At 37.8% G+C, this 72,089-nt stretch overlaps 2 protein-coding genes, 1 non-coding gene and 3 pseudogenes across 4 annotated transcripts in view; all 6 read left to right on the forward strand.

Moving 5' to 3' along the window:
- The window catches only part of LOC143627692 (putative SNAP25 homologous protein SNAP30), a 2,589-nt gene extending 19 nt beyond the window's left edge, over nucleotides 1-2,570 (forward strand). The window contains exons 1-5 of the mRNA XM_077097463.1: nucleotides 1-386; nucleotides 1,088-1,178; nucleotides 1,336-1,463; nucleotides 1,561-1,658; nucleotides 2,471-2,570. The exon at nucleotides 1-386 is cut by the window's left edge and continues 19 nt beyond it. Of these exons, the coding sequence (XP_076953578.1) occupies nucleotides 1-386; nucleotides 1,088-1,178; nucleotides 1,336-1,463; nucleotides 1,561-1,658; nucleotides 2,471-2,570 (803 nt within the window). The remainder of the gene's footprint in view (nucleotides 387-1,087; nucleotides 1,179-1,335; nucleotides 1,464-1,560; nucleotides 1,659-2,470) is intronic.
- Nucleotides 2,571-18,558: 15,988 nt separating this feature from the next.
- On the forward strand, nucleotides 18,559-20,310 carry LOC143627693 (pentatricopeptide repeat-containing protein At5g66520 pseudogene; annotated as a pseudogene).
- A 1,705-nt stretch (nucleotides 20,311-22,015) lies between these two features.
- On the forward strand, nucleotides 22,016-26,160 carry LOC143627694 (clp protease adapter protein ClpF, chloroplastic-like; annotated as a pseudogene). Its single transcript, XR_013152632.1, has 8 exons — nucleotides 22,016-22,076; nucleotides 23,377-23,742; nucleotides 23,879-23,938; nucleotides 24,467-24,561; nucleotides 24,660-24,832; nucleotides 25,475-25,633; nucleotides 25,812-25,852; nucleotides 25,932-26,160. The product of XR_013152632.1 is annotated as a clp protease adapter protein ClpF, chloroplastic-like (transcript).
- Nucleotides 26,161-30,364: 4,204 nt separating this feature from the next.
- LOC143627702 (cysteine-rich receptor-like protein kinase 44 pseudogene) lies at nucleotides 30,365-30,841 on the forward strand (annotated as a pseudogene).
- Nucleotides 30,842-31,228: 387 nt separating this feature from the next.
- Nucleotides 31,229-33,685, forward strand: LOC143627703 (putative receptor-like protein kinase At2g23200). Its single transcript, XM_077097469.1, has 3 exons — nucleotides 31,229-31,276; nucleotides 32,659-33,558; nucleotides 33,674-33,685. The coding sequence occupies exons 1-3, from the start codon at nucleotides 31,229-31,231 to the stop codon at nucleotides 33,683-33,685; spliced, it is 960 nt and encodes a 319-aa protein (XP_076953584.1).
- Nucleotides 33,686-69,666: 35,981 nt separating this feature from the next.
- On the forward strand, nucleotides 69,667-69,771 carry LOC143627706 (small nucleolar RNA R71). Its single transcript, XR_013152634.1, has one exon. It is a non-coding gene; the product is annotated as a small nucleolar RNA R71 (small nucleolar RNA).
- Nucleotides 69,772-72,089: the final 2,318 nt, after the last annotated feature.

Raw genomic sequence — 72,089 nt, forward strand, 5'->3', positions numbered from 1 at the left:
CCGCTACACCCGCTCCTCCAACAGAAGCCGAGACAGAAAAGAAAAAAGCGCCTGGAAGAAGGACTGCTTCCGAACCGCCTGCCATGGTAGACTCAAAAGACCATTTTGATGACGACGACGATGACAACGACTTTTTTGGAAAAGCAAAAAATTCACAACTTAAGAAAAAAAGTAAAGCTGAGTTGGATAACATGTCTAACCAGGAATTGGAGGACTATGCTGTGGATCAGGCCGAAGAAACTACAAAAAGCGTCGAAAATTGTTTGAAAATAGCAGAGGATATTAGAGAGGATGCTAATAAGACTTTAGATACTTTGCATGCTCAAGGTGATCAGATTCATAGGACCCATGAGAAGACTGCTGAAATGGAAAAAGAGTTGAGCAGGGTGAGTTTTTGAGTATTTATTATTGCGATCTTTCATAGGACCCATGACCGGACCAGACACTAAAGGGATCGCCTTATTGATTCACTAGTCAGACCCAAATTAAGAACTGGTTGACATCATAAATAATATAAAAACTAAGCTCTGTGTGCGTGTGTGTGTATATAATACAGAACAAAATATGAAAAATACTCTATGTTTCAGTGTGAACTCAGAGTTTTAATAATATATTAAGACTTAAGAAAATAAAGTTGGAGCATTGAGATTCATAGAATGAGATTTTGAATGAAAAAAAATGTTTGTAAATCCGGTCTGACCACCCGGACCGGCACAACTAGTTCATCGGTTTGGTATGCTTAACCAAAACGGTGAAGTATCATGCAAAATATTCAAGGAGTGACGCAGTGGAAAACACCTTATTCCCGTTCAAATCCAATTTCCACTGGTTTCTTGTCTAAATGCCTTGAAGGAAACCTATCTTACCTTGCGTGGTCCCACTAGTTAGTAGGGTATTTGTAGGACCCGTGAGTTTTCCTAATAGATTTTCATGTTTACAAAACAATGTGCGTATGAATTTTGTTATTTTTGTATAACTTTATCATCATTAATTAAAAAAAACCATCTAGTTGTTTCTTGTTTAGACATGTGAAGTAAGTTTTGGAACATAATGGAATAATAGTTTCTTAAATAAATGTTGATAACAGGGTGAAAAGATATTGGGGAGCCTTGGAGGCATGTTCTCTATGACTTGGAAGCCAACAAAGGGCAAAGAAATCAAAGGGCCAGAGGCAAGAGGTTTGCATTCCATTTCTTTTGACGTACCCAGTAAAATATGATTTTATAAGTCGTACTTGACACGCTAATTAGTTAGCAAAATCATTTTTGTTATTTGGAGAAAACATGTTTCGTGTTACTATTGTTAACGTGTTGTGGGACCCACCGATATTACCAGACGATGGGAAAGGAGGGAAAGCAAGTAAGGAGGACAGAAAGAAGTTGGGGTTGGATGAAGATAAGAAGGGGGAAAAGGCCAATAAAGCGGCTCATGGTGAACCAAAGACGGCCATGGAGAAAGTAGAGGTATGGAGTTTTCGAAACCATGATCTTGTACCTTTTATTATACGCGATGAACTTATAATTTAAAAGAAATTTTTTTTTGTGGTTTTAATAATATCAGTTGGAGAAGCAAAAGCAAGACGATGCACTCGATGACTTAAGCGATGTTTTGGGTGATCTTAAGGGAATGGCTAACGACATGGGATCTGAACTCGATAGGTTAGTTTTACTTTTAATCGTTAAAGTAGAGATGGACCGTTTTATCAGTTTACTTTTAAGTTGATTTGGGTTATGTTTCATTTTAAATGTTGTAAATGGGTCAAATCAAAATATAGGTTAGAGATGTAAATGGGCCAAACCGCTTGTGATCTGTTTTAGATCGATTAACTAAAACTCGAAATTACTCAAGCTTAAACGAGCTAGAGCTCGAGCTTAAAAATAAGCTTGTTTAATAAATGATCCCATGCTCGAGCTTTTTTTTTTATCAAGCTTGAGCTGGCTTGCGAACCTAAACGAGCCTATTATTTATACACAATAATTTAAAATGTATATAAACTAGTTAATAAATGATAAGCGAGCTGAGCCCGAGCCAAGCTCGTGCGTGAAAAACTACTGATGAGCTGAGCTCAAGCTTGAGATAGTAAGTTAAACGATCCGAGCTCGATCTGTAGGAGTAAAGCTCGAAACGACTTGAGATCGAGCTCTCATAAGTTAAACGAACCGAGCTCATTTAAGTTAAACTATACGAATCGAGCTCGAGCTTTAGAAATAAAGCTAAAAATGACTCGAGATTGAGCTCTCATTCGTTAAACAAGCCGAGCTCGAGATTGGACTTGGCTAAGCTCGCTTACACCTCTAGATAGCGACTGTAATGGGTCCCCAACGGGTTGAAAGTTGCCAAATATGTAATTTCTAACTAGATTGTTATTGACATTATATATAACTTCTATAATCATATGAGACACTAATTATTTATGTCAAAAGTTACTTAATTATATCTAACTGAGTACACTTTTTTGATGAAAAAACAGGCAAAACAAAGCTCTTGATAATCTTTCAGAGGACGTTGACGAGCTAAATTCACGAGTCAAAGGCGCTAATAACCGCGCACGCAAATTGGTTGCAAAATAAAAGATGTGCATACAACTTCATCCCATCCCATCCCATCCCATCTTGTTGTATTTTATGCATATATTTTTTAATTTTTTTTTGTATATGAATAATTTGCGTTATATATATATATATATGCAAAACATTAAAGGCCAAGCCAAAGTTGCATCTTGCAACTTCAAGCTATGAGTTCTCTGTATATTTTTAACACATATCTAATTTTAACATTTACTGATTGATTTTTCTGCTTTTAATTTGTCAAAACTGACATTATGATGAGATGCAATTGCAAACAAATAAATAAATGATTATGAAATTTATAACTTAAGTTAGACAAGAATAAGCCCTAACAAAACTGGAGTCGGTGAAGAATGCAATGATTAACAAACTAATTTAACATCACGAACAAATGTAGAAAGAATCTGGTTCTCCAGATCAAACTTTATCATCGGATTTTAAGGTGAGTACATACACCCCTCAACACAAAATTACGCAAAGAGGTTTTTTGAATCGCACTATTATTCTCGATTCATAAAAGTTGAGTCTGCCAGTTCAATGAAATGTTTCAAAGATTTAGCAATGAAATGAATACTAGCACGGGCGACGATTCAAAGAACAATGAAAATAACGAATTTGCTGTTTTTTTTATCATAACTTCACAATTACACATGATTTTATTGTACAATATCTATCATTCTTCGTAACAAATATATGAATACAGCCGACTAAACATCAGATTTTTGTGTGAGATAAACTCAAAACTTTAGCTTTCCAGTTCTCGTCCAAAAGAATGTTTGAGCTTTTAACATCACGGTATAGAATTTATATAATTCTATGTTGAGATCCAACATCATCATGAAGGTACCTCAACCCACGGGCAACATCTAGACAGATCTAGAGTCCTTGGATCCTGGTTAGATCTTTATTTATTAAATGTTTGTCAAGACTTCCGGTGTCACAAAAATTATCATTCTCACCATCTTCGTCACAAAATCCAAGAAGAGAGACTATGTTTTCATGGTCTCCTTGCCCTTGCCCACGATCCAACCGCTTTCTCGTGATGCGACCGCGGTTTCCAGATACGTCTTCATACACCTTCCCAAATCCACACTTTGATGTGAGATTCTTGCCTGCAAATCCATTAGTTGCCATGGATATGTCTTTTGATAGTGGAAGACATGATCTTGACTTGAATATGATGTAGATCTGGAACATGAATAGAAAGGTTTGAAGGAGGTGAGTTTGGATCTGAAGAAGAAGATAAGTTTTTTTTTTATAAGGGGTGACGTATAAAAGATGAAGATGTTTGGTTCATATCAAGGATTATATAATTGTTCTTTTAGAAAAGCTAAACTAATAAAGACAATACATAAATCTTTGTTTAATAAGCAGGCGGGCAGGCGTGCGATTTTATAATTGCAGCATCTTTTCAAAAAGAGAAAAAAAAATCACTTAACAATCATGGTAGGTAATCTATATTTATATAAGCGTGGATTCTCGTATTATATGAAATATGAAGTGGTTATAAGTGAACTAGAGAGAAAATGTTATTATTCATTCATAATTAAATTTTAGAGTAAAGTGTCATTTTCGTTCTTATGATTTGGCAAATAATGTGGGTCTAACCCCTCGTGGGAAACATCTATCTAACCCCCAGGTTACCCGTAATCTGCCCGGGGTCCGGTTAGTGTTTCTTCATTGGCGCCATCCGTGCATAAAGCTAGAACTTCATTTTTCTCCAGTTTTTTCAAACTTCTGGAAAGATGGTTAAAGAAACTCCGGTAACCACAACCCCAGCTACTGGGGGAAATACCGGCTACACAGTTTTTACAAACACTACCCCGGTTACCCAAGCCGGGGCAAGTGAAGTAAATCTTACGAACACTACCCCAGCTACCCAAGCTGGGGCAAGTGCAGTAAATAATCGCTCACTGGGAATCACCGATACCCAGTTAGAGAAACGAACAAGACTCCCCCGCCAAACACTCGATGAAGTTAAGGCATGGGCGGAGGTACGTCAAAAGGAATTCCAAGCTGAGTTGGACGAACGCTTGCGTTCCGTCCAACAGGCTGACGAATTCGAATAATACTTGGACGATGACTCGGAGGAGTCCGACTCCGACGCGAACCCTCGCCATAGGGCAAAAGGGAAGCGTAAGGAAACAGACTCCCAACCGAGAAGGCATTTTGGAGAAGCCTTAAACCAAAAAACACAGGTGGAAGTCCACGTGACTTCTCCAAAACATTCAGACCAAACGTTGCAAATGCAGGAACGTCCAAATTTGCAAGGGACATTGCAGAAGCAATTGCCCCAAAAAGTGCCAAACAAATGTCCAGCATAGGCACATATGATGGTATATCCGACCCAGATGATCATTTGAACAGATTCATAGCGGGGGCAACCGTCAGTAGTTGGACGGAACCCACGTGGTGTTACATGTTCCAAATGACGCTTGTCGGGGCTGCTAGAGCGTGGTTCGATCGTCTACCGGTCAACCACATCTACGACTGGGCTGACTTCCAACAGAAGTTTAGCCAACACTTCAGCCAGCAAAGAAAGTATACCGAGGAGCAATGGACAATCCTCAAGTGCATTCGAGAAAAAGATGAATCTTTGCTAGACTTCATCACTCGCTTCAACTCGAAGAAGCTAAGTCTGGGTAACATTAGCGAAGATCTTGTTCGCGCTGCTTTTATTCAGGGCGCGAACGACCCAGAGCTCATCCGCACCTTAACAGGTAAAGATGGCATGCCGTCCACATGGGATGCCATCATGACAGCAGCTAAACGCTTTGCGGAAACGGAGAAGCAACTGGGTAGAGATCTCCCACAGAGCACAAACCTCTACACCCAGAAAACAAGAGAAGACAACGTCCTTACCGCCCGATTAAACAAAAAGCGGAAGCTAGGCATTTGGCAGTCAAGGGTAAACTTTGACACCTCATCCGGCTTGCAGCATCGGTTAGGCGGAAGGGATAACGTACAGTCAAACAAGAACTCCAGATGGACGCCGCTCACCAAAAGCGTCACCGAGATATTCGCTACTGAGGAGCTCCCATGGCCAAAGCCTCAAATAATCCGACATCGTCACAATGCTGATCGGAGTAAATACTGTGACTTTCACAGGACAAAAGGCCACAACACCGAAGAATGCATAGACGTAAAGGACATGGTTGAAGCATTCGTCAGAGATGGGACGCTCGCGCACCTCGTGGCGCAATGAACGCTGAGCAGGCTGATGCGTGTAGAACCCCAGCTGGGGAAAACACGAATAAAAATTCCAGCTTCAATGTGGTGACTACATGCTGCGTAAAGAACGAGATCCCGAACCAGGTGCGTATCGGCTCGATGGCACTCCCATCCCAACAACATGGAAGGGAGCTCAATTACACAGTTTGCATGTAAATCAATTCCAAATTTGTAAAGAAAAGGCCAAGAGCCACTTCTAATGGAAATGATTCTCCTTAAAACATCGACGCTGATGATTTTACATTTATACTTTATGAACTATCAACACTGATGCCGGTTTTCACCGCATACATAAGTGTGAGTCGTTGCATGGGGAAGGCGGCAAAACCCGCATAAACCCAAAAAACGACAAACCTTCACGCAGGTCAGTTGAAGGGGAAAAGTTCAGTTATCCCACTAAATGAAAGTGCCGGTCTATCCGCATGAATCATGAGAGGAAACTGAACACTAACCTATTAACAACCGCGCGTCGAACGGTTAATTTATTCAACACGGATATGCCGGTTTTCACCGCATAAATACGTGGAAAGTCGTTGCGTGGGGAAGGCGGCAAAACCCGCATAAACCCAAAAAACGACAAACCTTCACGCAGGTCAGTTGAAGGGGAAAAGTTCAGTTATCCCACTAAATGAAAGTGCTGGTCTATCCGCATGAATCATGAGAGGAAACTGAACACTAACCTATTAACAACCGCGCGTCGAACGGTTATTTAAAACAGAGAATTTCTAACAAAAGGATGAGGAAAACCTACACGCAGGTCAGATATAGGTAAAGTTTAGCCATCCTACTAAGTGCAAGTGACGGTCCTACCCGCACAATCACGAAAGAGGAAGCAAAACTTCACACCTATTATCTACCACGTTCAAAGGTTAACTTATCCTCAGAAAAGGATGAGGAAAACCTACACGCAGGTCAGATATAGGTAAAGTTTAGCCATCCTACTAAGTGCAAGTGACGGTCCTACCCGCACAATCACGAAAGAGGAAGCAAAACTTCACACCTATTATCTACCACGTTCAAAGGTTAACTTATCCTCAGAAAGGATGAGGAAAACCTACACGCAGGTCAGATATGGGTAAAGTTTAGCCATCCTACTAAGTGCAAGTGACGGTCCTATCCGCACAATCACGAAAGAGGAAGCAAAACTTCACACCTATTATCTACCACGTTCAAAGGTTAACTTATCCTCAGAAAAGGATGAGGAAAACCTACACGCAGGTCAGATATAGGTAAAGTTTAGCCATCCTACTAAGTGCAAGTGACGGTCCTACCCGCACAATCACGAAAGAGGAAGCAAAACTTCACACCTATTATCTACCACGTTCAAATGTTAACTTATCCTCAGAAAGGATGAGGAAAACCTACACGCATGTCAGATATGGGTAAAGTTTAGCCATCCTACTAAGTGCAAGTGACGGTCCTACCCGCACAATCACGAAAGAGGAAGCAAAACTTTACACCTATTATCTACCACGTTCAAAGGTTAACTTATCCTCAGAAAAGATGAGGAAAACCTACACGCAGGATAGATGCAGGCAAAGTTTAGCCATCCTACTAAGTGCAACTGACGGTCCTACCCGCACAATCACGAAAGAGGAAGCAAAACTTCAACCTATTATCTACCACGTTCAAAGGTTAACTTATTCTACACTTGAAAAATTGCTAATTTAAACTAAAGTATGCAAGTCATATAACGTTTATAAAGCAAGGAATCCAGAGAAAGTAGCGGTCTTACCCGCACAAAGATTTATATTTCATAAATATTCATTACAAGAATGGCCGGGTAACTACCCGCCTACAAGAAAATAAATCTATACAAGCTAAATCTATCCTAGCAGTGGGAAGGGATCTTCAGGATCAGGCTTCAGGGCCACTCCCACTTGGACCAGCACCATCAGTAGATCGTGGCAGTTCAAGGAAAGCTTTAAGGATAGCTAACCCATCATCAGCAGCAGCAACTTGATTCACCTTCTCCACCACCGGATGCGGGAAGGCGGCGTACTGATTCACTGCTTGGTCGTAAACAGCTTCAGTATCAACATTGTACAAAGGGAAGTTGGAAGGCGGGATGCCTTTCTCAACGAACCCTAGACCAAGCAGGAAGCCGACCTTTTCCCCATCCTCGTGAGAAGCGTTGAGGGCTGCGCTCATAGCATCATCATAAGAGGTCTCAGCAAAGACCCGATGCACAACCTACAAGAAAATATACAAGTGTCAAAACCTTTTCTATTTACAAAGAAAAGCGTAAAGACATGAAAAACATACCTGAGACAACGCTTCTCGAAGAAGCCATTCCTTGGCAACCAGAGCTTCTTGGAGGGCAGCTTGAGCTTCGTTACGGGCGCGTTCGGCTTCACTCTTGTTGAGGTTGGCAAGCAACACTTCTTTAGCCGCAGCCTCTTCGACGCCCTTTAGCTTCCGCTCAGCATGGTCAAGCACCCCCCTCTGGTCCAAGATCTCCTGGAGCTTTTTGGTGTCTTCCATCGCCAAGGCATCATGAGCCTGCTGGAGAGCCTCTAATTTGGCTTTAAGCTCTTCATTCTCCACGCGTAGAGGCTCAGCAACAGCTTCAGCCTTGGTGGCCCTCTCGGTTGCGTTCCTTGCAGTTTCCTTAGCCAGCCGAAGCTGTTCATTAACAGCTTGGGCAGCCTTGGAACGGGCCTCAAGTCGAGCCTGAACTTCAACCTCGAGGGCCTTGAAGGCCTTCTCCTTTCCCGCAGCCACTGCGGAAAGCCTTTGGTTCTCCTCCCGGACAGCCCGCGCCTGAGCCACTTCTTTAATGCGAGCTGCTTTTAACTTGTCGTTTTCACGACAAAGCAGCTCGACGCGCGGCTGCATCCGGGCCAGGAGAACCCGAAGCTCATTGGTTAGCCTACCCTCCTGGTAGCTAGCCATGACTTCCCCCAACGCACCACTGGGAGCAGCGTGACGAGCCCATTCCACGCACTCCACAGGGGTGCGAAGGGTTGTTCCTCGGCGAATGTTCCATCGTGGAACATACACTTCATTGGAATCCGACACTGCAAAAAACACAAAGCAGTTAGGAAAAGATGATATAAAAAAAATGAAAAAGGGCCAAAAGAACCCTACGCACCTGTAGGGTCAATAACAGGCCGATAGCCGCCGAACCCATCACCTGAACCCAAGGGAAATCCATCCAAGAGGTCAGGCAGATGGGAAGGTGGCAGAGATTGGCGAGAAGCCCCATGCGTACCTGATGGATCGGCCGTCGTTGCCGATGACGGGGGCATGGTAGCAGCCGCCGCGGTCGCCGCCGCGGAATCCGCAGCAATAGTAACCGCCGGCTCGCTGAAGGATGCTGTAAAAATAGCATTCACAGCCGGCGGTGACGTCATCACAGCTGGAACAGTCGGCTCAAAGGAGTGAGCAACTGAACCAGCGGAAGCAGGCGCAGGCGCCTGGGTCGACGCCTCAGGCAGGCTGACCAAGCCTACCGTCATTGGCGGAGAGGTACTCCTCTGCGCTCCACCCTGGAATGCGTCAACATCCACGCCTGCACAAAGAAGATAAGTGTTAAAACGATATTAAACTATGAAGCTAAAGAAAAAGGAAATTTGTACTTACGGGTTTTCTTGAGCCTGAAAGTACGGACGGGCGGGGATGAACCCGATGGAGCCGGCCTCTTCACGCCAGTCACCGTTGTCATCCTGGGCTCTTCGGTGACAGTTGTCACAGCCTCCGAAATGGTGATCTTATCACCACCGGGATTCCCCGCCACCTCTTCGCTCTCGGTCTCCGAGTCAGACCGAGGCACCGGATCGGCAGTGGAGGCCACCTTCTCCTTCCCCTTCCCGCCGGCAGCCTTCTTCTTCCGCACCAACGGAGGACCATCTGCGGATTCCTCATCAGAACATACGATTAAAGGAATTCCAGCAGAGGTTTCAACATTGAGGGGTCGAGGGTCGAACAGCGCCTTACCTGGCCGCCTGGCGCTAAGGATCTCGTGGCCTAGCGGATAGACCTCCACGAACCGATCCGCCGTTTGTTCTAGGATGGGCAACTCGTTCTAGTCTAGAGCGCGAGTACCCATCCGAGCGGGACCGTCAGCCTCCCGCGGGTTTAGGAGCGACTGCAAGTCGTTCCCCTCTGAAATAAACAAGAAAAAAGTTAGAAGAGATTCTAAATCAACAAAAAGAAACAAAGCATACCGTAAGGAACAGAGTTCGAACCGTATTCGAGGACGATTGGGATCTTATGCGCATCCGCAGCCTTCCACACCCGGCTCATCCCCAGCATCACCATCCCGGACTCCGCAAACCGGTAAACCGGAGATTGGACCCGAGATATCTTCGAGAACCATTCCGCCTCCTGGTAGTTGGAGGCGTGAAGGCTTGGGAGAGCTTGCCCATTCTTAAACTTCATGGCAAGGGGGATGGCGCGAGCGGAGATGTAGAAGAACTCCCGCTTCCACGCGCGAAGACTGCGCTCGGTTGCGCAAATCTTCAAACCCTTGATTCGGGTTATCAGGGTATACCACCCCTGGATGCACCTCCAAGTGTAGAAGGTCATCAGGCGGTCAACATGGGGCTCAATGCCCAGAATCCGGCACACCCACTCGAAGTGGCGAACCTTGGAAATCGCCATCGGATGCACCTCGGTCAGGTGCACACCGTGCCTCTTCAGGACACGGAAAACAAACTTTGTCAATGGGAACCTAAGATTCCCATAAACAAAGAATGCAGCATAAACCCCGATCTTGCCTCTGGGGGCATCGTACACAGTCTGATGGGGTTCAGGAAACTCAGGCTCGAGAGACTCGAGCATGAACTTCCTGACGACGTACTGGTACAGATCGCCAGGCAGAGCACACTGGCACTCGCCAGCAGTACTCTTGTCAACGGCTGTAGCTTCGAAATCACGAGACGACATCTTGAAGATGAAAGAAAACGATTTCAAGAGAATGCTTGCCTGAAAAGGTGAGTATTCGCCGGAAATCGTTTAGAAGATGAAGAGAAGAGTGAAAGTGTGAATTACAAAGAACCCTCTCCCCCTTTATATACTAATCGCAATTAATGCGATGAATTTAATGCGGAAGAGAGAGAAATTGAAGGTGCAATGAAACTATGACACGTGGCAAAAAGCAAGCTGGCAACAGCTGTTGACAGGACGCGTACCATTAATTTCGCGGCCACGCGCCCGAAAAATCGTGCCCACGCGCCTGAAAAAGCGTCTGGAATGACCATGTACTGTCACGTCACCATAACTTCCTGCACGTCCTGACACAGTCAGAAGAAACCGTCGCACGACGTTTCAGAGGTTTGGAATGTTCTTATCTTTCCACCAACTCTTCGAATTTCAAAATTCAAAATTCAAAAAGATTAAAAAGTAAGCAGGAAAGTACCCCTTACCTTGGCAAACAAGTAACCGTAAGACGGATGCGGGTACAGTGTTAAGGCAAAACCCTTCACATACCTAGCACCCGCAGGGAATTGAAGCCAAGAAAACCTTGGCAACCAAGTAACCGTAAGACGGATGCGGGTACAGTGTTAAGGCAAAACCCTTCACATACCTAGCACCCGCAGGGAATTGAAGCCAAGAAAACCTTGGCAACCAAGTAACCGTAAGACGGATGCGGGTACAGTGTTAAGGCAAAACCCTTCACATACCTAGCACCCGCAGGGAATTGAAGCCAAGTAAACCTTGGCAAACAAGTATCCATAAGACGGATGCGGGTACAGTGTTAAGGCAAAACCCTTCACATACCTAGCACCCGCAGGGAATTGAAGCCAAGAAAACCTTGGCAAACAAGTAACCGTAAGACGGATGCGGGTACAGTGTTAAGGCAAAACCCTTCACATACCTAGCACCCGCAGGGAATTGAAGCCAAGAAAACCTTGGCAAACAAGTAACCGTAAGACGGATGCGGGTACAGTGTTAAGGCAAAACCCTTCACATACCTAGCACCCGCAGGGAATTGAAGCCAAGAAAACCTTGGCAAACAAGTAACCGTAAGACGGATGCGGGTACAGTGTTAAGGCAAAACCCTTCACATATCTAGCACCCGCAGGGAATTGAAGCCAAGTATACCTCGGCAACCAAGTAACTATAAGACGGGTGCGGGTACAGTGTAAAGGCAAAACCCTTCACATACCTAGCACCCGCAGGGAATTGACGCCAGGAATACCTTGGAAGTAAAGTAACCGTAAGACGAGCGCGGGTACAGTGTTAAGGCAAAACCCTTCACATACCTAGCGCTCCGCTGGGAATTGAAACCAAGAAGGATCTTCTGGGCAATGCTTGCGGAAACGGAAATAACATCCCCGCATAGCGGGAACGTCGAGAACTACGTTGTTTGAAGCTCCAGGATGGAATTGGTGGTTTTAACATAATTGATCACTATGTTCAAAACTACCAAAACCTCATGGAGAATCCACACAAGTGGGACTCAACACTCCTGACTTGCGAGGAGGTTACAGACCTACCCGCATCATACCCAAAGACCAAGCAGGAAACTCGGGAATTTCTGCAAGTGACAAGGACTTCCGCGGGAGGAATCCCCATGGAAAACCTTAAAAAACCCTTTTCAAAACCCTTTGCTTAAGTCCAAAAGTTCACCTCACTTTATTAAACACTCATGAGAAGAACATTGGACTGGGGGGACTTGAAGAGGTAGGTCCCAGCAGAGCCCAGTTGGACCCGCAAGACTCACCTTGAAGAGGGACGTCTGCGTTGAAACCAACTGGATCCGCAGGACCAACCATGCTCAGAGACGTGACGTCCTTACGCGTAGTACGCAAGCTGTTCCCGCAGGAAATGCCTCCCGATGGTGAAGGACTCCGCCTGTTCCCGCAGCTTCGGATACAAGCCATCAGGGAAGGCCACCCGCGCAGCAAGGCTACACGCACAAGGCACTTAGCTCTCAATCATTCAGTGTCACCTGAAGGAATGAGCAAAGCCGGGAACAATCCCGCACAAGGGCGGGAGGGGGAATACTCCCGCCCAAATAAGCCAGTCCGTACGATACGGGAAGATCTTCTGTACTGTACCTGACGAGGTATGGGAAAAAGATCTGACTAAAGATACGACAGCTTATTGACAACAGTATGGCGAGCAGCATGCTCCTGTACTGTATGTCACTATTAGCCGCTGCCTACTCACCAACTACTGCCATACCACGTGCATAGCCGGCAGTTGGTGGAAAAGGAATAGTACACAGCAGGCCTGGTCACTATCAGCCGCTGCCTACCCACCAACTACCAGCAGGGCACGTGCGTAGGCCACTGTTGGTGGAACAGGAACACTGTTGCAGCCGGCCACACCTCCTTGGAAACCTACCTTCGGCTATAAATACCACAAATGGTATGACCATCTCATCTTATCATATCTTACCATATTATCATCATATTATACCTGATATCTGCTCTAGCAATCTCTTAATATACATTTATATTTAAAGAGCAATCTAGTCTGATTCTCACGCCGGAGGGTGGTCACAAGGAGGAACCCCCCCCTTCTCAGTGACGAGCTCACGGTGTCCGTTTTGCAGGTTATCAGAAGAACCATCTTCCCTGGGTCTAACCCCTCGTGGGAAACATCTATCTAACCCTCAGGTTACCCGTAATCTGCCCGGGGTCCGGTTAGTGTTTCTTCAGGCGACGATTCAAAGAACAATGAAAATAACGAATTTGCTGTTTTTTTTATCATAACTTCACAATTACACATGATTTTATTGTACAATATCTATCATTCTTCGTAACAAATATATGAATACAGCCGACTAAACATCAGATTTTTGTGTGAGATAAACTCAAAACTTTAGCTTTCCAGTTCTCGTCCAAAAGAATGTTTGAGCTTTTAACATCACGGTATAGAATTTATATAATTCTATGTTGAGATCCAACATCATCATGAAGGTACCTCAACCCACGGGCAACATCTAGACAGATCTAGAGTCCTTGGATCCTGGTTAGATCTTTATTTATTAAATGTTTGTCAAGACTTCCGGTGTCACAAAAATTATCATTCTCACCATCTTCGTCACAAAATCCAAGAAGAGAGACTATGTTTTCATGGTCTCCTTGCCCTTGCCCACGATCCAACCGCTTTCTCGTGATGCGACCGCGGTTTCCAGATACGTCTTCATACACCTTCCCAAATCCACACTTTGATGTGAGATTCTTGCCTGCAAATCCATTAGTTGCCATGGATATGTCTTTTGATAGTGGAAGACATGATCTTGACTTGAATATGATGTAGATCTGGAACATGAATAGAAAGGTTTGAAGGAGGTGAGTTTGGATCTGAAGAAGAAGATAAGTTTTTTTTATAAGGGGTGACGTATAAAAGATGAAGATGTTTGGTTCATATCAAGGATTATATAATTGTTCTTTTAGAAAAGCTAAACTAATAAAGACAATACATAAATCTTTGTTTAATAAGCAGGCGGGCAGGCGTGCGATTTTATAATTGCAGCATCTTTTCAAAAAGAGAAAAAAAAATCGCTTAACAATCATGGTAGGTAATCTATATTTATATAAGCGTGGATTCTCGTATTATATGAAATATGAAGTGGTTATAAGTGAACTAGAGAGAAAATGTTATTATTCATTCATAATTAAATTTTAGAGTAAAGTGTCATTTTCGTTCTTATGGTTTGACAAATAATGTGAATTTAGTCTAAAAAGTTTATTTTTTGCACATGGACCATCCACGTTTCCTAATTCTTGCCAATTACATCCAAATCACTAACACTGTTAAATTGAATCGTTAAGTCAGGGGTAGACATGTCTTTTCACTTTCTTTATTATATGAGTACAGTGCCAAAATCGTCCCTGAAGTTTGGTCACATTTGCGAATTTCGTCCAAAAATATTTTTTTCGCAATTAGACCCTCGATGTTTTCCAACCGTTGCCAATTCGTCAAAATTATTAACTCGGTCTAAATTCAACGTTAACTTATGGGTGTTATGATCCTTTTACATGTTTGTTTACATCATTATTATTATCGCACTGAGCTAAACTCTTTATATGACTAAAAATAAAGAAGAATAAACAAACAGATACTATATCGGATTCAAGCATAGGAATCGTGAGATGTTATATATGTCATCGAACAAACTAATAATAATAAGACAAAATGGCAAAAGATGTCCTTTACGTTTGACCTGATTTTCATTAGACGTCCTTTAATGAAAGAAATAGCAAAAGACATAACTCATGTTTCAAATTTGTTTCACGTTACGTCCTTTGTCACTAACCAGTTAATTTTTCTTATTAAATATGGTCATGTGCCTTGCACATGAGGGCAGTGTGATCATTTTACCCCAGGACTGTTTATGTAATTAGACTAAACATTTGACCTTTTGATAAAATACTTTTATTTTTCAATAAATATAATCCCATATATTCTCTCTCCCCCATCTCTTCTTCCTTTCTTTCCCTGCCATTAATCACCACCACCTTCACACAACCTTACAGCCACCAAACCACCACCGTTAGATAATTGAGGTTGATGCAGCCACCAAAACACCACCGCAACTACCACAACCATCGCCAAACTATCGCCATCAGCCCTAAGTTAATGAACCCACCGAAAAAAAACTGTTGCACGCACTTCGGCGGTATCGATCGGACACCAATTCAAGGCAAGTAAAACAAAAATCTACTCGGATTTGTATTACGAACAAAAGCCCTATCGTATGGAGCATTAATTTTGAAGCGAAATTGACGATAGTTCCTAGGGATTTAATGAAAAAGATAAAGTTGTTGAGGCGGTTGACCGAAGTGAAATTAATTGGTTGATAGATGAAATTAATCACCTGTTGCTACTGTAGCCACTGGTGGTTATTTGGTAGAGATGGTGGGTGCAGCGGTGGTTTCGGATGGTGGTTTCGATGGTCGATGCAGCAGTGGTTAGGGATGGTCGGAGGTTAAGGAGAAGACGGTGGTGATAACAACCGACGGCCGGACTTTAGGTAGAGGCGGTGGTGGTTGAGTGAGAGGGACGGGAAGAGAGAGAGAGAGAAGAAAGAAAGTGTATATTTTATTTTTTTAGTTTAATAATTAAAAAATCTTTATTCTTTTTGTTTTATTTATTAGATAATGTGTAAAATTACTATACTACCCTCATGTGCTTTGCACATGGCCATATTTAACGAGAAAAATTAACTGGGTTAGTGACAAAGGATGTAACATGAAACAAATTTGAAACATGAGTTATGTCTTTTGCTATTTCTTTCATTAAAGGATGTCTAATGAAAATTAGGTCAAACGTAAAGGACGTTTTTGCCATTTTGTCTAATAATAATAATAATGTAAACAAACATGTAAAAGGACTGTAACACCTCTGAGTTAACTCTAAATTTAGACCGAGTTAACAATTTTGTAGAAATTGGCAACGATTGGGAAAAATCGAGGGTCTAATTGTTAAAAAAAAATATTTTTGGACGAATTTCACAAATATGACCAAACCTCAGGGACGATTTTGGCACTTTACTCATATAATAAATAAAGAGTGAAAAGACATGTCTACCCCTGACTTAACGATTCAATTTAACTGGGTTAGTGATTTGGATGTAATTAGCAAGAATTAAGAAACGTGGATGGTCCATGTGCAAAAAAATAAACTTTTTGGACTAAATTCCCATTATATGCCAAACCACAAAGACGAAATTGACACTTTACTCTAAATTTTATAATGATTTTTAAAAGTGATTATGAATGGATGAGAGACAAAATATAATGATAAAGGTATAAGAAAGTATTATATAATTGAAAAAAAAAGAGAACATATAGTTATTTTTAATGTAATTATATTCAAGTCACATGATTATAAGGCGACAAGATCAAAGTGCATGGCCCAGCTAACCCAAATTCTGTAAGAGCCTGATTTGTCCAACTAGCTTAGCCTACTGCTTCGCGTGCCTTTGTTGGTTCATGAGATAGCTTGACATGATAATTTAGTTTAGGAGTGAACAACGATGCATTCTGATTGATTATAAGACGAGACCCACTGTACTTTTTATGACTTTTCAGTAACTAAAAGCGTTAACTAAGCCTTAGCCGACTTGGCTCATGTGGCATAATCTAATTGGTAGATGACTATGCGAAGAAAGACTAAATTTAAATGTGTTGTATTCTTTAACATATTCGGTCAAACTTGGACTCTTTTGATAATCTTCCCTAAAATCAAGGTATTTATTATATCTAAAGATAAGTACGTAACAAAAACCGTTGTGTTGCGGTGGCGTAACGACGCAAATTTGGTTAGTATCCGTTTTGTTCATTAGGGTAACGACAGTAATCCAAAAAAGTAAGCATCTAAAATACTATTGACACTCACATAATCAATGATAAATAACATATTTAAAATGACGTGCCATCAGTTAGTAAACTAGCGTGCGACTACAAATCGTGCAAATTCAGTCTATATTAGGTTACGACACCTAAACTAAACCAAAAAATAATTTTATCGACGCCCAAATACAACAAATTAACATATTTAAAACAAAAAAAAGAAAGAAAAAAAAATTCCATGTGCTACGGTACTAACCGAGACGAATTTGGTTGGTATCTAGCTACAACACCGAAACTAAACAAAAAAAAAAGAATTCGTCAACACTACAACAAATTAACATATTTAAGACAAAAAAGCGTGTGGTGAACCTACACGAATTCTATTAATATTGACAGTAACAAAAAAAAAAAAGACAACACCCACGTGCTACGACTAGAGCTGCACAAACCGGTATTTTCAAAAACCGGAGTCAACAAAAGTCGAAACTGGGTCGGGTAGGAACCAATTTCGAGTATAATCGGGTATTTGAATTTGTTTTCTAGGTAAGGTCAGGTTTTGACCGGGTATTTCTGGTTCCAGGTATGGCTCCAAGGAAAAATCCTATACCAGGCTGTACCCGCGGGTCAGGTACGGGTATAAACAAATTACGGGTCAAGTCCAGAATCGGATATTTTGTGAACCTTTAGGTGCTGTTTGTTTTTGAAGACAAAAACTGTCTGCAATCTTATTTCATTTGATTTCATGTCTGCAACTGAAGATGTGGTTTGAAGATCTGCAATATGAAAATATAATATTGTTTGTTTTATAAACTGGATATTGTCTGCATAAGCTGAAAATTAGTTACCTATCATATATATCATAGTAGAAATAAGTCGTTTAACGTTTGTAACTACTAAAATAATTGGTGGTTGTGTACGAATTGTGAAAGTGGGTGGTGGTGGACGATTGATGGTAGACGATTATGGTATGCGATGAACGGTGGTGGACGGTGGGTGGTGGTGGGTGTGGACGGTGGTGGTGGTGGTGGTAGTGGACGGTAGTGGTGGTCGACGGTGGGTGGTGAACGGTGGTGGTGGTGACGGACGGGTGGGTGGTGGCGGCGAACGGTGAGTGGTGGGTGGTGGTTGTGGTCGACAGTGGGTGGTGGTGGTGGTAGACGGTGGGTGATGGACAGTGGTGGTAATGGTAGTGGACGGTGGTTGTGGTCGACGGGGGTGGGTGGTGGCGAATGGTGGGTGATGGTGGTGGCTGACGGTGGTGGTGGTGGCGGCGGTGGCTCATGATGGGTGGTGATGGTGTTGGACATTGGGTGCTGGTAGGATGTGAAGAAGTGTGAAAATGTGTGAATAAGTTGAACAATAACTTATTTTTTAAGACAGTAAAAGCATTTTTCAGATCTTTTAAAAAAAAGAAAACAAACAGTCTTCAGGAGCTTATGTCTGCGCGCCTGCAAACGTAAGCCCCTTACGGATTTTTTAAACAAAAACAAACAGAACCTTAGTTACCGCCGAGAATTGACGCAAATTAGCTTGGTATTGAAAACACCTATTAATCTTGTTAGTGAAGGTGAAGAACACTAATGTCAACAACCAGCAGATGCCTGTGGCTACTAGAACAATGCAAGAACATAACCCAACTCAAACAAGCTCACGCCAACTCAATCACCTGCGGCTTGGGAACCAATCTCTACACATTAAGCCGATTACTCGCCTTCTGTTCAAACCCTAATCACCACAACACCTTACACCACGGCTTACAAATCCTACACCACACCCACCAACCCACCAATTTGCTTTACAACACCATGATCAAAGCCTGTCTGCTGAAAGACCAATCAACAATCTGTATTCACTTATACAAACAAATGCTGTGTAATAACATGTATCCGGATAATTACACGCTTCCGTATGTACTGAAAGCTTGTGGGTATGATAAAAGGTTTGATCTTGGAGTGATGGTTCATGGGCACTGTGTGAAATTAGGGTTTGGGGTTGATGGGTTTGTGGGTAATACGTTGGTGTTGATGTATTGTTTGTTTGGGGAAATGGGGGGTGCACGCCAGGTCTTCGATGAAATGCCGAGGCGGTGCGTGGTGTCGTGGACGGTTTTGGTGTCCGGGTATGCGAGAATCGGGGAGGTGGAGGTGGCCCGGGTGGCGTTTGATGAAGCCCCGATTAAGGATAGGGGGGTTTGGGGTGCGATGATTTCCGGGTACGTGCAGAATAATTGTTTTAAGGAAGGGTTGCATTTGTTTCGGGTTATGCAGTCGACGAGTATCCGGCCCGACGAGGCTATGTTTGTGAGCGTGCTCGGTGCGTGTGCTCATCTAGGTGCACTCGAGATTGGGGTTTGGGTTCATAAACTAGTAAATGAGATGAATTTGAAATGTAGTGTGAGGTTAGGTACCGCGTTGATGGATATGTATTGTAAATGCGGGAAATTGGATGTCGCTCGTAAGGTGTTTGGCGAAATGCCTGAAAGAGATACGGTTTGCTTTAACGTTATGATCTCGGGACTTGCGATTCATGGGGAAGGTGTGCTCGCTATTCAGTTATTTTCGCAAATGGAGACGCTTGGATTGCAGGCGGATGACGTTACTTTCATTGCTGTGTTTACTGCTTGTAGTTATTCGGGTATGGAACACGAAGGTTTAAAACTGTTCAAGAAAATGTGTGACGAATACAACATAAACCCAAAAACCGAACACTACGTTTGCATAATCGATCTTCTTGGACGAGCGGGTTTGTTTACCGAAGCGAAGGATATTATTCAAAGAATGCCAAGTTCTTGTAACCCTAAAGAAGTTGCAGTTGCGTGGAGATCTTTGTTAAGCGCGTGTCAGAGTTATAAACAGACGGAACTTGCGCAAATGGCAGCCGAGAGAATAATGGAATTGGAAAATGATAGTGGGGTGTATGTATTAATGTCGAATTTGTACTCGAGTAATGATGATTTTGATAGCCTGCAACGGACTAGAAAGTTGATGAAAACCCGAGGGGTGGAGAAAGTGCCCGGGTGCAGCTGTATTGAGATTGGTGGTGGTGTTTCTGAGTTTGTGGCTGGTGAGAAAATGAACCATAGGATTGAAGAGGTTCGTAAGGTGTTGGAGAGTTTAAATAGGCAGTTGGATTGATTCTCGTGGGTAGGGTAGGGTTCCGCCTTGTGATGGCACCGGACACCAGGTGCCGCCATGGCCAACGATGCATTTTTGTTACCATTCGCTCGATTTGAAACTTGCATGTTGTTAGATTCTTTAGAAGATTTTACCACAAATGTACAACCTTTGTAAACATTTCATATATTTTATTTACAAAGCAGAAGAAGAAATTTGTTGATGCATTGATTTTGTTTTGGATCATATATATCTGTCTTTTTATTCAAGTTTTGACTTTTGACTGTTGACCCGTCAAATTATCTGTGATAGAGACGCGATATGAAAATAGTCATGTTTTGAGTTGTCACTTCTAACCTGTTTGATAAGCAAGTTGTGTTAAGGTTTACATGCTCAACTTGTTTAGTTAATTGTGTTGTGTTCAGGTTACAACTTATTTACCCCGTTTAGTTAAACCGATCAATCTATCAATATGTTTGAAACAAGAATAATCAATAAAAATATTTTATAAGATCAACCCGCTAACGTATTTACTATTTACCATCCGTTTAACCCATGTCATACAGATAGTTACAACTGACAATCCCTTTGATTTGAACTTTTTCCATTTTTTTTCCCAGTAAAAACTCTTTTTTATAGATTTTTTTCGTATATTATGGTACGGGATTTATGAGATGATTGTAGCAAATACATGGTAGGAAAAGTTAAGAGGAGTCTTCATGTAAGCTAACTAACAAAATATGTTATGATATTTTGACTATTTAGTGATTTCGGTGAAAATATGATGACTTATTAACCTATCCTCTCACATCATAAGCAATCACAAACAACTTATTAATTTTTTAAAAAGTTAATAAGTTGATGAAAATAAGCAATCTTAAACAGCCCCCTAAAGGGCTGCTTGGTAGCCTTTTAGTGGTCATTAAAAGACTATCTCTTAATAGGGATGACAATTTAGACACGAATACACGACACGAACCTACACGATTTTAACAGGTATTAGGTATGGCTTTAACAGGTTTTGTGTACTAAACAGGAAGACACGAATCCATTTGTTAATTTTCATGTCTAAACGGGTAAAATACTCGTTTATTTGTTAGCACCTGATTATATATATATTATATAATATAATATGTTATATACCCTAAATAGTTAAGCCCAAATATTTTTATACCAAATAATTGACCACGACGCACATCATACCAATCCAACATCAAGCAGATAGCACACAAGCCCTTCTCTGATGCTCCATCTTCGGATCTCCAGAAGTCTGGTGGGTTCCCTCCGCATCTCCGGTAGTCGCAACCCTTCGATTCTCTAGTCTACCACTCCACATTCTGATTCTTCGGCATTCCAGCCCTCCAAGCAGTTGCAGGTTCGTGATCCTAAAAATCTCTTATCATGTATACCTGGTATTAACAGGTTCGTGCTCGGATTTGGGAAACAGGTATACGATAAGTTTTCGTGTCGTGTACATGTATACATATTTCGTGTTCGTGTTTTATCGTGTTCGGGTATACACGATATACCAGCCCTATCCCTTAATAGTTCATAGCATCTTAATGGTTAATAGTTCATAGCCCTATCCCTTAATAGTTCATAGCACCAAAATACATATTTTGGTAGCCTCTTAATGGTTATTAAGAGGCTACCTCTATATAGTTCATAAGCTCTTAATGATTAAGAGGTAGCCTCTATCTCTTAATGACATCTCCTAATTCTAATACTAATGACCATTATTAAAAAAAATATATATATTATTATTTTATCTTCGAAAATGAAATCCCCAAATTCGTTGATATGAAACACGCATGCACCAGTCAGATTCTGAGCCTCAAAACACACCCACCAAATCGTGCGGTCTGAGCTGTTCACTTCAATTTCCAGTTTCCTCGTAAGTAATCTCATTCCTCACTTATCAAATTATCGTAGCTCAATATCCATCGGATATAGCTCCCTTTACTTTCATTTTAAACCGAACCCGTACCATTCAGTATTACCGGTAGATAGAGAATTTTGTTACTAGTACCAATACCGTACCAAACCTAACCACTACCTTACCGATAGATTCCGTAAGGCAGTAAGTACTCACTTTGCCATAAATTCAGTATCAGTATCTACTGTACCGGTACAGTGCCGATCTCATTCTTACGATTGTTTGCTATTTTGAGCGCGTATGTGTTTTGATTAAGGAAAATAGTTTTAGGTTAGAAATCGGTTTGTGCTAGTTAAGCTATTGTTAATAAACATTAGGTTTTATGGTAAATCCATGCCAAATTGCGAAAAGTATGACCATAGTATTAATCATTCTTTATAGAACCACATTAGAGTTAATCTATAGATGATCTAACTTTAATTGTACTGTAACTTGGAGGTTGTTTACAATTCTGGCATTTGTTAATATTGATTTGCTTTCTTGTCAGTTCTAATAGATGTATAAAGGGACGTGCATGGGTCGGTTTGGTTCGTTTTTTGGCTAAAACTGAACCAAAAGTCGAAATGTTGGTTTTTGAGTTTTGAAAACCGTTTGCTTTTGGTTTTAGTTTTTGGTTTGGGTTCGGTTCGGTCTTACCATTTAGTCTTGAAAATTTTTGGGTCAGTTGTTTTGAAAACCGTTAGATTTTGGTTTCAGTTTTTGGTTTGGGTTCGGCTCGGTCATGCCATTTAGACTTGAAAATTTTTGGGTCGGTTCGGTTTGTTTTTTTGGCTAAAACTGAACCAAAAGTCGAAATGTTGGGTTTTGAGTTTTGAAAACTGTTTGGCTTTGGTTTCAGTTTTTGGTTTGGTCTCGGTCTTGCCATTTAGACTTGAAAATTTTTAGGTCGGAAAAACAGCTGGTCAAAGATAATGAATCTGGGCCTAAATTTTCTTGTTAGTTTATAATTATTGATTATTGTACATTTTGGCGAACATATATTGGCTAAACTATCTATTAAACTATTGTAGATGACTTGAAATATAAAATAAAAATCTAAGTTCGGTTCGGTTTTAGTTACATGCAAAACTGAAACAGAACCGGAAGTTTGGTTTTTACAAAAACATGAAACCATACCGTCAGTTTTTGTTTCAGTTCGGTTATTTTGGATTTTCAGTTTGGTTTCTTAGGTTTTTTTTGGTATTGGATTGGTTTTTTCGGTTTCATGCACATCTCATGTATTACTTACATTAGTATAACAGATTTATTTGGTACCAGGTTTGTTATCCGTATACATACAACAGTAGTGTATACAAAAGTTCTAATCTATCATACAACAGAATGTCAGTAACCACCCTTACAGCATCCACAAAGAGTAGTTTGTGTGGATCTGCAAATGCTTCAAGAAGGCATTTGAGACAGAGGAGAAGCCACGACCACCTATTATTCGGGACTGAAAAAAGATTCCTTTCACACCAGTGTGTACAAAACCACTCGTATTTAATATATGGACAACAAAATACACGGGCTGAAGCGGTTGGTTCTTTAGAGGAGGAGGTGAAGGTGAGCAGCGTTCTGATGCGAGTTCAGAGCATAGCGAGAGCGCGAATGAAGATATTCTCATATTCTTTTACCAGTTGGATTTGGCAACAAGAGTACAGGTTTTCAGTTTTCACATACCTTTATTCATCGTTTTGTTGTTTATTTTTGTGAAGAAAAGGTGTTCCTTATGTAGATCGATCCGCTTTAATGGATATATACTCTCTTATCAACTACCATGTTATCTCTTATTTGCAGTATGCATTGAATTTGGAGGAGTATGAGATTGCAACACGGTTGAGAAACAAGCTCAACGAGGTTTGATTATCTAATTTAGTTGCTTAATATATATTTCCACACATAGTTTAGTGAGTTGCTTAATACAACACACTCGATTTTGTGGTTAACACAAACCAAAGCTTTTTCTTGATAATCAATGATATTGATAATCAAAGAAACGAGTCACAAAAAATACACAACTTAACAAACTAAACATAGCCGGTATTTATACTCGACCAAAACTAAACCTTTCATGACTCAAATACCATTTAAACAAATAAATAAACTCAAAACTAGATAACTCCAAGATAAACTAAAATAACCAAGACTTAAAATTCTTAAGTCTTAACAAACCTTATCTCAATTTCATGCATATTGACCATCCTAACCTTCAAGTTATATCCGACCTGTGAACTCAGGATTAACTCCAACAGTTTGGCTGTGCCAAATATGAAAAAGAATATGCATTGGTGATGACATAAACGAATAAATAAAATTTGTATACCCAAATCAGTATTATGAATTTGCTTGTATAAGTATAAGCTTACTTTGAAATGCTTATATAAGGTTGAAGTTGAAGTTACTAAGCAACTAGAAACCAAAAGGGGATTATCTTCAAAAAGTGAAGCTCAAGACAAAGGTCTAAGCTTGTTGCGCTTACGGTGAGTTTTTCACATAATATTTTGTTTTTTTAGCTTAGGTTTGGTTTCTCTGGTTTAATGCTATAAATATATGATATATTATGTTACTTATTCTGCAGAGCAGACCTGCAGAATGCAATAGAAAATGAGAACTATTCATTAGCAGCTGAAATCCGTGATCAAATCTCCAAGCTTGAGGCCGATTCATTGGCTGTATCAATAAAGGCTCAAGCCTTTGAAAAAGCCCAATTTGAGTTCCGTTTGGGCCAGAAAGTGAGGCATAAAAAGTTTGGTATATTTCTTTCATCTCTTACTAATTTCCAATTCAAATGTTGCTAGGCTTGTAAATGAACCGAATGAACACAAGCAGAGCGTTTTCGTGTTCGTTCGTTCAACTTTAACCGAACAAACGATCAAACACGAACAGTTAAACGAATGGGTTTTTTTTGTTCGTGTTCGCTTGTTTAGAAAATGAGCATGTTCATGTTCGTTAACAGTATAAACGAACGGTTCGCAAACATAACTGACCTAAAGTTAGTAAAAAATAATGTGAAGAACGTGCTGATCCTAAAACGTTATTAACACCAGACTAAGTTGTAATGGGCCGAAAAGTTCTAAATGAATATATTGCCGGACGTGAACGAAAGAACTTTAACCAACGTAAACTAAAGTAATGACATAAATGAATGTAAACGTACGAACACAAACAAGTTTAAATGAATGAACGCTAATGAACATAATGGAAAAACGAGACGTGTTCATGATCGTTTTTTGACTAAATGAAAAACCTTTTCATTTATTATATAAAGTATTATAAACGAGCATAAACAAACTTCTCACTGAACCGTCCGCAAGCTCTTCGCTGAACATTCTGTGTGTTTACAGGCCGGCTTGTTGCTCTTTATTTTTCTGAAATTTAGTCTTGTGGTTATAGGATATAGAGCTGTTATATGTGGAATGGATCCAGTGTGCTGTGAAACAAGCACGTGGATGGAAAACGCACATGTTGACCAGTTGACTCGTGGTCCTGATCAACCGTATTATCAAGTTTTGGTTGATGTACGTGAAGACCCGAATCTATTGGTAGCATATGGTAAGTAACTGATCCTTGGTGATGTTTTGGTGGGGCCCATGAGTTATTTCGTGACGGCTTTTCAAAGTTATAAAATAAGACAATGGCTTATAAAGTTCGTCAAACTTCTTTATAAAATAATATTATTGTTTGCTAAATGATCCTTGCTTATTGATATATGTCTCTTGCATTTTCTTAGTTCCGGAGGAAAATTTACTGGCTCCAGAAGAACCAGATAAGGTAAGTGTAATTTATAACCGAATATGACGAAATTGCCCACTTTGTTATTTACTTTTGCAGTTTGATTATCATGATGCAGGCTAGGTTTGCTCATCCATACGCTTCCTTCTTATTCTATGGTGTGGATTCAGCTGGAGACTTTATTCCAGTGAAGCAGCTGCGTGAGAAGTACAACAGACCTCGACACGAGGTGCCATATGATCCACAGGATGAGAGGTCTGGAGATGATGCTTGAACATATGTAATCGAGGCCGTTGATTTGATCTTGCAGTTATGGCTTGTATAAATAGAATGTGCATATATTTCCTACTTCAATTGTGGATGGTTTCATGATTTTGGCAACTTAACCAAAAAGAGGTGAAATTGAACTTTAATACCGAAAAAAGACTTTTAATAGTTTAGACATATGTTAGTTGTTTTACGCAAATCAAAAGTGATCTTTATAATAATAATAATAATTTGCAATAAAGTATTTAAAAAAATTAGTTTAAAAGACGTAATAAATAAACATTAAACGTTATTTTTTCTTCTGAAAATCACATTAAATTAGAGTTAATGAAAATTTAGTTTATTTATTTTAAAAATAATAATAAATGTAGTAAATTAATTTAATAGATTTAAATAAGGTTTAATTTTGAAAATAGTTTACGTGTCATCCTAATTTCTATGTGGACACTTTAGAAATATGACATAAGTTCATATTGTTTTGCTTTAATATATTAGTAAAATTCTACCGACAAAGAACATCTTTCTGAGTTTTTGAACGTCCGCCATCTATACTCCAGACCCAAATGCATTATGGTTCAAATCAATTTAATTTGAGATCTAGCATCCAATGAAAATGAAGATAACGATGATGAAGAACTTGTTGTACCCGTGTACCATTAGTTTCAATCTGTAATGATGTTTGTATTGTTGTAGATATTGGTAAATTCCAAAAGTAGTTTGTTTAAGGGTTTACTCCATAGAATAGTAACCAAGTTTTAAAGTTGTTCCAATCAGGTTACTGAAAAAATCTTTTGTTCCAATCAGGTCATTGAAGTTTCTTTTTTGTTCCAATTCTAGATATTTTACATAAATAGCAGGTAATCTAGGTTCTTTTTTTTTTTTGACTTTGCATAATCACTTTTCAAGGTTGGGAAAATTAGTAAAAGAATGAGAAATATAATTTTAAAATTCCGAAAAATTACAAAAAAAAAAAATCAAAAAATTGCAATATATTGCAAAAAATAAAAAAATTTGCAAAAGTTATAACATCAGGTCATGCAATTTTTATTTCAAAAATTATAACTTCAAAAGTCTTTTAAAGTTAGAGTAAAGTGCCAAAATCGTCCTCGAGGTTTGGTTAATTATACGATTTTAATCTAAAAAGTTTTTTTTTTGCAATTAGACCATTGAGGTTTCTGATTTCTTACCAATTACGTCCAAATAGTTAACTTCGTTATTTATTAATGTTAAATGAGGGGTATATATGTCTTTTTAGATTTATTTATTATTTTAACCCTATTATATGAATAAATATAATCATCATCTTCATCCACCATGAACATTTAAGTTAATCTGGTTAAAATCACCATCCCCATACTACCCGAGAACCATTTGCAACCGGCAACCACCACGACACCGGCCACCGCACCAACTGAACACCACCTAACGGTGACGGTGACGGCGACGGGATCTAGATCTAGATCCCAAATTCTCCTCATAAAACCTTAATTTCCCACTCCTCCGATTGCCACCGCCCACCGCCACCTTCGATCCCCGCTTCCATATCTAGATCTGAATGAGAAAATAATTGGTGATGGGCACTAAACCCTTCGATCGCTACAACAACGAACTGACATTGTTATGCGTTTTAAACTCAAAATCAAAACCTCAAGAACTGGTTGTTTCTGATATATAAATAGGTATTTCCGATGATCGATTGGTGTTCCAAAATCTTATCGGCTGTTTCAAAATCATGGTAGAGTGGGAATGGTGGCTAATTCAGAGACAAAGAGGGATGGTAGGGGTGGTAATGGTGGTGGAAGTGGTTACCGACGACAAGTTATGTGGTGGCTCAGTGATGGTGTGAAAGGGAAAGCTGGCATCTGGTTAACTGCTTGAATTTGTTTTGGTTTTATGAATTTTGAATAAGAATGATATGGAAAATAAATTTATGTATGTAGCAACAATGAATGAAAACAATAATAATAGAGATATATAAAAAGTGATTTATAAATAGGTTGGAGATAAATGGGTTAAAAGACAAATATACCCCTTATTTGACATAAAAATTAACGGAGTCAACGATTTGGACATAATTGGTAAGAAATGGGAAACCTCGATGGTTCACTTGCAAATTTTTAAATTTTCGCAATTTATTACAATTTTTCGTTTTTTTTTCCGGAATTTTAAGAAATGAAACGTACCATCCAATGAATTCCTTCCAAATGTGCCATCCATTTTTTTTTCTCGACCAATAAAATTCATTACAATTAAAAAGTTACAAGCAGGATGCTAGCAACATAGTTACATCTCGATCATTACCATTCTATTACACCCTTACAACATATTTAAATTAAAACTACACAGTGACGAATTCATGAATTTTTTTATGTGATGCACTACATTTTAAGTCGGATGTAAAAAATTCCGAGTCGGTTCGATAGTTCAGCAAAGCTCATTAGATAATAAAAATGCGATAAAACTAGCAATCTAACAAATTAAAACTAAAATTTAAAAAATAACTTAACAATTAACAGCATGAAGAACAATTAACAAATAACAAGAATCATTAATAACAAATGAATCTAAAACCCTAAAATTGTTATAAGGCTGAATTAAAAAAAAAGTTCTGAAAATTTGTAAGGTGCATGGAATCAAACCCGCGACTTCCGGTTTTCATAACTTTGAATTTACCAACTAGACCAACACATGCATTTGTATTAGGGTGGTTCCTTCCTAATTTATTAGGTGGTTCACTCTAAATTTCTATATATCCATACGCTATTATTTTGAAACTCGGATGGTTTTGAAGAACCTCCATTTATTAACTGGATCCGCCCCTGAAACTACACCATCTATCCCACGTTAGACCCATGCCATTGTATACATTTCCTTATCTTTTTAATTTCTTTCGATGTTTGTCAGTAAAAAACCAGAAATTATGTTTGTCTTTTACGACATTTGTCACTTTATTAATTACATTTTCCACTTGACACTAAAAAAGCTCTAAAAATCCCTTCAAAATCAACATCCAAATAAATTACCAAAAGAAAAGAATTTTACCTTCCACGAAGTTTCCTTTGTGGAGAAAAATCTTGACTATATATAAGAACTCGAGCGGTAATCAATCTTCCTCACAGCTAATCACTCAACACACTCACACACGGCTTAAGTCACCGGGCTAAACAAACTCATTAAGGTTTCAACAAACACACACAAAGTTTGGTACTTTTCTTTATCTTTCTGAGTAGATTTTGTCTTCAAATACATAGTTAATACAGATTCACACACCAAAAACACAATATTTATACAAAGTTATAGGGGTGCAAACGAGCCGAGACGAGCCCAAGATCGACTAGGCTCGAGCTTGGCTCGTTTAACTGACATTGAGCTCGAGCTCGGCTCGTTTCGAGCTCTATTTTGAAAGCTTGAGCTTGGCTCGTGATTAGATTTTTAAGCTCGAGCTCGTCTTGCTAACTATTTATTAATTGATTTTTATAGATTTATAATTAGATTTATTTTTATGAATATTTTTTTTCAGTTATAAATTTATGAATAAAATAATATATATTATTTATTGTTTTTTCATAACGTTATATATATTAACTAATAATTATTAAATATATCTATTAAAGAGTTACATAAATGATAGACTCGTTTAAGCTCACGAGCTGACTCGAGCTCTATAGATGAAGCTTGGGCTCGTTTATTAAACGAGCTTACTTTTAGGCTCGAGCTTGGGTTTGGGCTTGATTAAGCTCGGCCGATCGAGCTTTTTCACGAGCAGCTCGCGAATGGCTAGGCTCATTTACACCTATATACACAGACCGAGGTTTCTAAATTTCTAGTTTGTCTTTTATTTGTAAAATGTTGTGTCAAATACAATACTTGGGAAACTCACTTTGGAGTTGTAAAGTCAGGAGACACCAAATACGAACTAACCCAAATTACATCATTTTAAAAAAAATCCATCTCACCCAAGGGGAAGCTTGTATTCTGGCCCGGTTGGCTCCGGTCACCCCGTTTTTTTCCCAATAGTCTAAATTTATGCGTTTCTCCGGAAACTTTTATACGTAGTATAACTTTACTCGTTTTCATCTGAAAATTTTGAGCCTGGCCACCCTGGTTTATGAAAAATTTTACGCGTATTGAGTCCAGCCATCACGGTGTATTCGTCCAAGCTTCGCCACTAACCTCACCCCCTAACAAAACATAGTTCAAATCAAAATCATCATCACCTCCTTCTAAGATTTTTAACTGAACATTAATTATATATCCTGGTTTTTCCTTTTCCAGATTTTCATCATGTGTAATTCAAGGATCACTCCTTCCATTGATGATGCGAAGCACTTGCGGATTCCTCTTAGTGAGATATCGTTGGCAACTAATGGATTTTCCGACAACAATCTCCTTGCAAAAGGTGGATTCGGGAAGGTCTATAAAGGCAAATCTGAAAAGCACGGTGAAATCGCAGTAAAGCGATTGGATGATCGACATGGGCAAGGAGAGCACGAATTCAAGATGGAGATTGCTTTGCTTCCAAAATATGATCATGAAAATATCGTCTCTCTTTGCGGATTCTGTGATGAAGACGGCGAGAAGATACTTGTATATAAGTACGAGAGCAAAGGGAGTCTAGACAAATACTTAACCTCACAAGATCTAACCTGGGAACAACGAGTTCAGATTTGCCAAGGTGCTGCACGTGGATTGGAGCTCATTCATGATAACAATGGGCGTTTTCCACCGCGATGTGAAAAGCTCGAATTTCCTTTTGGATAACAACTGGAATGCTAAGATTTCTGATTTCGGGTTGTCAAGGGTTGGCCTTGACAACACACAGTCTAGCTTTGCTATCTCGAATGCTTGTGGCACACGTGAATATATTGCTCCTGAATACTATACCGACGGTTATCTCACAACAAAATCTGACGTCTACTCTTTTGGGATCGTATTGTGTGAAGTTATGTGTGGAAGGCATGCACTTGATTTATCGTGCATGAACGATCATCGATCTTTAACTGTTTTGTTCCAAAAACATTACACAAGGGGAACATTAGAGAGAATCATTCCTCCTTATTTACAAAAACAGATAAAAAGCCAGCTTCGTTACTCAAGTTTGCAAACATTGCCTATCAATGTTTGAAGAACACAGAAGAACGTCCAACAATGAAGCAAGTCTTGGAACAATTAACGGACGCTTTTTATCTTCAGCAGGTAATTTGTTGCAGTTTGCATGAGGGTTTTTTTATATTTTATTGGTATGGCAATCAAAGGTCTTTATTATTCACCTTTTTTTTAGTTATACCAGCTAACTTAAATTTTTGGGTTTGACGGAGGTGCAGTCTCTCTCTCTCTAGGTTTTTGACATTTTAATGATTTGTTGGATCAAATTCAAGTCCCGATCGATAATCAAACACAAACTAAACAGCCAACTCTCGTTTATATTAATCAGAATATCTTGATTTTGATTGAAGTTAAGGATGAGCAAATTCTATATCAGTACCAACTGGTACCGGTACCGAACCAAATCGGTACCGAATCAGTATCAAAGTTTTGAGTTTACGAGACTAATACGGCATGGTACTGGTATTTCCAGAATTTTACCTTAAAATACCGGTACTTGCACTGAAACGACACCCAACCGGACATTTCAGTACTGATACAAAAAAATTAGGATTTTTGGGATCAGGAGTTTCTACGGTACCGATCTCAATCCCTAATTGAAGTTCATGGATATATTGTACAAATTGTAATGTCATTTCAGTGAAGAAAAAGCAAAAGAATTAAAATCACATGTGAACATTATTGAACTAAAAAAAAGAAAAAACTAAATCAAACTATGGCCTTGAGCCACGGATTACTAAAAACAAAAATAGTCATGTAAACATTGCTTATTTTACTCGACACTTAATAAAAAAATAATAAAAAACATCAGGTTTTAAATCACGGCTTGACTAGCTTAAAACAACCTCCTTCAGGAAAAGAGGTACCGGGTTGTTATTTTGGGTGCAATCCGTGGTTTCAAATCACGGATTCACGGTTTGTATTATTTTAATCAAAAAAATTTTTTTAACTCCATCTGACACACTTGACAAAAAAGAGACAAATTGTGGTTTCAAACCCCCGTTAAAAAGCTTAAAAAACCATACCATTTTTTAAACAACTTTCCAAAAGCACTATTTTTAAAGGGGTACGATATTCGTACATTCTTTGGTTATCCACACACCCTACATACGATCGTATAGGGGTTATACGATCGTATGGAACCCCACGTTAAAGGATGTGTGGATAGGTCAAAGATGTGCGAATAACCAATGTCTTTTTGAAAACAATAAAAAAAAATTGATGGCCGTTGCTAAGTCGCTAAATCGTTGGTGATTACCGCTGAAAGATCAAACTTCAATACAAAATAACAAAATAATAATATTAAAAATATTTTTTATTGAACACTGCAGTTTTTTATGCACTTCCAGAATAACCGCTTATCACGGTAATTACCGCTGAAAGATAAAACTTAAATACAAAATAAAAAAATAATAATATTAAAAATATTTTTTTAATGAACGTTACCTCTCTCTTCTTGTTTTTTTTTTCAGAGTAGTGGCTTGTCTCTTTCCATTGAAGAGGTGAAGAATTTGCAGCAGATTCCTCTCCAAGACATCCTATTGGCAACTAATGAATTTGCCTACAAGAATGTCATTGGAAGCAGTAAACATGGGAAGCTCTATAAAGGCGTATCAAAAAAACACGGTCGCATTACCATAAGGCGGTTGAATCGTGGGCTAGGGAACCTTGAATTCATGACCGAGATCGCTTATCTTGAAGAACATAGATATGCAAACATTGGCTCTTTTCTTGGACATTGTGATGAGGGTGGGGAGAAGATAATTGTTTATCAGGATCAAAGCAACGGGAGTCTCCACGAATATGTGGGTAGCGTATATCTTTCCTGGCTCCGACGGCTAAGGATTGCCATGGATGTTGCCAGGGCGATGAAGTATCTTGACGATTCTGATGATATTGATCATATCGTCAACCGACATTTCAAGAGCTCAAACATCTTTTTAGATGAGGACCTGAAACCTAAAGGTTTTGATTTCGGGTCAAGCATATTCCATTCGAATATGCGAGGCACAACTCGATATAACTATCCAGACGACTTCAATAGCAATGATCTCACACACAAAAAATCTGGCGTCTACTCTCTTGGAGTCGTATTGTGGGAACTTCTGTGTGGAAGGAGTTTTACATCAGACGAGGACGATCCTCAAAGTTTACATAATTTGGTCCGAAAACATTACAAAAATCAAACGCTACATAGCATCATTCCTTCCTATTTATTCAAACAGATAAACAAAGATTCGTTAATTACTTACTCAACCATTGCCTATCGATGTTTGAATAACGAAGAAGAACGTCCAACCTTGAGGGAGGTCGAGGAACAATTACAAAAAGTTCTTGATCAACAACTCCTAAGTGATTGCAGTTCGCATCAGGTTTTTCATATATATTTTATTAATCAACTTTTCTTTCAATTATATATTATTGCTTGCTAGACAACAGTTAACATTTATGTAGTTTTGAGGGTGATGAAGCTTATTTTTTATGCAGGATCTTAATTAGCACAGAGTTGGATTAAAAGCTTCTCCAACATCCCTCAACCTAGATGATAATAAGTTAGTGTTAAATTATAGCAGATTGTATAGTATAGGGTCTCAACTGTAATTATATATTTCCCTATACTGTACATTTATAAATACAAAAAAAAAAAAAAACAAAAAACAGAAAAATGATTTTTTTTTTTTTTTAACTTAACAAGGCAATGTAAAAAAAGGTTCATACATACATGTCAAGTACTGCTACTGCCAAATAGCTGATATCTTCTAAATCAACACTCAAGGGCCATAACCTGAAAATACAAAGCTTAAAACAATGTCAACAATAAAACAAGTGAGAATCATGAAAACAAACAATATATGAGCAATCATATTAATATCATCTTGCAAATTTAAAACACACACACTTTATCAATTTGATTCCCATTGCTAAGCGCCAGATGTGATCAGGACAGGGAAGGGATGACGGTTCAAGATGCATGCTCTTATTCCGCTACGTCTCCATTACTGCATTTACATTGGACCATTGGTTTATTATTGTAGTAAATGTTTAGTTGGTATTTAGAAGAGTGGATTAGTGTTGCTTAGTGCTTACTCTATCAGTTATCTTCTAAAGTAATTTTAAATTAATGTGTAGAACAATGTGTTAAGCTTGAAAAGTTATTAAATCTAGACTAGGTTGTGATGGGACAAAAAGTTCTAAATGAATATATAACGGCCGTAAACTAACTACATAAATGAACATAAACATACAGACATAAACTAGTTTAAATGAACAAGCAAAAATGAATATTCACGAACATAAATGAACGAACCATGTGTTTATGTTCATTCGCTTGTTAGAAGAATGGATATAAACACGAAGACGATCGGATTGATCTCTCGGGTCGACTTTCACTTGAACACTTGAGCCCCTCTTCTTTCTCTTATTTCCAATTTGCATCCTCTGACTTTTTACATGCCACTAATTAACCTTCTTTAGATTCTAAAACAACTACAAGTCGTACGATTATGCTAATAATAGAATAAGAAAATTATACCAAAATAACCTATTTAAAATTTAACTTCAATACTTATTCTACCGACAAAGAACATCTATATGAGTTTTTGAATGTCCGCCATCTATACTCCAGACCCAAATGCAGTTTGGTTCAAACCAATTTTGAGATCTAGCATAAGATGAACTAAAGATAAGGATGATGTGAAGAAATTCTTGTACCATTAGCTTCAATATCTGCAATGATGTTTGAATTGGTGGAGATATCGGTAAACCAAGAAAGCATTTGTTTATTATGAAAATGCTTAGTGCTGTAGGTCCCATTGACGGATCTAACAGCTAAGTTCTCAAGCCAATCTGGACCTAGCGAAAATCATTAGTGGTTAACCTAGATCACGGATCTTGAAGTGTTTGGTTTATTTGCTAGAAAGTAGAAGAAGAAAGGAGTGAGAGAGAAAGAGCATAAAGTTTTTGGATGGATAAGAATGAAATTTACAAAAGCCTGATACGCATGTGAAGTCTCCATTATTTATATTGGGAGACTTTTATGTTTCCTTTCATATTATTTACGACCCATTGGGCTTAACAAAGCAAGGCCTCGGGCCCAAACATACAAATAAACAAAACCGACATGCTACCTAGTTACAACAATAACTCACTATGTAAATACAAAAGACTAAATAAACAAAACTGGGCTCTACAAGTGCATTGTGGTTGTGGGTGGCTTCTTAAAATTACTGAAAATCATATTTCAAATGTGAAATGATGAAAATGCCCTTATATGTAAGACTTGCGACTGGATTTAACTAAAAAAATTAAAAGTTTACTACATATGAACGGAAGGGCGATTTTATTATTTGCTTGGTACAAGGACCATAGTTACCGAATTCGCCGGAAGACCTGCGAATTGCGAATTGGTTCGTGATGAACCCAAACGGAATTCGCTACGTTCCGTTTCGCTCCGGTATGGCGTACCAAACAAACGAATTTATTGTTCCAATTCGCTCTGGTACGATATGTCAATTTTTGATAGCAATGCTGCCATTTTTGCTGGAAAAGGAGGAAACTGAAAGCGATGGTGGCGTATATGAAGTTAAGAACGTGGGTGGTTTTGTTATAGGTTTTAAAAAGTTTGGTTAATTTGACAATTATCCCCCCTTAAGCTTTCACCGGTTTACATTTAGACCCTAAAGTTTATAAATGTTTACATAAAAACAATAAAAATAGTAAAATTATTTTGTGTTTTTTAACAATTAACTCCCTTTATTTTTACCGGTTTACATTTGATTCTTAAAACTTATAAGTTTATACATAAAAAGTATAAAATTAACATGATATATATATAATTATAAAGTTATTTTTTAATTTGGGTATATCAAACCGAACTACATGGTACACCGTACCGATTCGTACCGAAATGAGCCAACCCCCTCCGTACCGAATACATTACATTTGACGAATTGCGTACCCGAACCGCGAACCCGTACCGAAGCGAACCGCGAATTAGGTAACTATGACAAGGACACAAAAGAAAGTTACAGTATATTTAAAGGACAAAAATGTAATTTTCTTTTAACCCTGACACCAAACAAGTTTTAAAATAAACAAACGTCACTTTATAATGCAACTTAAAAACAACCAAAGGGCGTTTACTTTCGATTTTGAAACGTATACACGCAATGCATTTGAGAAATGGTACCATCCTGGAATCTTCTCTATGTCTTGCTATTTTTAGTTATTTTTGGTTTTGGTAAAATAATCAAATTTTGTTCAGGTTTACGAACCAATTTTTATAATAAGCAAACGTCACTTATATGCAATTAAAAAAGCAACCAAAGCGTGTTTTTTTATGAAACGTATCTTCCAATGAATTCCCTTTAAAATGTATCATTCATTTTTTTTTCACTACCAATTACAATTAAGATGCTAGCGATATAGTTACATCCCGATTATTACCACCCCTAATACACACTTACAACATATCTAAATTAAAACTATTAAAACTGCACCACCTATCTCACGTTAGACCTATGCTATTAAATACATCTATCTCATTCTTATCTTTTTTTAACAACCAACACTCCTAATTCTATAAGGGGTACTAGCAATACAAATAATAAGCAACTAGGATATAGCCCTTATGATACATTGGTGATTTATAAGAAAATACAACGAAAAAAGTTAAATATAATAATATACATAATACCATACCTTATGGATTAGTACGATATAAATATTGATAAACAAAATTTTACAATTCATAAATAAAAAAAATCTCTTTAAATACAATATTGGATAGTAGCCAGTGTGATTAGAAGAAACGTTAAAATCATTATATTTAAATATATTCAAAGGTTAACTTATAACATACTAATAGGATATTTAACGAAATTGCATATATATTCATTCATCTAGAATATCTATATAACTTATATATTTGGATTTCCAAATATAACATAATTGATTGGTTTGATTAAATAGAAAACTGCTCATATTTCATGTACGTGGCATCCTATGTTGAGAATCTAGAATGATAACATGTGAAAAAATCATCATGCTTTAATAGTAGAGTTAGATTAGTAGATATTTTTAAGAGATTTTTCTTTTCAAATTTAAATTGTAAGGGATTTTTGTGACAAAAAATAGAAAATATACAGTTTTCAATATACAAATAAGTTTTACGGGAAAAAAAACAGAAAATATAAAAAAAAATGACTATGTAATTAGTCGTTTAAAAAAAAGAATATTGTTAAGCAATTTCTACAAGAAAAAAACATAAATTTTGTACGGTATTTGTCATTTTATTAATCAAGTTTTCCACTTAAAAAACTCTAAAAATCCCTTCAAAATCAACATCCAAAGAAGTTTCCTTGGTGGAGAATCTTGACTATATATAAGAACCCGAGCGGTAAATCGGTAATCAATCTTCCTCACAGCTTCCAGTCACCGGCTAAACAAACTTATCGAAGGTTTCAACAAACACACACAAAGTTGGGTACTATAATTTCTGTATCTTTTCTGAATAGATTTTGTCTTCAAACACAGTTATACATACTGATTCACACACCAAAAACACAATATTTATACACAAACAGAGGTTTCTAATTTTCCAGTTAGTCTTTCATTTGTAATATGTTCGTTACAAATACTTGTAAGCTGACTAACATCGAAAAGTGTTGAGATTTTTTCGAAAAGTGTTTTTGTAAACTTAAAACTAGTTTTTGTTTTTCTTTTAGGAACACATATACTTAGAGGGGACAGGGTGGTCCGTTATACAAGTGTCATCACGTGTGATGGCCTCACGAACACCGCCACCGGTCCCCCCATTACACGTGATGGGGGGCCGGCCGTGATGGCCATCACGCACTCGTTGGCTCCAAGTGACCGTTGAGAGGAAATAAAAAAAAAACTTAATTAACCTATATAAATATAATCAAATCCGTCTTCAAATCCAACTCAAATCTAACTCAAATCCTCTACTACAAACAACATTTTAACATCACACAAATGGAGAGTTCAAAAAAACGTGGCTCGGGTTCAAAGAAAACCCAATCCCGACCAAAGGTTTGACAAAATCTTGGCGAGCCCTTTAGATCGATCCTACTTCAACGCAAACGCGAGCTATGCGAGAAGTGGGGTTGGGAAGCACTGTAGGTTTTTTTTTTGTCGGTTTTTTTAATTTATTTATCTTTGTAATATTTATTTAATCTTGTTTTATTTTTTATTTAATTTAACCTTGTTTTAGTATTTATTGTAAAAAAAACAAAAAAATAAAAAAAAAATTCCATCACACCACCACCCCCACCAAAATTCCATCACTAGTGATGGAAAGTGGTGGGGTGAGCTGACACACCGTGATTGGTGGTTGCAAGTTATGGTTTTTAAACCACCCCCACCCCCTTATATAGGTGAGTTTAATTTTTCTTTGGATTCACACGCACATCCCTATGATATAGTTTCTTAAGAATACTAGGAATACGTGTCGGTCTTTGAATCAAAGTAGTTAATGAGGTATATTATTTTTAAGCCTTTCTACACTTTCTAAAAAACTTGATTTTTTATTTAAATCATTTTCTAGCAGAGGATTCAAATAAAAACCACTAAAATACTAAAGAACTCATGAAAAAAAATACTTTTAATCATTTATCATTCATTTTTTTATAACAAAAAAAGAAAGAAATAAACAATATATGTAGATTATGAAAAGTAAATATACAGTAGAAACTTTATAAAATAATACACTTGGGACCACCAAAATTTATTAATTAATAGAGTTATTAATTAATCGATAAATTAATAATTATTAATTTATATATTAATTAATATTTTATTAATTTATAGTAGAATACTTAGTTTACAAACACCTTTCAAGCTTCCACTTAATTATTGTATACAATGCATGTATATCAAATGAACGGCCCAATTTGAAAGAAACCTTCAATCTCCCACCTTATTATGCTTCTTGTGTTCAATGTATCACTTTATGGACATTAAAAATATTTTCTATATAAATACAAGATCAAAATAGGTTAACACAAACAAATCATACACACAACATGGCTTCCCATCTTAAAGGTGTGAAAAAAACAACAATGACAGACGAGATTCGAAGAGCATTATGCAAGCACAATAAGGATAATCCAAGTCTCACTCAAAAGCAATTGCAAGAATGGGTTCATAGTAACTATGGTTTGCAGGTGAGTCAAGCGACAATATCGAATACAGTTAAGATACAATACTCTACATCCCGGGTATGACTCATGTAATATGCTATATATAAGGAATTATTAATTTATATTTTATATGGGGTCTAAAGAAATTATCAAAAATGTATTATCTTATAATTTTAGCGAATTATTAATTTAGCACCATATCCCCGAGTCGGGACCGGCAAAAAATATTATCTTAGAGAGTTTATTAAATAATCGAGTATTAATTTATCGAGTTTCTACTGTATGTGATTTGTGGTTTACAATTAACTCGTATGAGATACATATATCTAACTTCGCAAATACATATGCGTGCTTCTGCGATCTATAGATAGATATACTTTATTTCTTATTTAGTAAAGATTAGGAACATGCAATGAATTGAAAAAAAATAAAAATTAAAAAGATTAATGTTTAAAAGTGGTTTTTCCTTATAACCCTCTCAAATTCAATTTTAGACCAAAAACTTTGGAGTGTGTGAGGGAACCCTCTCAAGACTCAAAGACACCATATGTGAAAGAAAACTCTTTTTGACACTAAATGTTTGTGAATAACCAACCCAAATTACATCACTTATGAAAAAAAAATTCCCATCATCCCTTAACAAAGCAAAATTCAAATGGAAATCATCATCTTCTAAGAGCATTACCAACCCATCTCCTAAAATTATGTGAGAAGATTTTGCAAACTAGATGGTGGATTATGAGTGGTTGTGAGTGTAAATTATAGGACAGAAAGAGAAAATATAGTGATTTTTTTGTAAATTTGGGGAAAAAAGGTTGCCCATATTTATTTTTTAATATTTGTTGAATTAGGATTTGAGTAGAGGAGAGAGAAAATTGTGATGATAAAAGTATTATTTAATTAAGCAGGAGAGAAATGCATTATTTTTTTTTAATATAATTATAAAAATAGAGATGAGGGCGGACTAGGAATGCTCTAGGATTCTTAATTGAATATTATCCTCTGTTTCCTTTCCCAGATTTTCATCTTGTGTCACTCAAGGATCACTCCTTCCATTGAAGATGCGAAACACTTGGAGATTCCTCTCTATGACATATCATTGGCAACTAATGGATTTTCTGACCAGAATTGTATTGCAAATGGTGGATTCGGGAAGGTCTTTTTAGGCATATCTGACAAACTTGGTGAAATCGCTGTAAAGAGATTGGACTGTGGACGAGTGAATGGGCAAGGAGACCACGAATTTAAAACAGAGATTGCTTTGCTTTCAAAATATAAGCATGAAAATATTGTCTCTCTTCTCGGATTCTGTGATGAAGACGGTGAGAAGATACTTGTCTACAAGTACGAGAGCAACGTGAGTCTGGATAAACACTTAAACAACAAAAATCTAACATACAACCAACGACTTCAGATTTGCCTGGATGCTGCGCGTGGGTTAAGCCACACTCATGAAAATGATGGATCTCAACGTGGAATTTTCCACCGCGATGTTAAAAGTGCAAACATTCTTTTGGATGAGAACTGGAATGCTAAGATGTCACAGCCCCTGATCCCTATACCCCGGGAGGGGGGCCGCAAACGTTGAGTGGTGGTATCAATGTTTATTAAAATAATTTGCAGCGGAATATTTCATCAGAATCGTAATTAGGAAAATTAATCAGAGTTATAAACACACCATAATTCTTATTTCATAAACTGGGATAAAAACCCATTTTTTTTACAAACATCAGTTTTATAGGGATAAACCCCAATTTACAAAACATGTTTCTTTATTCTGGTGACAAGTCACTTATTTAAGCTGGAAGCCCGCAGGCATCATTCCTTTGTCTCTAACAAGTCACCTGAAACATGTTTAAAAATATTTGATCAGCAGGAAATACTGGTGAATACATTCATTTATGAATGACTTACAGTTACAGCATTAAGATGTTTTTACATCTGTCTACTTACAAATTACCGAAAGGTACTTGTCACTCGAACGTATCTGTGACTGTAATCATATTACTTATTGGCTAACACATGTCCAATAAGTAACGTGTAATAGCCCAGTAGGCAAGCCTTGTATACAAAACCCCACAAACCGGCAGTAACCATCCTATAAGTCTACAGATACTTAATCACTGTAATGTATTTAAAATCGTTTGAAAATATTTGGACTATCTGTCATGAGTTTAATAGATTTAGAAAAGCATCATGACAGCTTTGGAAAATCAGTTGTCTCACGCAAATGTGAGTTGTGCAAAAAAACTCGAATGTCTCACCTTGCAAGTTTATATTTAACAAGCCTTCAGATGTTAAGCACCTAGATTAAGCACAATGTAGTATATCTCTATTAGTATAAACCCATAATCATAACGATAATCACGAGACATAAAACTTTACACGATGGCACAATGTCATACCTTGATTAGGTAGAGCTTTTGGATTCGTGTTATAAAAGCTCCTTTCAATCGGAGTGGTACCGTTACAACTACTCGGGTATAATACTAGCCTTATATATAAGAAATTTTGAGAAAGAAAATGAAACTGAACGATTTGTGACGTCCAGATTTCAACCCTATTTATACTTGAAATCGAGCATATTCGCGTATCGCGAAGCATCTTCGCGTATCGCGAAGTTGCAGTAGGTTTGTCGAGTCAGCCCTAGCTATGCCACGTGACTCGACACGTTGCATACTTCTTCGCGTATCGCGAAGGAATCCTCCGCGTATCGCGAAGTTGCATGCTCTTTCGCGTATCGCAAAGGTGCAAAAATACTACGCGAAGCGCCACATTGCGCCATCAAAGCGCCACATTGCGCCCATCGCACTTCGCCAGTGCCCATCGCACTCCGCTAGGACTACTGGGTGTGATTTGGCACATAAGAATATTATCATGTGAACTCTTTTTCTTTTAAAGGGCTTACAAGTTTTGTAATCTAGCGATGTGGGACAAGAGTTAGAAATTCTATTTATACCATGGTGGAAGCCTTCCATTTTCTTCCCTTCACCAATGTGGGATGGAAATTTTCCTTTATATTTTCCATTCTTCCTTTTACTTCTTCTCTTTTCTTTCTCATTTCTTCATTTCTTTCTTTGATTATTTTATTCTTTATTATGGTTTGTTATATAAGATTTCTGATTTTGGGTTGTCAAGAGTTGCTCCTGACAATACACAGTCTAGTTATGTTATCTCCAACGTTTGTGGCACACATCGACGTATTGCTCCAGAATACTATACCGATGGTCATCTGACAGCAAAATCCGACGTCTACTCTTTTGGGATCGTATTGTGGGAAGTTCTACGTGGAAGACACGTAGTTGATTCATCTTATACCGATGATCGTCGATCTTTAATTATTTTGGCCCAAAAACATTACAAAAAGGGAACATTAGATAGTATCATTCCATCCCATTTAATAAAGCAGATAAAGCCAGCTTCGTTACTAGCGTTTGCAAACATTGCCTATCAATGTTTGAAGAACGAAGAAGAACGTCCGACGATGAAGCAGATCGTGAAACAATTAGAAAAGGCTCTTCGTCTACAAAAGGTAAGCTGTTGCAGTTTGCATGAGAATTATGCTAAGACTTTTTTTATTGCCATCGCTAAATCATCGGTGATCAAACTTATATACCAAAAACAAAATAATAATAATAATAATAATAATAATAATAAATAATAATAATAATAATAATTTTTAGTAAACATTGGTCTTCTTATCTTTTCTAGAGGTACATGGCTCTTTCCATTGAAGATGTGAAGTTGTTGCAACAGATTCCTATCAAAGACATACTATCAGCAACTAATGTATTTGCCAACACGAATATCATTGGAAGTAGTAGACCTGAGAACGGGGAGCTTTATCAAGGCATAGATAAAAAACACGGTCGCATCGCAGTAAGGTTGTTGGGTCAAGGGCTAGGAAACCTTGAATTCATGACAGCGATCGCTTATCTTGCAAAACGTAAACATGCAAGCGTCGTCTCTTTTCTTGGATATTGTGACGGGGGTGGGGCGAAGATAATTGTTTATAAGGATATGAGCAACGGGAGCCTTGAAAAATATTTGGATAGCGCACGCCTTACCTATTTCCAACGGGTAAGGATCGCCAGGGATGTTGCTCGTGGGATAAAGTACCTTAACGATTCCATTGATGTTCTTCATACTGTTAGTTGACATTTGATCATGAGCTCAGACATCTTTTTAGACAAGGACCTAAAACCTAAAGTTTTTGATTTCGGGTCAAGCATTTTCCTATCGAATATGCAGTCGAACTCTGTTAGCACTAGTCCTTTTGGCACACCTGGATATAATGACCCAGATGACTTCAGTAACAGTGATCTCACACAAAAATCAGGCGCCTACTCTCTTGGAGTCGTATTGTGGGAACTTTTGTGTGGAAGGCGTTTTACATCAGACGAGGACGATCCACAAAGTTTGCTTAATTTGGTCCGAAAACATTACAAAAATCAAACGCTACATAGCATCATTCCTTCCCATTTATTCAAACAAATAAACAAAGATTCATTAATTACTTACTCAAACATTGCCTATTGATGTTTGAATAACGAAGAAGAACGTCCAACCTTGAGGGAGGTCGAGGAACAATTACAAAAAGCTCTTGATCAACAACTCTTAAGTGATTGTAGTTCGCATCAGGTTTTACATATATTGAATTACCTTTTCTTTCAATTATCATCGCAAATACTTAATTTGATGTAGTTTTGAGAGTGATGACATTACTTTTGATGCAGGATCGTAGCACGGAATTTGATACGGACAGGGTAACCCATGGAGCAGCCCAAAACCATCCTGCGGAGATTGGAAGAACGCCATGTGACAACCGGTTCGATGGGCAATCCTGTTCTGAAAAGACTGTTTGCTAGACTAAATGGCCGATCTTGAAGACCTATTTAACATCGAACGTTTACTTTTGAATCACAAGCATGCATTTAGGAGTTCCACATTTCCAATTTCCGTTCATGTAGCACTATTTCCTTAAAGTTAGGTCCAAACATATTTTCATTAAGTCTTTGAAAGATTGTAATCTGCATTTGTTTAAAAATATGAGAAATATTGTCCGAAGTGTTTTCTTCTTTGAATTCCCTAGGACACTGGTTGTCTCAAATTAACCGTATAAGAATTGGATTTATAATCTACTTCAACATCTTCATTCCTAAACCGTGGAGAAACATATGAACAAAATATTTGCTTAAACATTCCTAATATATTTGATCAATCAAATTCCTAATGTACTGAACAACTGCATACTACTGACCGTGGTCTTTTTATCAATAATTTCATTTCAAATGTTACATTTATTTTATGGCATTTTGAATTTTGTTGCCCTGTAATACTTTTTAAAAGTTTAGTCTTGTGATGATAGAATACAGAGCGTTTATTTGTGGAATGGATCTATTTTGCTGTGGAACAACCTCATGGATGGAAAACACGCACGTTGACCAGTTGACCCGTGGTCCTGGTTAATGGAAAATTATCAAAATAGATACGTAATATGCTTGACCAAACAGAGGTGGATACAGAAACTTTTTTAACGGTGGGCACAATATGCTGGGGCAACACAACCATTTTAGAGGCCTAAAACTAGACAAAAAGTCGGGCCCTATTCTAAGTTTTATTGGCCTTGAATTTTATATGTTTGTGCATATTATTATTTGTTTTGCTGTCTTTCTTTTTGTTTTAATTTGCAGAACATCTCCCGGTTTCTATATATCAAATTAAGAGTAAACTATCAATATGTATAAATGATGGAATAAGTTTAAGGTTCTAATTTAATCAAAATTGGTCCAAAAGGATTTCACTTGAAAAATCTTGTTTGGATTTTAGTTGTAACACAATAAATGTAACAATATGTAACATCTCGGATTTTTCGTATTTGTTTAAACTGATTCAAGAATGTAATTCGGATCTTTCGAACTATTTAATGTTGGACTCGGTCTGCCCAAGACACATATCATTATTGATGTGGCTAGTACGTCATGATCCAAGTCGGGTCATACCCAATAACAAGCTAGACAAACACCAATAATATTTGTTTATATATGATATGATCATAACAAACAAATATTAACACTTGAGTTATTTGGAAAGGGGTTTCTAAATACATTGTACTTGTGAAATAAATAAATCATATGGATGATTTATACTTTGAGAGAGAGCGTTCCATAGTGTTATTTAAGATGGTTAAATAACAATATGTGAATAATGGTTACCAAGCATGTTACCTATATTGTGTTATATTTATTTTGGGAAATAACACAATGTGAGTTTTATGATATAAAATTTATTTAAAGACAAAAATATATATAAAATTTGAAATGGGTGAGAGGGTGCCCCCCCCCCCCCTTACTCTCTTACACCTTTTATTTTATATTATTATGTTTTCTTTAGTTGAGACATGCATTGGATGTGAGTGGGTGCCATGGGTGGTGCTTCCATTAACTCCCTAACTCTCTTTCATTCATTCTTACAATTTTTTGCAAGTAACAAAACATTCCTCTATTCCTTTTCTCTCCCATTTTCGGCCACAAGGAAGAACATCAAGGAGGAGTTGGTTTTTCAAGTGAATCCTAGCTAAACAAAGGTGTATTGTCGGAGGCTTAGGGTATGCTAGCTTGAGGAGCTTCCATATTCAAGTTCTTGCCTTTCAATCACTCTTTCTTCACCCGGTTTTTGGTTTACTTGAAAGGTATTTTAACATGCATGAACTTATAGTGACATGCATGTGTTTGATAGTATGTATTTCGTATATGGATCCGGGTTTGGGTTTTGCATGTATAAAATTGGTTTTATACACTATAAACTAACAAGATTTAAAACATTTATCCGCTGCGTTTTTGGTAAAAGTAAGGTTTTATCACTTTGATAATCTTGTTAAAACCCAACATTTAAAACTTGTATTTATTGGTATTTAACTTGATTTAACTTATTTTATAATTTCATAACTTTCAATTATGCCAAATAGCCCTTAAAACCTTTAAAATCACTTAAAAACGGCTAAAAATTGCATTTTCGGAAATTGCATGGACTATTTTTGCCAATTCTTTCCTATTTTTGATAAAATTAACGAAACTTAAACTTCAAGAAATGTTATAGCAGGTCCAATTTCGTTTTAGTGTTGGCCAAGTCGAAATCTCTATGTTATTATACCCGATTTTGTCATTAATTGATTATTCGGTTTCCTAAAATAGGTATTTCCTAATAAACAAGCCTTAACCCTTAATATTTAAACAAGGCATATCATAAAATCCTAGATTATTACTTCAATGCCAGCCACCATATCTAAAATCCACGAAATTTCCCTTTCCTCATTGTCGGTTTCTTCAAATTCTTCAAAACTATTTCGTTCGGGTAAGTTGTCTTCTACAATATTGTAGATCTTTATCTATAGAACAAAATCCCCCAATCAATTTTGCTGATTGAGGGAATTTCGGTGGTCAATTGGACTCAAACCCGTTTAAGGGCATAATAGTTAACAAGTTTGACTTAACGTTTTCTCATACTTCTGGTCGGATTCAATGTTCGGTCCAGAAGACTTTTATTCTCGTAACGAAATTTTAAGGCTACTGACTAAAACCCAACTTCCGACTCGCTGTTCGGATTCTGGTCGGTACCAACTCGCTTAAATCTTAAATATAACATAACTTGAGTTTTAAACTTCCGTTTGGATTTATTCTAGCGGCCACGAGTTCGATTTTAATTGTATTATTATATCTCATAGATTCATATTCTAATCATTTATAACATTTGACCTGTAGTGGACGACTCGTTTATTTCATATCTCGTTTAATCGAATTTATTAATCGCTTATCATTGATCTAAGGTGAGTTTGATCATTCCCCTTGTTATATACTGTTTCAAATGTTTTGGGGACATATGCGTACTTACTCATATTTTCTATCCTATATAGATACACAAACTTGCAAACATAATCATTGTGTGAATATCAGTTGAATGCTATTTGCTAATTGCTATATGTTTAATTGTTTGTTTAACAACATTCGGAGAGGTCCAATATATCCCCTTTCTATAGGGTTCTCATTTGTATAATCATATGACCGTCTTAGTAACCGGAGCCCGATTCGCTTGGCGAAGGTAAAACGACAATTTTAGTCATTGTAATCAATTCCTGATTCGCTTGGCAACGATTCATTGGCACACTAGCATGATTTGGTTATATACATGGTTTGTTAAGGTTTGATTGATTATTATCGCATAGATTGGTTTGCGCATTTAACACTTATCATTTATTATTTATTTATTATATAATTATTTGTTGTGTAAAAATTGGTGATCATCTCACTCAACATGTGTTGTTGACAAACTCTGTTTTCTACGCATATGCAGGTTGCTTGATTTGAAGTTTGGACACTTAGAAAGACCTTAGGGTTTTAACGAAGACAAACATGAATTTAAACTTATTATATTTATTTACTTGAACTGTTTTGTTGTATTTGGATATTATGTGTACATTTGAAATAAAATAATTAAAAAGATATTGTCACTTTTATATTATGATAGTATCTTCGACCTGTGAGCAATCGGATCACGCCTCGGTATTTCCGCCTTAGGTTGGGTTGTGACACAATCAACACAAATATATAAGACGATAAAAAATAAGTACCTTTTTTTGTTTACTTCTGAATACATAACCATTTCACTAAGCGAGCAAATCACCAATACGCTAAATGAGCTATACATACAATCTACAAGAAAATATGTAAACAAGAAAGTTAGACATCTTCACATACAATACATACAAAAAATTATCAACCTAACAATTCAATTAAAAAAACCTAAACAATTAACAAGATTACAGAAAGAAAACTCTTAATCCACAAAATTCCCTTAGCTTACAACTTGACAGTTTATAGCATTATAAAATATCATAACAAAATTGAATTAATATATAGGCTATTAACCAGCGAACAATACCGATAGCAGGTCAATAATGTAAGTATATAACACCAATACATCAACAATTATTACCTAGTATTCAACAAAAGTTATTATATACCGGTATCCACGATTAGATGGGCAGCGACACTTCTCCGTCAATATTTTACGGCAGTAGCGGCACCGGCAATCCATGGAGGTGTTTCTGTTCGTCACGTCTATTCGATGATCTAATCAGGTGTTCAATTTCAAAACTGGTTTGGGCCTTGGCCAGTGTGCTTGGAGTTATGGAGGGTGGGCATTTGGACTTAAACAAGGAAGGAGATTAGGGTATTAAATACACTGAAAATGTGGCTTGGAGCTGGACTGGACCCACCCTCCTAATGGACTGGATCCGCCCCTGTGACCAAATTATCTTGATATAGGCAAAGATCTTACCTGGGCCTATCATGCATGTGAGGGTCACATGCAGTTACTAACTGGTTTGAATGGACGTCGTCAGACTAAGAGGCCAAAACCGTTAACAAAATTAAATGTCAGCAGTTCATTCGTTCAAAGTTCTATTTTGAGCCAAATGAGATAGATACTAAACAACAAGTGCCAGAATAGCAATCTACTCCTTTTATTTTTACTATTTTTGTAGTTAACTAGGTTCTTGTCCGGCGCGTTGCGTCAGGTTGTTGTGTGTTTGATAAAACACGGCGTTGTTGTCGTGAGTCAACACGAATTCGCTCGCATCGGCTACGTTTGCTATGGTATCAAAGCTTAACCCAAAACATAGTTTTGCCAATTTAGCATATTTAAAACTAAGTAAAAAAAAACGAAACAAAAACTTGTTCATTACAGCAGCGAGTTGACGCGAATTTGGTCCGTATCGATAGGTTAGGTTTGTTTCGATGCCTGCAAAAAAAAACATCAAATCAAGTTGCACTATGTTTAACATAAAAACCGATCTAGAACTAATTTAATAGTTATAAAGTAATATACTCAAATTACAAACAACCAAACAAAACTAAATAAAATAAATAAAAAACAATTGAGGGCCGCAAAAATTGAACCTTGGTAGATCACTTTAAACAAACAAAAGCATACCTCTACACCAATTAGCTGATCAATATAGAAAGAAGGTAAAGCGGAAGGAGAAACAAACCTCAATGCATAATGTACAACTTTAATGCACAAAGTCTCTTAAAATTGTAAATATATAAATTAGACGGGTTAGGAATTGTATATTTTTGGGGCTGTTAAAATTATTTAATGGAAGTGTTTGTTTAAATGGGCTGTCACTTATTTTTATTAATAATTTGGGCTTGCTTTTTTGTTTAAATTTGGTTACATGGGCTGTGAAATTATTAAACAATTTGGATTAATACAGAACCATAGCACCCAGATCCGTGAAACACGTTGGATACCCGAACTCGTGAGCTTAAATGGTTCCATTTCTTATTTTGGCCAAAATCCGGTTCTAGTTCCGAGCCAGGTTCAAACAGGTAGGGGCGAAGGTTAGAAGGGACCGGGGTGGCCCCGGTCACTGCCGTTTTCTCCGTTAATAGGGTAAATTTCGCGATTTTTCCCGAAAATTTTTATAGGTATTAAGCGCGGTCGTTGCCAGTTTATTTTTCCAAAAAGCTACCGGTCACCACCAATTGCCCTACCTGCTGCTTCCCTTCTACCCTGCCTTCTACTTTTTGAGTTTGCCACCGCCCACCGCCGTCTGCCGACCATCCACCGCCGCCTCTCATCCCCTCTCATCCACCACCGCAACGTAATAGTCTATTTCCTCTACCTTTGTGTTGTTAAATCAAGGATTATAAAATTAGGGTTTGTAATTGTGAATTGGGGATTTGGGGAAACTAGTTAATTAAGCTTGTAATTGGTATTATATGGTGAAATTTTACTCTAACTTACCATATTTATTCTTCTTAATTAGGTAAATCATGAAAAAGCAAGATACAACTTTTTCTTTAAAAAAAAAGGATGATGAACAAATGAGTAAATCTTCTTCTAAGGTCTCGGCTCTCGTATTATTATCATATTATGAATATTTTAGGTCTTGTTTTTTTTAATTGTAAGAATAATCGTTTTGACTTTTGAGTGAATGAAAAAAAATATATATAGATGTCATATTGTTTGATCCGACCCGACCCGAACCACCGACACGAACCGAATCGCCGACTCAAAAATTTTTTAGTGGCGGTGACTTCGGTCACCGCCATGGCAAAGCCCAAGTTTCACCACTGCAAACAGGGCGGATGAAAGCAGTTGCACGACCCTAAATTGAGCAATGCTTATGGTCTAACCAGCTAGAGCTACATATGCCTTATGAGTTCTACAAGGTTTGATATTACACATAAATAACTAAATCAATTCGTTGCATCATCAAATTAGAGCTACATATGCCTAAATTGAGCAATGCTTATAATCTAACTAAGCAAAACATTTGCCATTTGCGAAGACGCATGAGAAGAAGAGGAGCAGGACTTCAAAATGTACAATGACGAAGGTATAACGTAGAAAATGCATAGCACAACTTATTAGCACAAAGGTAAAACATAGAAAGCACCTAGTACAACTTATTAGCACAAAGGAACAGCATAGAAAGCACATATACTACAACTTATAATGTCGTTTACGACGATAACAAAAAACATGGTCAAGTGTAGGTTTTCAACTAACAAGTGGAGACTTCAAAATGTACAACCACGAACGTACAACAAAGAAAACACCTAGTACAACTTATTAGCACAATGGAGCAACATAGAAAGCACATAGTACAACTTATAATGCATCAACTTTGTTAAGGAAGTTGTAAATTAAAGATACTAGTTGTTTGCCCACGCGATGCTATAGAGTATGCATGCAAACACAACATCTAAAGAGTAACCAATGTTGCCGTACCGGTACGTGCGTGACCTCACAACGATACACGCACAACTTGTTCTAACCCGACACTTTTGTAACCTGAAACCCATTTTGACTTGACCCCTTTTGACCCGAACCCACCGATCCGATCTATTTGCCGGTCCTTACGGGTAATAACACCGGTAATCACTTCACACATTAAGTTTTTTAAAAATGGAAAAAATATATATATATATAGCAATACCATATTCAAATAAAAGAGAATAAAATGGTATAATATTTTTAAAACAATATTTACGTGTGAAAAAGTTATGGTCGTTTTAACGTCAGGGGGTAGTTGATTTAAAAATAAGGAGTAAATATGTAACTATTTTATAAATTAACAAAATATGATTGAAGTTGAATGACCAAATTTATAAATATTTTTGAATGAATTAAACTAAACTGTGCATGATGGTGGGTAAAGGCCAATGTTTTCATAACCGGACCGGACATCGAACCGGACAGCCAACAGGTTCACCGGTTCAACTGGTTGAATCGGTCGGACCGGCCGAACAAATTCGGTCAAGAAAAATACGGGCCATGCTTGAAATATGATTTTTCAAAAAATAAAATATTTTTTTCATTGAAAACCGGTTCAACCGGTCCGGTTTTCTGGTCCGACCGGTCAAATTGGTTCGGACCGGCCGGTTACCTTCCAGCCGAGCGAATATATAGAACTGGACCGGTCGGTGGACCGAATCCAGGTTCAACCGGCCGGTCCGGTCTCAACAACAATGGTAAAGACCAAATTATCCCTAAAATCTAATAATTTTATGCATCACTTGTTGTATTTAAAGCAACAAGTTTGGTATCTCTTAAAAATTAAGAGGTCCCTGACTCATATATATATATATATATATATATATATTATATAATAAATAAAAGTTTCTTTTTGTCACATGTCATCACACAAAATAGTTTTTACAAAATTTTCCTGTCTCTCTCTCATATTAAATATATTTCTTTTTCTTATTAATAGTTTTATATTTAACTTTTTTTCTTTTCAATATATTATTTTCACTTTTTAATAATTATTTTTTGATTTAAAAAATATAATACCAATATATATCTATACTATATAATAAACAAAGATTTTTAAATGACACATATCATCACCAAGGTGATCCTTACAAAATTTTCCCTCCACTCACTCATATTAAATACATTTCTCTATCTTATTAATAATTTTGTATTTAATTTTTTTTCTTAATTTCATTTTCTCTTTTTAATAATTCTTTCATGATTTAAAAAAATTAATACCAACATAAGTAACCAGTTTTCACGTTAATTTTGAATAATGATTCCAATTGTTAAGGTTTTAAATATATTATATTAGTTAATTAATATTGAGGTTTTACAAGAAATGATATTATTGGATGAAGAGGCAAGATTAATTTTAAATCAAAATTTCATTAACTTTAATTTATTAAATATATATAATATTTACTAAATTATAAGTTTTTTTTTCTTTCTAACCCTTAAAATACAAATTCACTATTGATGTATTCTTAGTATTTATGTTGATTTAAACGAACGAGTTTTTTTACCCAGATAAAGTATAAAACATGGTTCAGGTCAAAATAGTGTATGATTAGAATGAGTTCCGCTCCATGGGTTGGTTTAAAAAGATAGACATTACAACTTATTTTTTTAACTGACTTAAAAATCTATAAAATATAAACACTAGACTACATGTTTTGATTTTTCAGGTGGAGAAGACAACTTCTTACCTTGGAAATATAAATGTTTCCAGGAGATTTAAAATATTACTATTATTCAGATAGTATAAAACATGGTTCAGGTCAAAACATGTATGATTAGAATGAGTTTCGGTTCACGGGTTGGTTTAAAAAAATAGACATTACAACTTCTTTTTTTTAATTGATTTAAAAATCCACAAAAATATAAACACTAAACTACATGTTTTTGTTTTTCAGGTGGAAGACACAACTTCTTACCTTGGGAATACAAATGTTTTCGGAAAATTAAAAACATTACCATTATTCAGATGTTATCTATGAGACATAAAATGATACATTACAAGAAAGTATTAGTTTCATGATGTTTTAAATCGCCTCAAACTCTAAGGTTGTCAAGTCATTGGTTAGTCCTGAAAGGCGATGTTGCTTAAATAGTCTTTTCAATGAAACTAAAATGCTTGTGAAAATACAATATGATAACCGTGTTATAGAAGCAGAAATCATATCCGGAAGTAATACTGGAACTTACACTTTTATTCTTAAAAAGAAAAATCCTTTGTTTTTGTTTTGCAATGAAGATTAATAAAAGCAGTCAATCACTATTGATGGTTGCTTTGTTTTAGGACAATTTATTTTAACTCGTGACCAGTTCTGCGTTGTATTATCTAGAGTTAAAAACACAAATAATATGAAGCTGCTAAGCTTTAATATAGAAAGTAAAGTTACAAATAAAACTATAAATATTGTGTACAAGAAATATTTAGGGATTTATAAATTTTCTAAAGATTTTTTTATTTTCATATTATGTAACGTGTAATTTATTCTACCGTATAATATATTTTTATATATGTTAAACATATTTTTTTGTATTTGACATTGTGTTATTATTTAAATAAATTTATTTATTCCAACCCATGTGCTATACGGGTAACTAACCTAGTATATATATACATACTATAATTTGATTTGGCTTTATTTCTTTATAATGTGACCCATCTGACCCGACCAATTAAACTGAATTAAAAATCTATTATAATGGTGGAGGGTGTATGATTTTCAAATCACTTGACATAAGTTCATAGGTCCACCACGTGTTGAGACGCGCGTTGCTTTCATCCTTGAAAGCAAGATACTTCTCCACTCCCTCATCGCAAAATCCAAGTAAAGAGACAATGTTTCCATTATTATGTTCTGCAGCTTTAGCGATCTCTCTCATAAATTCAAGTTCTCCTAGCGGATGATCCAACCGCCATACATCAATGCAACCGTATTTTTTAGATGTGACTTGACAGAGTAAATTTTTGTTCCTTCCATACGAGTCAAAACTTTTAACTGCTGAACGTATGTCTTGGATAGGAATATGCTGCAAGTGCTTTACTTCTTCGATGGAAAGAGACATGGGGCTAGTCTAGAAAAGAAAAAAAAACAAAGAGCAATGTTCAATTAATAAAGAAAAAACGATATTAATTTATTATTAGTAATATTATTCTTGTACGTTATTATTACTGTTACTATTATTACTTTAATTAATTTTTTGTTTTTTGGGATTTAAGTTCGATCCATAAAGAATTTTTTGCCTGCTACTAGAAAAGAAAACTAATGTCTAATTAAGCAGTAAGCATCAATAACTAAGGTGGCTAGTAACAGGTTTTAATGGCCAAATTTAATAAACCCTCATGAAAACTGCAACATACCCTTTGAAGATCAAGAGCCTTCTGTAATTGTGTCACGACTTGCTTCATTGTTGGACGCTCTTCTGCGTTCTTCAAACATTGATAGGCAGTTTCTGCAAACTCGAGTAACGAAGCTATCTTTATCTGCTTTTGTAAATGGGAAGGAATGATACTATATAATGTTCCCCTTTTCAAATGTTTATGGACCAAAACGGTTAAAAATCGACGATCATCCGTGTAGGATGAAACAAGTGCGTGCCTTCCACAGAGAACTTTCCACAATACGACCCCAAAAGAGTAGACGTCAGATTTTTGTGTGAGATAACCGTTCACATAGTACTCTGGAGCAATATATCCATGTGTGCCACAGACATTGGAGATAGCAAAGCTGGACTCCATATTGGCGGGTTCTACTCTTGACAACCCAAAATCGGAAACTTTACTGTTCCATTTCTCATCCAAAAGGAGGTTTGAGCTTTTTACATCACGGTGGAAAAGTCCACGTTGAGACCCATCGTTATCATGAAAGTGGCTTAACCCACACGCAACATCTAGGCAAATCTGAACTCGCTGGATCCATGTTAGATCTTCATTGTGTAAGTGTGTATCCAGACTTCCGTTGCTCTCGTACTTATAGACAAGTATCTTCTCGCCATCTTCATCACAGAATCCAAGAAGAGAGACGATATTTTCATGTTTATGTTTTGAAAGCAAAGCAATCTCCATCTTGAATTCGTGCTCTCCTTGCCCTTGTCCTTGATCCAGCCTCTTTACGGCTATTTCACCGTGCTCTTCTGATACGCCTTTATAGACATTCCCGAATCCACCTCTTGCAATACAATTCCGGTCGGAAAATCCATCAGTTGCCAAATTTATGTCATGGAGAGAAATCTGCAACTGCTTCTTTTCTTCAATGGAAGACATGTTCTTTGATTTAAATATGATATGTAAATATGGAACAGAAAGTTAAGCTTAGTATATGTTTTTGGAATTTGGATACAGGAAATATATATGGAACACTTCTTTTTATAGGGGAGGTGGTGGTTAATTGACTCCAAAGAGAGAAGCGTGTTTTGCATATGTGAAATCGCGTTTAAGTTTTCTTAATTATGGTTATTTAATTATAAATCACTTCCTGTTTTGTTTTATTTTATTTTATTTTTTCTTTGTTTCTTCATTATGATAAGGACGGCTCAACAATTTTGTTTGACAATGCAAGGAGTTAGAAAATTTTAGTTATCATGCTAGTTATTTATGTAAAGGGCAAATACTATATAATAAAATCAATTAACATATCTTTTTTTTTAAATTCTCTTAACAATTTTTTACACATAAAACTCATTGTACATGCTAATTTTTTTACACATATCCTCGCGTCTGAAGCTGTGGAGTTATTTACCCGTGTCCAACGGGTCATGCATAGTAATGTTATGACTCAAAGATCTGCAAATGTAGTTTTTAAAAAAATTGGGTTTTGCAATTCAAAAAGGGATAGTGACGCAGCTTTTTGCCCGCTTGCCTTCTGTTTTGATGTAATCAAAACCTTTTAAATTTCTCATTAAGAGTTTACCCATAATATATAATATAATGTCCCTTAAATAAACGTGTGCGATTTTTAAACTTAAACAACTAACCACTAATTTCATACAACTCAAAGAGATCATCTTAAAATTACAAATGATTAGATGCAAGTAATTTTTATATAATTGAGTTTTCTTGTTGCATTTGAAAGTTTGGTACGAATACTGTGAATCATGGTTGTTAACATTCAGATATCGGCATAGGCATGCAAACGAAACGATGGAACACGAACATACCCACGAACGAGAGTATATTCATGTTCGTTCATTTAACTTTGACTGAACATGAACACGAATACGCACACATAATTGAACTATTTTTTTCTTCATTTTCGTTCATTTAGGTAATGGACATATTTGTGTTCATGCGTTTTACTAAGCGAATAGTTCCGAACATATACAAACACAAACTAACATGAACAAACTTAAAATGAACATCTTGGAACAAACAAAAACGAACACAAATGAGCATAATTGACAAACATAAATGAATAAGTCTAATACATCACAATTCATCCATACATATGTATTTATGTTTATAATTACATGAATATAACTAATGCATTAATAAAATTTTAAACATACGTAAATAAATTAACATAATTAACAAACATAAACAGACGTTCACGAACATAATGAATGAACAAAACAAGTGTTCATTTTCATTCATTCAAGTAAATGATAACTAATGTTCTAAGTATATATGTATGTATATCTTGAAGAGCAAAGGGGATGAAGAACAATATTGTACAAGTCCTTCAATATATATAACCAATATGTGAGATGTAGTGTCAAGTTCTGGTGACCCGATGATCGATCTTCATGGTTGCTTTCAGCGACCGTTGGTGCCTAATCCGCATCAAATTGAAGTATGTGCTTGTGAACATTGTGTGAGGTAGTTTTCACTTTTCACCAACTTGTCTTCAAACTAAGTTTCCTCACATGTTGTAAGATGTCTCTAATGGATCAAAACACATTTTGATTTATTCAATCAAAGCATCTACACATTCTATTATTTTATTATACTTAACCATTCTAGGCAAAGTTAAGTCTTCAAGTAAGATTAAATGAAACACATTCACTAAGTAAAATTATTCTTACAAGTACTATTTGAATTTCAAATAATATATATGTAAACGATTTTCCTTAAATAAATTTATAACCCTTTTCAAAGTTTAAAAAACTACCTTTCATATTTAATAAAATTATCTTAAACTATGTTAGAGCTCGTGTTCCACACAGGTAAAATCAAAAACAATTACCATTTTAGTGGAGTTGGTAAGCACATTTGGTTTGAAACATGAGGTATTGGGTTCGAAACTCGTATCACACAATAATATATTTTTCAAAATTTTATAAAGCCTTACGGCTCATGGGTTATAATAGGAAAACGGGTCATGATTCATAATATAATAGGAAATAGTGACACGACATCTACTCGGCGTCCTATATGGAGTGCCTAGTTAAATGTTATGTGGAGAACTTGTGTTGCTTTGATAGTATAGTTAGATTAGATGAGCTGGACTTGTAATCCCATCATCTTCAATCTTTGGTATAGATTCTTCATTGAACACTTAGATGATCTAATCATTCTTTCTTATTGACTAATAATAATTACTCAAATGTTAATATATATGTATGTGAGTATATGACGTATAACAACATTGATAAACTAGTAATACTTCATATCACATTAGATTGATTTGGTCATTATCACTACAATTAAAATTAATTAAAGTTTAAAACATTGCTTTTCTAACAATTTCCTCTTTTTGATAATGACAAAACCATATATGAAGACTTGTTATAATGTGATATTACCATGTTGAAAGTGAGGACTATGTTTTAATATCACACACATTGATAATTGCTTTCGTCAAACTTAATCTATTATAAATCTTTATGTGATGATGTATTTTATCCTTTTTTACTCTTAAATTTATTGTTAAGCAATATACAAGTTTTCTTTAAAAAAAATTATTGAAATGATGCAAAAGTCAAAAATAACACAATCCGTTTTGTTTTACTTAAATGTGGACACGGCTATTAGCCCTTAAAATCTAAATGAAAACCTTTTTTAATATTAATTAAATGACCATAATTAAGCAACCAGAACACATTTTATTTTATTATTATTTTTTTGGTAAAAGGGGCGCACGTACCCTAACAAAGAATAATTAACTAATTAACTAAAAATCAATATACAAACCAAGGCTGCTTCTAATTAATTAGGTAGACATTTCGAATAAATTTGTTTCTGGGCAGAAATCCTTCATCGTCTAGAAAACAAAACACGATCCCTAAAACAAGTTTTACAAAGTAATTATAGTTCTTATAAAATGGACGTCTTATAAAACAAGACAAATTCATCACAATATTTTAATAAAGATAAGATTTTGTAAAATAGTTATACCCTTTAAAGAAATATCTATAGAACAAGTCATCCGAGTTCTTCTCAAGTTTTTCGTCTTTGATAAAAAAAATTCAATTATAATAGAGAGAGATGTAGGTAAAACCAATCCTATTGAAAACGAACTATGATTCTTAGCCTTCGATGAGTTATTGTACACGACCTGCTAAACTTTTTTTTTTTCAGAAACACAACGGAGGCAAAAAAAACCTAAATGTATAGGATTTATTAGAGTACGATGATAATGATTACGACGACGACTTATTCATACAAAATTACTTAACCATTTAAGAAACTAACAAAACTTTTAATATGAAAAACTTGCCTAGAGTGTTTTTAAGACCACAATTCTTACTCTTACCATTTCAAAGAAAAGTTAATAAATGATGAAAGTATTGATAGGAATCTAAGATAAATTAGTTAACATTAATTTGAACCGATAAATGTTTGTCATTTTACTCCTAATTATATTGACATGGAGTATACAAGTTTTCTCACGGTGATTTTTAATATAAACATAATTAATTAAAAATAACACAACATATCTGTTTTGTTTTATTGTTCCTTAAGTGTGGACAAGGTTGTTTAAACAACCCTAATTAAGGTAGAGACATTTCCTGGAAATTTCTTTTTGGATATGGTCTCACTGATTGATGATCGTTTATTGATCGCTAACTCGTTTATGTACCGTTTACAATATCCATTTTACAAATCAAACCCTACACTATTACTAATGACAACTCTAGTCCTTACACTAATATGACCATAATAATCATTGTAACTAGAGTTTAGAGAGAGAAACTAAGAAGAATTTAGGTGTAATTGATCGATGATTGTTTATTGATCGTTAACTCCTTTAAGTACCGTTTATGACTTTATCTATTTTACAAATCAAACCCTACACTATTACTAATGACAAACTCTAGTCCTTACACTACTATGGCCATTACAAGAAGTGAAGTGACGTGCGCGAATATATATATAAATTTAAATAAAATTTTCAGACAAATCGGGTTTTAAAAATGGTTTTCACCAACAACCAAACCACACATGAAAGGCAAGTGTACCTATCGTTTGTAGCGAAGTATCGGTAAGAACCGAGTGTCAATCCATGGACACGACTAACCTTTGATACTAAATCTTTGTAATTAATTTAACCAAACAAACAATCCAAGTAATTTTTCAAGTAACTAAACTAGCATTCAACAATAACAAAGCAAGTAAAATACAACTAACAATCAATCCAAACAAGGCTACTTAGACTATGCATCCACTCAAACTTAGTGACAAAATAGCAATGATAATGACAAACATCATGTATTAAGCACCAACCTCAAATTCCAATCAAGGCAACCTAATACTAGCAACAAAACAACATGATGGGTTTTCAACAAGTTAGTAACCATAGATTAGTAAGTTTATCAAAACCACATAATTTCATAATCAAAGGAAAGCTAGAATGAAAACAACAAACTAACCACCTAAAATCATGTAAAATAGACAAGTTCAAGAACACTAGTTAAACACATGAAACTTTTAATTAACAAAATATGAACCAAGAATTATGGCCTTAATCCCTAGCAAATATTAACCATATCAAAGAATCATATTATCACCATACAATTTTCCAATATCAAGTGATAGGTTTCATGCTTGTTAAAATTCATAACCAAGTTAATTTCCACTAGTCATTCCTAACTTAATGATATAAACAAAGTATGCATACACAAACTAAGTTCATAAACAAATGCTCAACACATAGTTTTCCAACATATTATGGTTAAACATCTATCAAACTAACAAGACTAGGAATTAAAACAAGCATTCAACCATCAAACTCTATTCAAGAACATGTCATAAACTTGAAGAACACCAACTTGTCAAATCATGCATAGATAAATATCACATAAGCAAAAGCTTCAACATAATCTAAGTAACAAGAGTATTTAGCCCATAAGGCTTGATACAACAAACAAAATCGAAGTAATCTTACAAATCATTGTCAAGAACAAAAGATTGCAAACTAAGATGAATGATGATTGCTACTTGAAAGGATGATCACACAAAGATGGAAGCCTTGAATTCTCTCTAACACACACAATAATTTTTCCAGCAAATCAGAGAATTCCCCTAAGGCTCCACACTTCAAATGAGGACAATGGAAGTGTATTTATGCATTCTGGACGTCTGGCACGGGCAGGTGCACGGGCACGCACGGCCATGCACTAATGTGGAAAGTCAACCCATTGCTTTAGTCTGACCAAAAAGTCAGATTTCTCTGTTCGGGCACGGGCTGGCACGGGCTTGCACGGGCATGCACGGCCGTGCACGGGCTGGTTATTTTGAACTTTCTCAGCTGTAGAACATGCACTGGCTTGCACAGGCACATTTCCAAGTTGGCACGGGCTGGCATGGGCGTGCAGGTCTGGCAGATTGCTTGTTTTTGTCCCCGAAACGCCATATTTTCATGTTTTCTTTGTCGGGCGGGCGCCCGGATCTGCAAATTCACAAATAACTCAAATAAGTACCTAAAATAATGAATTTGCAAAGAGTTCGGGATAAATATGACGATAATTCGATGTAATACGATGTACACTTTGTGTTACATCAAACATCCCCACACTTGAACTTTGCTTGTCCTCAAGCAAATAAAACAAACTCCACAATAGCAATAATAACCCGCAAGCAATAATCATTCAATTCTTTAATAAATCAAGTAAGCATTGTATATATGTCCCAACAAGCCTAATAAGAATGAAGACATAATCTAGAGAACATCACAATTTGTCATCACATTCCCACCTTGCAAACCTCACAATGTTCACTCATACACTTGGCTATATTTAGTGATCATGCGTTTAATAGTGCATGTTGAGAACACTCGATGTCAAGACGATGACTAAGCAAAGCATAGGCTTGTTTAAGGGTTAAATCAAACCGACACATACATGGCATAAAACACGAGTACTCGAGGGTTGTAACTTGGCTTAGGGTTAGGGTGAGGAATTTTTGGGAAAAGTGGTTAAACGGCTAGAAAATCCGGAACTAAGTTAGCTACAAAACGAAATCTAACCAACTAAACCAAATGGTTTAAACGGGCCAAGAGCTAACGAACCAAAAATTGCTCTTTGAAATCAAGTTTCACCTAATATATGATGAACTAACTTCATAACTTCTCTTCTTTTCTTCCAAAGTTTTTTCTCTTTTTTTTTTTTTACCAAACGTAATAAATATTTACATACAAACTTTTCACTTTGGGAGAAAGCATTATGCTTCTAAAGTTCCCAAGTGAATAAAATACAACAAAAATGAAATACAAAAAATAACTAACTTAGTCGAACCGGATTTCTAACCAAAAATGGGTGAAAATATAAAAGGCTATATGGCTAAGTGGCGATAAAAATAGGGCGAAATAATAAAAACACGGGAAAAGGCCAAACATGGGCTACTAAGCGGATAATGTGTGTAAGGAAAATATAAGTGGAAAAATGGCTAGACAAAGGGTTTATCCTAAATTCCTCAATGGTTTATGCCATGTATATATATATATGGTTTTAAAATGCAATCCCAAAAACAAGTTCTACCTTACAATAATCACCCGGCTCACTCAATTGCCTGCAAAAACATGAGAAAAAATATGATGAGGCCAACTCACAGAAACGGACGGAATGGGTAACTTTTGTAAGGTAAGAATGTGAATCTTGTTTGTCATGCTTAAAGGTATGTCTTTTTAAAGATTTTCGGCTTGAATGTCTTAAATATTTGTGCTTTGACAAAACAATTAAAGTAGAATTAAAATTGCTTAGTGGTTATTATTTGCTACAAAAATTTTTCTTAGGAGTTTTGCAAAATAAATTTAAGTTTGGACAAACAAAATTCATAAAATTCCCTCCCCACACTTGGATTGTGCAACGCCCTCGTTGCACAACAAAAAACTATAAAAGTGAAATGTATAAGAGAGAGAATGGAGAACTCCCCTGAAAAATGCAAAACTGCCAGACTAGAGACCCAGAAGGGGTCAAAAAAGACCCGGCAACGCCAACTGTGCAAATAAACATCTACAACATGCACCTGCAATAGAGCAAGACAAAACAAGCCACACAAAACAACACAATACACAAACACAATCCATGCCATCAATTCAATTAACATCCATCACCAACTAAAGTCATGACACAAAAGTCTACACAAATCAAACATAAATAAAAACACAAAAGTCTAACACGAAGATCACTAAAATAACATGCTAATTACCCTCCAGATTATCAAATGCTGAACCAGACGGCTCCGGGTCCCGGTTCGCGAACAAATCGGAGCCGTACGGATCCGCCATGGAATAGGGGTTGGGGATAACAAACTGGCCTGACCGTATGCGTACATCCACTCGAAGCCTCGGCATGTGTAATCGGCGGTATAGTCAATCAGGCCCCGCTGCTCGATCTGCTCGGCCCGGATCTGCTCCTGAATGAGGCTGAACTGATCGAACCTCTCCCATAAATGCTCGTAGTCAAGCGGCTCCGGGTCCTCGGCCGGTGGTGGCTGGTCCTGCATCTGCTCGTCCGCGGGCGGGGGCAGTGGATCCCAAACGCGACCCTGCCTATCAACCAATCGGGACTGGTTCCCGACTTGCCTGACGATCCTCATCGAACGCAGCTGATCAATACCCACTGCAATCCCTTCACCCATCAGAGTCATCTGGCGAGCAGCCGATAAATCCATCACCCCAATCTGGTGGGCTAGCTCAGTGATGAGCATACCCGCACAGATAGAGCTCCCCGGAGTCGAACCACTCGCCCGTTTGAAACACTCTGCCACACTATACCCCAGGTTACAGTCGTGACCATCAATGATGCAATAAAGATGAAAAAGGTCTCGGGTCACGACGTTACCTTGGCTATCACCACGCCCTCCTATGCAGTATAATATGTAGTGGTGTAGGAGGCGGTGAAGCGGGTCAAGTAGGAGAGTGGCCTTCGATGAACGGCCGTCGTGCTGCCAACCGGTAACTTGTCTCCAGAACGTGTGTCTAGCCTCATTGCTCGGGAAATCCCGCAACCCATCAAATAACTCTGTCTCAATCTCCTCATCCGTATACAAACCCAGAGTGCTGGCAAGGGTGGTGAGGGACCAGTTATACCACTTACCCCTAGCCTGAAACGGACCCCGCAACTGCTATCGTGTGGGTCGCAAATCAACGGATACATGAAGAAGGAAGCAAGAAACTCGAGGGTGATCTCGAGGTAGACGGGCCGGAAGATAGCAAAGAGACGCCTCCATGGCTCCATGATCAAAGCCTCAAAACGCTCGCACTGATTAATATGCGTGAGGATTTCGTAGCAAGGAACACGACCCAAAGAGAACTTGTCTCTTCTGAGCCACAATTCACCGAGCTTGCGGTAAGCGTCGCGGCTCTTGCGGCTGTTGCCGGCGAACTGAAGAAATGGGTGACCACGACCTGACGTCATTTGACAAAAAGGAGAACAATCAGCACAACAACTAAACAAAAAGAAATGAAAAAAAAAACGGGTCGATTGACTATTTGGCATGGCCATGCTGGAAACAGTGCAAGGCAGTGCGGACCGACAGGACCATGTAGGCGCTTCAGAAAACAGACTGGTCGATCGGGAATGCCCTGGCGAGAAAAACGACCACGCACGGTCGTGCTGACCCAACAGTGGTGGTGCCGGCGGCGGTTATGGCCGGAAAACTAACCCAATCGACCAAAATCAACCCAATCAAGCCCAAAATAGTCAAATGCAAACCTAAAACTAACCAATACAACAAGAAATTGGGGCAAATCCGACCCAAAAGTGATAGGATTGAAAAAGCCCCAAATTCCTCAAGAACAAACCCTAGAATTTATAAAAACAAGGAAAAGGAAGATGGAAAGGAAGATTAAACATACATTTGGTGTGAAAATCCGGTAAAGAACAAGAGATTCGGGGGGTTAGGGAGTCGGAATCGGCTGTGGGAGAGTGGAATGGATGAAAATGGGGGTAGGTAGGGCATAATATATGATATAAACCGTCTGCACGGTTCCCGAGGCGAAACCGCACGGCCGTGCGGGCCCGTGCAGGTGCCTGTGCAGGTTCGTTTTTTGCCTACCAATTCTCATTCTGCCAATTTGGCAGCATTCCACTCAATTCCAAACCAAAATGGTTCCGGACTCTGACCATTATGAGCCCTAACCCATAATCTTTTGCTCAAGAACGAAACCTGAAAGAAACAAAGATAGCTTAACTCTTCGAAAACAAACAAGAATAAAATAAACACGCAAAATCTACTAAGTCCTAAACATGCTAAATTTTGACGGAGTCGATAGCTAGACTCACACTCCCCACACTTAAGTCATGGGGTGGAGGTCAACAACCTTCAAAACTGTCTCAACCGGCTCACCCAAATGGTGTTTCAAACGGTGACCGTTCACCTTGAAGATGCGTCCATCCTCATGGCCAATCTCAACGGTACCGTAGTCAAATATCTGTCTCACACTAAAGGGGCCGGACCATCGGGATTTCAACTTCCCGGGGAATAAACGAAGGCGAGAATTATAAAGCAAAACACAATCGCCCGCTTGGAATTGTTTGTGGTCCTTCAATCGGGCGTCATGAAGCTTTTTGATCCTCTCCTTGTAAATCCATGAATGCTCATAAGCTTGGCCTCTCAACTCCTCAAGCTCATGCAACCGACCCATCCTTTTTTTACCCGCGCATGCAAGATCAAGATTCGCACTTTTCAATTCCCAATATGCCTTATGCTCGAGTTCAACAGGGAGATGACACGCTTTCCCGTACACCAATTTAAAAGGTTTCGTACCAATCGGTGTCTTGTAGGCGGTACGGAAAGCCCACAGTGCGTCATCCAATTTCTCGGACCAATCCTTACGGTTCTGACTAACCGTTTTCTCCAAAATCCTCTGGATGCCCCGATTCGTGACCTCAACCTGCCCACTCGTCTGCGGGTGATATGGTGTATAGAAGTGATGATGGAAACCATATCGGGACAATGCCTTTTCTAACTGGGCATTACAAAAATGTGTCCCTCGGTCACTAATAAGTGCTTTGGGGGCACCAAAGCGGGGAGAACAACTTCTTCAAGAATTTCACCACCGACCTAGCATCATTTGTGGGCAAGACTTGCGCCTCGGCCCATTTCGAAACATAATCAACGGCCACTAGGATGTAACGGTAGCTGAAAGAAGTCGGGAAAGGTCCCATGAAGTCGATGCCCCATACATCAAAAACCTCGCAGACCTGAATCGGTCGCTAGGGCATCTCATCTCGTGATGAGATGTTGCTCGCCCTCTGGCAAGCATCACAAGACTGCACCATATCATGAGCATCACGGAAGATGGTTGGCCAGAAGAAACCGGCATCAAAGACCTTTTTCGCCGTGAATGTGGCTCCATGGTGTCCTCCGGTCGGGCCCTCGTGGCAGTGTTTCCAGATCTTTCGAGCCTCGTCACCATACACACACCTACGCACGAGCTGATCGGTACCAACACAAAACAAGTAAGGATCCTCCCAAAAATAATGCTTCACATCAGAAAAGAATTTCTTCTTTTTCTGGTAAGTCAGACCCTTAAGTACGATCCCACTAGCAAGAAAATTCGCGATGTCAGCGAACCAAGGATGATCTTCATCACGCGTCTCGATATGCATGAGAAACTCGTGGGGGAGATTGTCATTTATGTGGACCCCCACTTGTTCCGATGAAGCTGAGCACTCAAGACGGGAGAGATGGTCGGCCGTGACATTCTCAGCACCCTTTTTGTCACGGATCTCAATGTCAAACTCCTGAAGCTGTAAAATCCAACGAATAAGTCTCGGCTTCGCATCTTGTTTACTGAACAGATAGTGAAGGGTTGCATGATCCGTGAACATAATGGTCTTAGAGAGGACAAGATAAGACCGGAATTTATCGAATGCGAATACAACAGCAAGGAGCTCCTTTTCAGTGGTCGTGTAATGCTCCTGCACATCGTTTAGCGTCCTACTCGCATAATAAATCGGATGAAAATGCTTATCCCGCCTTTGACCTAAGACCGCCCCGACTGCAAAGTCACTAGCATCACACATCAACTCGAAAGGTAAGGACCAGTGGGGGGCAACCATGATAGGGGCATTCACCAATTTCTCCTTCAGAAGCTCGAACGACCGAAGACATTCGGAGGCAAAAACGAATGGGGCATCTTTCTCGAGGAGTTTCGTCATCGGGCGGGCGATTTGTGAAAAGTCCTTTATGAATCGCCGATAAAATCCCGCGTGACCGAGAAAACTCCTAATAGACTTCACCGAGTTTGGTGGCGGAAGCTTCGAAATGGTATCAATTTTGGCTCGATCAACCTCAAGCCCCGCTTGTGAAATCTTATGCCCTAACACAATGCCCTCCTTCACCATGAAGTGGCATTTCTCCCAGGTAAGAACAAGGTTGGCCTCCTCACAACGAGCCAACATTATCACCAGATTTCTCAAACAATGATCAAAAGAACTCCCGAACACAGAAAAATCGTCCATGCAAACCTCCATGGAGTCCTCGATCATGTCATGAAAAATCGCCACCATGCATCTCTGAAACGTGGTTGGGGCATTACACAGTCCAAAGGGCATCCGCCGGTAGGTGAATGTGCCATAGGGACATGTGAATGTCGTCTTCTCCTGATCCTCAGAAGAGATGGGGATCTGAAAGTATCCCGAGAAACCGTCAAGAAAACAATAGTACATCTTTCCCGACAGTCGCTCCAACATCTGGTCAATGAAGGGTAGTGGAAAATGGTTTTTCCTCGTGGCATCGTTGAGTTTGCGGTAGTCAATGCAAACTCTCCATCCCGTGACGGTACGTGTAGGAATCAACTCGTTCTTCTCATTAACAACAACCGTCATACCGCCATTTTTCGGGACGACCTGCACCGGGCTCACCCATGGGGAATCAGAGATCGGATAAATCAATCCAGCATCGAGAAGCTTGATGACCTCTTTCTTCACAACTTCTTGCATATTAGGGTTGAGACGCCGTTGGTGCTGCACCACGGGTTTGTACTCCTCCCCCATCAAGATCTTATGGGTACAAAAGGATGGACCGATCCCTTTTATATCCATGATCTTCCAGGAGATCGCGTGCTTATGCCTCTTCAGAACCGCGAGCAACTTCACCTTCTCCTCGCTCGACAAACTAGCAGAAATGATAACAGGAAGGAGGGACCCATCCTCTAAGAAGGCATACTCCAAATGGGATGGGAGCTCCTTAAGCTCAATAGATGGTGGGTCCACAACAGAAGGTTTTGCCTTAGGCTCGGCAACGCGATCAACATCCTCAATCCTCTTTAAACACTCAGGAGGCTCGTGGTCCACACCACAGACCAACTCCTCAAATAGAGGTCCACTGACCAAGTCAGAAGTCCCTCCAACACACAACTGAGTATCCAAAGAGTACTCCACACACGTGTCCTGTATGTGCTTACAAACGCAAGAATCGACAGTATCAATGTAGAGCACGTCATCATGATCATGTGGATGGTGCATGGATCTCCCAATATCAAAGGTCACCTCCTCGTCTCCAACTCTAAGAGTGAGTCTGCCGGTACAGACATCAATGAGAGCTTTAGCAGTGGCTAGGAAGGGTCGACCTAGGATGAGTGGTACATTTTTATCCTCATCCATGTCCAAGATCACAAAGTCAACAGGACACACAAATTTGTCGATTTTCATAAGCATATTCTCAAGTATACGACTCGGGTATTTCACCAAGCGGTCGGTAAGCTGAATACTCATGCGAGTAGGCTTAGGCTCACCCAGGTCTAGCTTTGCAAAAACAGAATAAGGCATCAAGTTAACGCTAGCACCTAGGTCGGCTAAAGCGTTACTAACCGACAAATTACCGATCAAACATGGAATGGTAAAACTGCCCGGATCGGTCATTTTTTTGGGCAGTTTATTCTGAAGGACCGCTGAACACTCCTCATTCAAAGTCACACAAGAAAGCTCCTCTAATTTCTTCTTATTCGAGAGGACCTCTTTCAGAAACTTAGCATACTTAGGCATTTCTTTCAACGCATCGAGAAACGGAAGATTAATGTGAAGCTGCTTAAAAAGTTCTAAGAATTTCCCGTACTGCTCTTCCATCTTCTGCTTCTTCAAACGGCCTGGGTATGGAATAGGAGGAACATAAGTCCTGATTGGCTCACTGGTTTGTGCGGTACTTTCTGGGGTTACCCTCGGGTGCACCTCACCAGGAGTCTCAGTCTCGATCTCATCGGCAATCGGTTTTGGTGTGGAAACCGATGCATCAACAGGAATGGTGGATCTACCACTCCTCAGGGTAATCGCCTTAGCCTCGGCATTCGGATTAATCTCAGTGTTACTCGGATGGCTACCCTGTGGTCTCGCAGAGAGGAGCTGAGCAATCTGTCCAACCTGATATTCAATGGTCTGAATGGACGCTTTCTGATTCCTCAACTCGAGATTGTGTCTCTGGAGAGTCTCATCAATCTTCAGTTTCCTCTGTTCAGCCAGTTTGTTTGAGGTCTCGGTTTTAGCCAATAGCTAAGTGAAAAGATTTTCAACACTAATCCCACCACTAGACTGACCACTACTGCTAGAACCCTGAAACTGAGGCTTTTGCTGGTAAGATTGGTTCTGGGGTTGATTCTGGTAATTTGGATTTCGGTCAAACCCCGGTGGCTTTTCATTTTGACTCTGATTTGAGAGCCACCATTATCTTTCCAGCTGAAATTTGGGTGGTTTCTCCATCCCGGGTTATAGGAGTTATTGTAGGCATTGTTTTGGCGGCCCACAAAGTCAACATCCTCCACCACCATGGCCTGCTGGCACTGACTGGTCTGGTGTTTCCCGTCACACACCCCACAACGAGAGCTAGACTTAGCCAGATCGGATTGGATCTGGTCAAATCTTTTGGTCAAGGTTTCTAACTGAGCGGAAACAAGGGTATTAGAATCGACATGAAGAACACCCTTAGTGGAAGGAATACTACGAGGCGGATTATATGCAAAACTCTTCTTAGCAGCTCGCTCCAAGACATCCAACGCCTTGTTGGGAGTGCACCTACCGAAATCTCCTCCCGCAACCTGATCAACGGCCTGCTTCTGTGCTCCGGATAAAGCATCAAAGAACGTACGACACTGAAGACCGCGACTCAAACTGTGATGAGGGCATTTTCTTAACAAGCCCTTGAACCTCTCCCATGCAGCATGAAGTGACTCATCATCATCAACACGAAAACCAATGATTGTTGCCTGGTATCTTGCAGTTTTATCAGGTGGGAAGTACCGAAGAAGAAACTGCTCAACCAATTGGTTCCAAGTGGAGATGGAACCGGAAGGGAGTGCCTCCAACCACTCCAAGGCAACCCCGCGAAGTGAGAACAGAAAAAGTCGGAGTCTCACGGCATTGTCCGTACACCCTTGGATCTTGAATGTCGCACATAATCGAAGGAAATGCGCAACATGAGAGTGAGGGTCCTCGTTCGAGAGGCCATAGAAAGAGACGGAATTTTCAACCATATGAATAATACTTGACTTGATCTCGAAACTTATGGTAATCTCGGGCTTCGTGACACCGCTGCCGTAGCCATCGAAGGACGGCGTGGCGAAATCATCCATGCGACCTTGATTGTTCGGGTCCGCCATTTCTTCAACCTTAGGATTCGCGTCGTCCTCCACAACTTCGTTTTCAATGAACTCGGAAATTTCTCGTGCTCTCCTCCTCAAACATTCTCGAATATGTCGCTCGGGTTCAGAAAAGGGGGAAACAAGATCTGGACCGGGTGTGGTGGACATGCATCACCCAAAAGAAACGCGGAATGGAAACAGACAAGACACGGAAAACTATCTAAAAATATAACTAAAATAAAATAAAACAAGATGAATAAAAATGAAATAGACTAAAATAACATAGAGCAAAAATATCAACAAGGCAAATCAATTACTCGTATCGTTTTCAAAAGTAAAACACCGTGTCCCCGGCAACGGCGCCAAAAACTTGACGTGCCCGAATATATATATAAATTTAAATAAAATTTTCAGACAAATCGGGTTTTAAAAATTTTTTTAACCAACAACCAAACCACACACGAAAGGCAAGTGTACCTATCGTTTGTAGCGAAGTATCGGTAAGAACCGAGTGTCAATCCATGGACACGGCTAACCTTTGATACTAAATCTTTGTAATTAATTTAACCAAACAAACAATCCAAGTAATTTTTCAAGTAACTAAACTAGCATTCAACAATAACAAAGCAAGTAAAATACAACTAACAATCAATCCAAACAAGGCTACTTAGACTATGCGTCCACTCAAACTTAGTGACAAAATAGCAATGATAATGACAAACATCATGTATTAAGCACCAACCTCAAATTCCAATCAAGGCAACCTAATACTAGCAACAAAACAACATGATGGGTTTTCAACAAGTTAGTAACCATAGATTAGTAAGTTTGTCAAAACCACATAATTTCATAATCAAAGGAAAGCTAGAATGAAAACAACAAACTAACCACCTAAAATCATGTAAAATAGACAAGTTCAAGAACACTAGTTAAACACATGAAACTTTTAATTAGCAAAATATGAACCAAGAATTATGGCCTTAATCCCTAGCAAATATTAACCATATCAAAGAATCATATTATCACCATACAATTTTCCAATATCAAGTGATAGGTTTCATGCTTGTTAAAATTCATAACCAAGTTAATTTCCACTAGTCATTCCTAACTTAATGATATAAACAAAGTATGCATACACAAACTAAGTTCATAAACAAATGCTCAACACATAGTTTTCCAACATATTATGGTTAAACATCTATCAAACTAACAAGACTAGGAATTAAAACAAGCATTCAACCATCAAACTCTATTCAAGAACATGTCATAAACTTGAAGAACACCAACTTGTCAAAATCATGCATAGATAAATATCACATAAGCAAAAGCTTCAACATAATCTAAGTAACAAGAGTATTTAGCCCATAAGGCTTGATACAACAAACAAAATCGAAGTAATCTTACAAATCATTGTCAAGAACAAAAGATTGCAAACTAAGATGAATGATGATTGCTACCTGAAAGGATGATCACACAAAGATGGAAGCCTTGAATTCTCTCTAACACACACAATAATTTTTCCAGCAAATCAGAGAATTCCCCTGAGGCTCCACACTTCAAATGAGGATAATGGAAGTGTATTTATGCATTCTGGACGTCTGGCACGGGCAGGTGCACGGGCACGCACGGCCATGCACTAATGTGGAAAGTCAACCCATTGCTTTAGTCTGACAAAAAAGTCAGATTTCTCTGTTCGGGCACGGGCTGGTTATTTTGAACTTTCTCAGCTGTAGAACATGCACTGGCTTGCACTGTCACATTTCCAAGTTGGCACGGGCCCATGCACGGGCTGGCATGGGCGTGCAGGTCTGGCAGATTTCTTGTTTTTGTCCCCGAAACGCCATATTTTCATGTTTTCTTTGTCGGGCGGGGGCCCGGACCTGCAAATTCACAAATAACTCAAATAAGTACCTAAAATAATGAATTTTCATAGAGTTCGGGATAAATATG

The sequence above is a fragment of the Bidens hawaiensis genome, unplaced genomic scaffold, assembly GCF_021521415.1.
Source record: "Bidens hawaiensis isolate Kalapana, Puna unplaced genomic scaffold, B.hawaiensis_p1.1 tig00004706_1, whole genome shotgun sequence".
Classification (NCBI taxonomy): Eukaryota; Viridiplantae; Streptophyta; class Magnoliopsida; order Asterales; family Asteraceae; genus Bidens; species Bidens hawaiensis.

Bases quoted from the DNA above. Each gene is read 5' to 3' on its own strand.
- LOC143627703 (XM_077097469.1), top strand. From the start codon at position 31,229: ATGAAGCAAGTCTTGGAACAATTAACGGACGCTTTTTATCTTCAGCAG. The intron at 31,277-32,658 runs GTAATTTGTTGC...TTTTTTTTTCAG, and splicing joins ACGCTTTTTATCTTCAGCAG to AGTAGTGGCTTGTCTCTTTC.